This window comes from Hemicordylus capensis, chromosome 3, assembly GCF_027244095.1.
Source record: "Hemicordylus capensis ecotype Gifberg chromosome 3, rHemCap1.1.pri, whole genome shotgun sequence".
NCBI lineage: Eukaryota > Metazoa > Chordata > Lepidosauria > Squamata > Cordylidae > Hemicordylus > Hemicordylus capensis.
Genome location: NC_069659.1, coordinates 318,436,174 through 318,508,262, shown reverse-complemented (window position 1 = coordinate 318,508,262; position 72,089 = coordinate 318,436,174). Strand labels below are relative to the sequence as shown.

The following is a 72,089-nucleotide window of genomic DNA, read 5'->3' as shown; positions in this document are numbered from 1 at the left end:
GAAACGTACTCCTCTTTTTAAAAAGATTGATATAATTTCATTCTTATAGTGTTCTGTTGCCAGGAACATCTGACGCGCAGCTGAGGCAAATTAATGCAACTCCAAAGCTTTATTTTCAAAGATCAATTAGAGATGTATTTTCACTTCTAATAGGGTCCTCCTCATGCCATTTTTCATGTGAGCCTCTTCTTTCATTTCAATAAAAGGATAACATAAGATACCAGCTTTAAAAAGAGATGTTAGCAGCCTCTTGAGGATGTTCTGATGGAATGACACATATTTGGTTACAATTAGTAAACCAAACAATTTGTCCTTGTTATCTCTCCTTTGTTTGCCCAGATAGTATAAACAGCTTCAGAGAGAGCAAGAGCTAACCACATACATTGTGTATTTGATTTCAATGACATTCTATAAACTTCAGTAGACCAGGCCCAGGATCTTCTTCTGAGCAGAAGAGAGAGAGAGAGAAAGAAAGAAAGAAAGAAAGAAAGAAAGAAAGAAAGAAAGAAAGAAAGAAAGAAAGAAAGAATCCACTGCACAGGAAGGCCAAACTATATGCAACACTAAAAGCTTAATTATGCTTTTGGCTTACATACTGCTCAGCGAGTTGTGCGCACAAGAGGGATGCAGGCTTGCTGCTTGTATGGCAAGCCAGTGTGGTGTAGTGGTTAGAGTGCTGGACTAGGACTGGGGAGACCCGAGTTCAAATCCCCATTAAGCCATGATACTTGCTGGGTGACTCTGGGCCATTCACTTCTCTCTCAGCCTAACCTACTTCACGGGGTTGTCGTGAGGAGAAACTTACGTATGTCGTACACCGCTCTGGGCCCCTTGGAGGAAGAGCGGTATATAAAATATAACCACCAGCACCAGCACCACAAGAGGGGTGCAGGGTTGCTCCTTGTGTGGCACTCACCAGTGGTGGCGCTCTAGTCTGAGTGGAACTCATGGCATGCTGATTGACTTCACAGTCTTTTTGTCCTGTGGATTGGCTTGTGTTTGGTCCCTTGAGAACCACCACCCTGGTGGCGCAGTGGTAAAACTGCCGCCCTGTAACCAGAAGGTTACAAGTTCGATCCTGACCAGGGGCTCAAGGTTGACTCAGCCTTCCATCCTTCCGAGGTCGGTAAAATGAGTACCCAGAATGTTGGGGGGCAATATGCTAAATCATTGTAAACCGCTTAGAGAGCTCCGGCTATAAAGCAGTATATAAATGTAAGTGCTAAGTGTAAGTGCTATCCTTGCTGCTAGCCCAGACGGGAGAGGCTTTGTGTGAATGATGCAGTGCATCAGAGCAGCTGCACCTGACTCCTGTCATTTCCATTGGGTCCGCTCTAGCAAGGCCCTTCTTAATAAGGATGAAGATTAGGCACCCTCCGGTGTGTGTGCAGGGGGTTTCGCCACATTCTGAGACAACCATAAACCGAAATTGTACTTAATGGATAGGCAACACTAGAAATGTGACATTTTTTAAACAAGGAAACAGCTCTTGTTTTCACAGGATGTCAACAGGTGCAGCCTTATTTTGTATCTGTCTCCAACTACGGCCGTCCAGTACCACTAGTGCTCACTTAGCAGACTTACCTAGCCCTCTACTTGAAAGTCTTGCAAATGGATTGCCAACTATTCTGCCTCAGACCTTATATATTATTTATTTAGTTATTATTTATTTATTTGATTTCTATACTGCCCTTCCAAAAATGGCTCAGGGGCGGTTTACACAGAGAAGTAATAAATAAATAAGATGGATCCCTGTCCCCAAAGGGCTCACAATCTAAAAAGAAACATAAGACAGACACCGGCAACAGTCACTGGAGGTACTGTGCTGGGGGTGGATAGGGCCAGTTACTCTCTCCCTGCTATATAAAGAGAATCACCACGTTAAAAGGTGCCTCTTTGCCAAGTTAGCAGGGGATATAATCAAAGGAAGTGTTTTTCCACTGAAGTGCTCAAAGCATCTGATAAGAAAATGCGCACTAACATACAGGTTGATATATACAGATTGTAATCTTTATTGTTACGGTCATTCGACCAGCAAAACACAAAGTACAAAAACTTTACATAAAAGCAGACTTGGTCAAATAAGCAATAAACTGTTAAAACATAAAACAGAGCCGTAAGGCATGAGTTCATCATAAAATAAAGGGCTCCATACATTATAATAATCTAAAATTTAATTCAATCCAACCCCTTATCTCACTTCTCAACATTTCTTATCCTAGTCTTATTAGCCAGAAAACAAAACTTCGCCACGTTATAAGATACTATATCCCAATGGTCTGTTAAAAGTAATTCCAAATAAAACTGCTCAGAACTGGGGTATGCTGTTTAAAAAGGACTTATATCTGTCCCGCAAAGTTTGATAAAACTGACAATTCAAGATAACATGGGCCGTTGACTCCACTTCCCCAGAACCACAAGGGCAGAAATGGTCCTTGTAGAGAATCTAACAATATCTCCGCTCCCAGACAGCTGTTTCTAAGGCATTACACCGGGCCAGCGTCAGAGCCCTCCAGAAACTAGGTACTAATATTTTATTAAAGTATCTTGCTGGGCCAGACAGTGATGTATGATTGCCTAAATAAGTGTCAACCCCTGCAGATTGTAATGAGAATCATTGTATTTGCTTTGCTTGATTATTTTATTCTATTTTTTTTCCTGCTTTCTTAAGTCTCTTGTTTGTATTTCTGATAAAACAACAACAATAAAAGAATATGTGCACTAATCAAAAATATAGGTGAATTTTCTCTCTTCCAACAGCAAACAACAAATTTTAGCTTATATTCTGCTTTGCCTTGCTTTTTTATTTTGCATTTCTCATTTCCCTTAAGATTTTAGCTATGGTAAATTGTTTTGCTTTGTTTTTTATTGCATGCTGCCAAATATTCCTTGGGAGATTGACGTGGACTGGATGGCTTAACGATGCTTAAAAGAAAAGAAAAGGGGTTCTTCAAATCTTTGTCATTGATTTAATTAACATTCAGCTCATAAGAATATAAGAACAGCTCTGCTGGATCCGGCCCAAGGCCTATCTAGTCCAGCATCCTGTTTCCCACAGTGGCCCATCAAATGCCTCTGAGAAGCCTACATGCAGAGAGTTGAGGGCAAGCCCTCTCTCCTGATGTTGCTCCCCTGCAACTGGTATTCAGAGGCATCTTTCTTCTGAGGCTGGAGGTGGCCTATAGCCACCAAACTTGTAGCTAGTAACTCACGATGCTTTTCAACACAAGAGTGAGTTTTTTGGATACCTGTATAAAATAATTCTTTGTCAGGCTCCTACTTCTCTGAATAGGATGTTACTAGTAATGCTTTCCTGCCAGCTCCCAGAAGCCCCCTCCCCTTGCTTGTGTTTGAGTCTCCAGGCTTTGAGATCTCACTCTTGACATGCTCAGGAGTCTCACAGCATCGTGAGCTCTCCATTTGTGGCACATGGGGACAGATCACTTAGTTGACAGTGGGCCAGTCACCCCTAGATATGGGAACAGATGCACGCCTCCCTATGTTGGGATACCCTAAGACCCGAGAAGTTAACTAAAGCAGGTTAACTTCCACCCAAGGCCACTCTGCACTTGGATTGAACTGCCTCGGCCCCTCCCCTCCTTTTGCAAAGGATAGCTGCGAACTAATGCACCAAGTAACTCAGCAGGATGGGTACCGATGAGGCTTGCAGAGGTAACTCTCCCCCCTCAGAAAAGAGACTGAGTCAGTGATAAGGACCTCGAGATGCACCCATTAAAAGATTGGATTATTGACCCTGCGCCCATGCAGATTTTCCCTTTTCATGTCTATGCACTCTATTTTCATGACAATCAGCCTCTGCGTGCCTCAGCAATTCCCACATGGTTGTACTCAGGAAGAGCGATCAGCAACAATGGAATCCTTACAGGTTCCATGCAACACACCTATTCGGCAAAGAGCAGCAATAGGAATGAGGACCCAGGATATATGTTCTTGGGTATATGTTCTTAGATATGTTCTTGGGTATATCAAACCCCAGTTTCATGATCCAGTGTGCTCTTTGTGTACCATCCACCTTGGAGTCACCAGTTGCTTGGGCGAATTACTGTTCACAGATCATCATGCCAGGCTGTGTCCAGTTCTTCGTGCCACTCTCCAGATTGGCTTTTTTGCCTACCGTGAACTGCCCAGACTTCATCACCAACATAGGAAGCTGGTTCCATGAAAGAGGTGCCCTCATGGATTCACCTCTATCACTTAACCCATCCAATCTTCTCAACCCTGCTTCTGACTGAGCTGCTATCTTTACAACACATGTAACTCTCTGTACTGTGGCTTGTTCCTTCACCAGCTGAGGTGCTGCTGTTGAGGACTCAAGGCACAGGACTCATGAGGACTTTTACATACGTAGTTGCACACAAGTTAAGGAGCTGCCTTCCCCATCAAGCTCACATGGCTCCTGCAAGCACCACCACCAATGGGTATGAAAACTACCTTTTCCCAGCAAGCATTCGGCCGGGCATAAGCTCCTTGAGTGTGTAATATTGTGGTGTTTCTGTTGATGATTTGCTAGCTGTTGTCACTCTTAGTTTTTCATTTTATAAATAGTTTTTTATGCTTATGTGTTGTGTACCACTTTGGCTATCTTTTTGAAGGCAGAAAAGTGGGATGAGCTAAATAGCCTCTTTCGCTGATTCATTGGCACCATGATTGCTTCTGTGTGATTTTGTGAAAATAGGCAGGAGCTAAAGGCTGTTCTTATGAGCAGGCTAGGCCTGGGCTAAGCTGCTTGTGTGGAACACTGGGATGGCTCCCAATCCTGGTGTTCCACCCATCCTAACCCTGCTTTTTGCCCCGGCTCTTAGCCGAGTTTAAGGGTGCAAGCACACTGGGATTGTGTGTTTGCTCAGGCTGCTTGAAGCCCAAGCAGACCCAGAGATGGGCACTTAGAGTGCCTATATGATGGGGGAATCCCCCAATGCACCGCCCTTGGCTTGTGGGATTCTCAGAGGCTGGGGCGCATTGTCCCAGCCTCCGGTAAGCTGCACAGTTTCCAGAAGCACCTCTTGTGTGCACAACTGAGCTGCACACCCAAGTGGGCAAGGAGATCATCTAGAGGGAAAGTAAATACAGTTCAGCCTTCTCCCCATGCACCCACCTGCACTCATCATCTCCCTGTCATTTGAATAGTCTTAGTATTTGGGACAACCCACACTCTTTTTTACTTTTGATATCATAAATGCTTTGATGATATCATAGACATGCTACCAGCCTGTCTTATTCTGCCTGGTTCTTCCAGTCCTAGTCCCAGGTTTGTTCCCCCAGTGTCCACTGTCCATGGATCAGTCCTGACAGAGGAGGATGAGCAGAGAAGGGACAGCAACAGAACAGAAGCAAGATGCAAGGTGAATGACATAAAACAACCTGGAGGAGGAGGAGGAGGAACAGAGAGGAGAACTAGATCTCCTTCCCTCCAAGTTGAGGCTCTAGGGAACCTAGGGGAGAAACCAGTCACCAGGTGAGGGTCCTGCAGAGATCCCATAAACATATAAACATATGAAGTTGCTTTGAAATGAATTCTGACTGCTGGTTTGTCTAGCTCAGTGTTATCTAAAGTGAGTAGCAGCAGCTCTCTGGAAAGTTGTTCATACAACCTTTTGCTAGGCTAGAAGGTGGGCAGGGGGGAGGCAGGAAAGCACCAACCTCCCCCCCACCGACGATAGAGTGGCTATTCCAGCTGTGTGGCTTTCATGCCCACATGATCGTTGCTGCCATGAGCCGCTCACTGTTCTGGAGGCTGTGAGGAATCCAGATATCCCACAAAACGCCATGTGATGAACACAGTGCATTGAGGAGTTCCCCCATGAGTCTGGTGCTCCAGGCGCCTGGCTCTGTGTATGCTGTGGCTGAGCATTCATATGACCTCAAACCTAGGACAAAGTGAGTGCTTGCGCCCCTTTACCCTAGTAAAAGGTTGGGTTATATTCCCAAGCTATCCAGGGAGGCAGCACCAGAATTGGCCTTGATCCCAACACTTCACACAAGCCTGGAGACGTTTGAATAGCCTCCAGGTTTCAGATAGGGCCTTTCCCATCCCTCTCTGAAGATGCCATGGATTGAACCTGGGATGTTATTGCATGCAAAACAGGTACTCTTCCACTAAGCTATGGTCCAGCACTTCTTCTATCTGGTAACTGACAACCTGTTTTCCTTAGGGGGATGAATTTGGCCCTGGGGCCTTTCATTGCTGATACATTCTATAAAACCTCTGGAATTTGTTGCTGCAGCTGAAGTTAAGGATTCAGAAGAAGTGGAAACCAGCAGCAATATGCTCAAACTTTCATTTTGATTTTTCAGCCCAAGCTCTCCTCCAAAAAGAATCATCCAGATGTTTCCTTCTCTCAAGATTTTCCATGTAATTTATTTAGAATCTGTTGCACAATTCCCCTAATTTGTAACTGTACTGCTAAATCTAATTTGTCCAGTAGTGCTGTTTCCCCAAGTTACACAGTAGCTACTTTTGTTAAAGCATTTGGCAGTGGTGACATCATGTTTTTGTTTATACAGATCTGAGTGATGCTTTGCAGATGTTAAGAAAGAGCAAGAATGAATGAATAGAAGAATTAAACACTCTCACAAAATAATATATCAGGACTCCCATAAAAGGATGGCTAAAAAAGAGACAACACAAGTATCCTATTTTAATAACACCAAAGGATACATTTTTTAAAAAGTTATTAATCCTGAATACATGAAAAACCCATGTACATATTTCCTGCTTTTATGTGTAAGAATGCATTATCTTTTCTGTTTTAAACGTTGAAGAGTGTAGGCTGGAACCAGGCATTGACCTCATTGTACAAACATATCACTGTTGTACACACATATCACTGTGTACAAAATGGAGTGTGCACCATTTTAGAATAAATGGGAAATTAAACAAAAATGGCCCATTCATTATCATTTTCATTCATTTGAATGTCTATGGATCTGAGTAAACCTAATGGCATATGAGCCATTTGGTGCACTCATGACCGTATTCATTTTTGTAATGTGGGGGCATGTGGTTGCCTAGCTTCTAGCAGGACTCAGCCATGGGTTTTTTGCTTTTCTTTAAACTTGTTTAAAGAGGGGTGCCAGAGCTATTCCTAGCTCCTAGCTGCCATCGTGTGTCCCCCACACCCCACCACCACAATATTCTGGACCAAACTTCTTGTCCTCAGCTGTTGTTGGACTACAACTCCCATCAACACCAGCCAAAGACAAACTGGAGATCCAAGGCTAGGAACTCCAGTCCTGAACCCACACACCATCAAGATGTGTATATGGTCAGGTTGAGGCGGTGGCCAGAGGTGCTTTCTATGCGCTTTGGCTGATACGCCAGCTGCACCCGGTTCTTGAGATGAACAACCTCAGAACAGTGGTACGCTTGCTGGTAACTTCCAGACTTGACTTCTGCAATGTGCAGTATGTGCAGCTGCCTTTGTATATGGTCTGGAAACTGCAGTTGGTACAGAATGCAGCAGCCAGGTTGATGTCTGGGTCATCTCAGAGAGACCATATTACTCCTGTGTTGAAAGAGCTACACTGACTGCCGATGAGTTTCCAGGCAAAATACAAAGAGCTGGTAATAACCTATAAAACCCTAAACGGCTCAGGCCCTGGATATTTAAGAGAACATCTTCTTCACCTTGAGCCCCATCACCCGTTGAGATCATCTGGAGAGGTGTGTTTCCAATGGCCACTGGCTCGTCTGGTAGCTACACCGGGATGGGCGTTCTGTTACTGCCCCGAGACTGTGGAATGCACTCCCTGCTGAAATAAGAGCCTCCCCACCTCTTACAACTTCTAAAAAGCACTTGAAGTCTTATCTCTTCACCCAAGCTTTTTAATCTGACTGTGGTTTTAAATGGTTTTAAGGTTTTTATTGTCTGTGTTTTAACTTGTTTTATATTGCTGTTGCCCAGAGATGAAAGTTTGGGGCAGTGTACAAATTAGATAGATAGATAGATAGATAGATAGATAGATAGATAGATAACATGGTGGGCACTAAAAGGCAGGAAGAGCTCTGATGCCCTCCTGCCACATCATAAGTCAATTCCCAGCCCTCCTTGCATCTAGCACACTATGATGACTGTACACTGATAATGGAAAGATATTTTTCTGTCCCTCCATCCCTGAAACAGTCATCACTGTGTGCCAAATGCAAGGAGGGTTGGGAATTGTAGTCTTTTCAGTGCTTCTACCATGAGATAGTAGTGCTGGGATAACTACAGTTCCCAGCCCTCCTTGCTTCTTGCATGCTGTGATTGACTCTAAAGCAGAGGGGAGACATATCTACTGCTACCCTGCAACAGAATTTAGATATGGTAGGGGTAGACATCTCTCCATACCGCTGCCACTGTTGGGGCCATAGGAAAGGTAAGTGGAGAAAGGAGGCAATCTGAGCTTCAGTTTCTCCAGAGCTCAGATTAAAACTTTCGTTGAGGGATTTTTTAAAAATATTGTGTTTTTCTTGCATTTATGAAGAGCATGACAAAACTGCCAAGTTCAGCTTCCAGATTACATGGAATAAAGCTCAGTGGCATCCCTTCCATTTATAAGTGTTTATTTTTTAGAAAACCCAAACCCTTAAGCACTGAGGCTTCAAAGCCAATGCAGCGGTGCCAGAATCAGAGCAGTTACAGGTCCTCCAGTTTGAGTGATTTTGGGTGGGTTCAGATTATACGTCTGAGCCAAGCCCACACACACAGAGTCAGGGACATTAATGAGCACATCCAGCTCTCCTGCCCAGCTTGTCATCCCCCTTCTAACTGCATGGAGGGAATGTTTTATCATAACTGCTATTGTGCCTGAGTGCAGCAGGTCTGTCAGGAAGCACACCATTGGGACAAGCTAAGCTGGAAGTCACAGCACCCAAGGATCAAGAGCCAGGAAGTCAGTCTGTCAGGATCAAGCTAGATTGAGGTCATAATGAGCAGTATTCAGGAGACAGGAGCCACTCAGAAGCAAGCAAGATGAGATCACAATAAGCAGGGGGGTCAGAAACCAGGAATCCAAAAGAGTAAAGAATCAGAGCAAGTCAGGAGACATCCACAACAAAGTTGCTTCAGCAAGGGGCAGAGGGGAAAAGGAACCTTAAGTAGAACAGCCAGGAATGTAGCCCTGCCTGAGCTTGGAATGCCCCAGATCTTGAAGGGCATATGTGCTCTTTTCTAGGTGCTTCCTAGGGCAGCTGCTGGTGGGGGTTGTGGTGCTCCTGCTTCATGTTCTGAGTCAGAGAACAAGGGTAGGGGCAGTGGTGTAGGGAGGCCGGCGGCAGCCCACCTTAGTCACACATCTGATGTCAGACGCAGGGGGCGTGGTTTCATTCACAAACGGGGCCATGTACCCTATTTGCAAGCAAATTCCAGCCAGTGCCAGGTTCTCAGCATGGTCAGGAATGGCTCTCCCTGCTTTAAAAGTCAGGAAGAGCCACGCCCAGCCATGCTGCAAATGTGGTGCTGGCCGCAATTTGCTTGCAAATGGGGCGCACGGCCCCGTTTGTGACCAAAACCACGCCACCTGCGTCTGACATCAGATGCAGGGGGGCATGGCTGAGGCACCAGGTGCAGCCTCTGATTGCGGTGGCCCAGATTCTTTGAACCCCCTGCACAATGGTGACACCGCCACCAGTTAGGGGAGTGTTAAGCCGGTCAGCAGGTGTAGGGAATCATGGTGCTGGAGCCAAAGGCTCATCCCACTGCATCCTTCAAGTCCTGCATGTCAGACCCAGATACTATGGGGTCAAGCTTGGAATTCATTAAATCTGCCCTCTTACACATAACCTAATTACAAAGTAGTACTGAGACCACACTTGTCAGGTGCTTTGAACTAACTCCCTCCCGCTTCCCATAATTAGGAGAAGGGGAATGACATGCAAGGAAGTGGAGTGGGAAATATTTGTTCATGTCTCTGATTCCTTGTGGGTGGGGGTGGGTTGGATGATAATCCACCTGGTCTTTATTGTGGAAGGCCAGATCATCCTAGATGCTCCTGGGCATGCATTTAAATACCAGCCACAGATCAATGTCTTCAGAGCCGAGACAAACCAGATATAGAATTTTTAAGATAACACTATTTATATACTTGGAATCTGGAATCTAGAAATCTGTACAGTATTCCACTTAAAGATAATCCCTGGTTATTGTTGATAGTTTTACAGAATGGAGCCAAATCAGTCTTTAGAACAATGAGTTTGGTATTTTCTCTGAATGTTTTAGCTTTTCACTATGTAACACTTATTATTATGGAATTAGACATCTGACAGTTTTCTAGACATAGACGATGTCAGGTTCAAACAAGAGGGCTTTCAGCTACCTCCCAGTTCAAAAAGATTTGTTTGTTTTAGAGCGGAAGCGTGTTTCTTGTTCTTAAGAAATGTTTGGAAGAATTTGCAGCTGCTCTGTTTTTGATGCCATCATAAATATTCATGATAATACTTTTAGTGATCTGCAAATATAAGGTGACCTTAGACAAAGTACAGAAATGGGTGGCAGGCACAGATCAGCTGTTGCTTTCTTTTTTCTTTTTTTCTTTTTCTTTTTTCTTTTTGGTGTGATGCTGAGCTCAGTCCAGTAAGCATGGCCCCATGGAACTTCCATGCAAACTTCATCAAGTTTTACAAAAAATAATAATATTCATATGCTAGCAGGTAGGACCAGTTCATGCATGCATGTGCATTCATCTATCTCCGCTTGATTTATCTATACTTCAGGCTGTTTCACACATGCATTGTCATCACTGTAGTTGTACAGCACCAGTGATAACATGCATCTGCTTAATGGGACTATGCCTCAATTTTGAAAGTTTCAGCTTATATGAATGGTATGTCTACTGAGTCATTTATGTCTGTTTGGGAACCTTTTAGAAATTATAGCATCTGACAAGGACAGCATTTGTTCCCAATGTCTGGATTTGATTCATGATGTTTCTGGTATACAATGTAATCAAGTGTTGATAAGCTCTTATAGCTGTCTAATGTTTGACATCTCTTTCTGGTTGTCTTAAAAAAAGATATTCTGATGTTTCTGTTTTGGTTAATGTTTTAATAATAACCAACATGTTGCTCTTTTTCTCTTTTTCTTGTTTACCTTTTAATAATATCTATCTATCTATCTATCTATCTATCTATCTATATTTTAAAGAAGATAATCTGCATGTGGAAATGGGCCGTCACAATGATAAAACTACTGGGTTTTTCAGGATAGGCAAAAGGAAGTACATCTTTACATGTAGTTAAACTTTAGAATTCACTTCCTTCAAATGTGGTGATGGCCACCAATCTTCTAGACAGTTTTTAAAAGGGATTAGACAATTTGTGGAGGATAGGGCTATCTGTGGCTACAAGCCTGGATAGCTAGTATTCTTTTGGGATCAGAGAGGGCATGCTCCTGAACATCAGGTGCTAGGAAACACCAAAGAGGGGCAGTTGCCCTCATTTCCCTGCTTGCAGGCTTCCCTCATGTACATGATTGGCCACAGTGTGAAGCAGAATACTGGATTCGATGGGCCTTTGGCCTGATCCAGCAGGGCTTTTCTTTTGTCCCTATGTTTTAAAACCACAGACAGAATTTTCATATCATATCACACTACCTCGAACTGGAACACAAGACTGTATATTTACAATAAATGAATCGCACATTTGGTTGCCAGTCATCAAAAGAACAAGGAATGGGGAAAGTTCAGGAAAGATCAACTAAAATTTATTTATATTGTGAAACATTTCCCACTTCCATATGAAGATACTCAGTGTATCTCAGACAAAGGGGAAAAAAAACAAAGAATAAAAACAATGGTAGACATGAGGAAAATTGCTCAAAGTAGTTCCATTGAAATTAGAAGGTTAGGCATTACTTAACTTGCTTTTAATTTCAATGGGACTACTCTGAGTAATTTTCCTCATCATGTCAGCCAATATAAATAATGAAGACAATAATGATAGCAACAAGTGATGCCGCAGTAAATATCACAACCAATCAGAAGGCAGAACAAGTAACAATATCTTCTTCAGGTGGCATACAAACCAAACCTATTCTGAAAAAGGAAGTCTGTGGTGATACTGATAGAGAAGGCTAGACAGACCTCCTGAGGAAGGGTGACCCACATTCTGAGTGCCATGACATAGAAGGCCCTTTTCCTCATCTTGCCAGCTGTATCTAGGAAGGCAATGAGGCACAGAAAAGGGCTCACTCGATTGTCTCAGCAGAGGGGCAGAGAAGGCAACAGATATTCTGGCTGACATCCTGATTAATGAAGCACCAGACCTTCTGAAGAATTCAATTTACTCAGCTTCACTGCTGGCTCAGCAGTGGGGATGAATTTTGATCACCACCCCTTCCCTAGGAAGTGCTCTTGCTGGTGCTACCTTGGTGCTTCTCCTATGGCACCAGTGCTTTGTTATTCAGGATGTCAGCTGCTCATGCTAAGCTTGGCAGTTCTATCTAGCTGCCCTGCTAAGAGGCATTGCTAGAGTTATCCCTGTATGGTGTTATCTCATCCTTTTTTTAAAGCATCAAATGGGCTTCTGGGCCTATCCCTGTTTGCAGTATTTGCACCTGCAATGAGAAAGAAAGGCTATTCACACGAACATCCCCAGGGCAGGGCGGGCAGGCAGGAGGAAAGGCAGGGTCCAACACAATCCCGGAGCCAGGGTTAAGGGCATGCTTGTGCCCTTTACCTCAGTAGAAGCCTGGGCTTCAGAGTTGGGTTAAGCATTGTGGGTTACGCCTGGGCTAAGCTACTCATGAGGAGAGAGAGAGGGAGAGGGAGAGAGAATTTCTATGATTGTCCCAAGAGAAAATCCACGTGAAGACAGGAACTGACATAATGCTGTTTGTAAGCTTGAAGTAAGTCTTTCAGGGGCTATTTACATGCCCAGGCAAAACCGGGCTAAGGAAGCCCAGCCTGTTTTTGCCTGTGCATGTGAACCACTGGGAGCCATGCAGCTCCTGGCGGTGGTGTGGTGGCAAATCTGCTTAGGGAGCCCACCACTTAGCATGGGTTTGGGGTGTGAGGGTGCCCTTAACCCAGGGTAACTGCTCGTGTGTTGGGTCAGCGTGGCTCTGCATGGCACCTACACGTGAGTAACCTCCTGGCCAGTGCCAGGAGGATCCCTATAATGCACCGTGCTCTCATGCGGTGCATTATTGGAGATCCGGGAGCTGAAAAGATGCATCTCAGCCCCTGACCCTCCACGCTGCCAGCAGTAATCGGTAATCGTCTGGGCGGGTGATCAGTCGTCTCCCAGTTGTCATCCCTCAGCACCCTCAGTCATCTGCCAGGGAGGTAAGCATTTTAAGGCTTTCTTCCCTGCAGGTTGGAGCTTTTTCTCACTGATCAAGAGAAAGGGCCCTTTGCTCTGTGCTGGAATTGCTGGCCTTATGTGCAGCGGGGAAATGCTTGAATAACAAGCAGAAGGTTGCCGGTTTGAATCCCCGCTGGTACTATATCGGGCAGCAGCAATATAGATGATGCTGTAAGGCATCATCTCATGCTGCACAGGAGGAGGCAATGGTAAACCCCTCCTGTATTCTGCCAAAGAAAACCACAGGGCTCTGTGGGCTCCGGGAGTCAAAATCGACTGGATGGCACACTTTACCTTTATTATGAGGTAAACTTATGAATTTTTGGAATTTCTGAAATGTTTAGGCCTTTTCTAGTGAATTGTATGTCTTGGTCCTATATGTGCACCAATGTTTAGCTTTCTGCATAGACTGGAGATCTCTTAATCATTTTGGACTTCCTCTCTTTGCAGGTGTTGTACACACATAGACACAGAGCAAGGATGACCAGACAGCTTTCTGCTGTACTTGCAGTTCATGGAATTTAAACCATCTACAGTATGTATGCACATATATCGATGCAATAAACTATATAGACAACACACATTCAGATACACATACACATACACACACACACCCTATATATACGACTCAAAAGAAACTATGGAACATAAACCTCTTTTCTGTTCTCCATCCATGTGACTCAAGAGTCTGATTAGGTTTGCAAAGATTTGAACTTTAGTAATAGCTCCATTAGAGCGCTTTACCAAGAGTCAATTCCTGTGGTCTTACTGGGTCCAGCTGCTGCTGACTCACAGAGGAAATGGCAGAGATTAGGGTGAGCAGGGGGAAAAAAAAAACCAGAACAACAGAGAAATAAAGCAAATCAACCAAGCATTACCTTTTTGTGCAAAGCAGAACAATGACTTAACTAGTAAGGTTTCAAATGATCCATCTTATGCCCCTCATTTGAGCTGTTCCTGTTGGAAAGACCACCAGGAAACATGTGAACCACTGCAGAATACACACTGTAATCCATGGCACATTCTCAATTAATATTCCCTCCTGACTACTGCTAGAACAATACGTAGCATCAAGCAGTTTAATCTCCGGCAATAATGCCTTTTGTATGGTTGAGAGGGTTTTCCCTTCAATTAGGTTTTTAAGCAAGGATTTTCAAAATTAGTTAGGTATTCTATATTGTGTGAAGTGGGGGGCTCCAGGTTTCATAAGCACCAGCATATGGCTAGGTAAAATGCAGAGAGACATGTTGGTTGCCATTAACAAACTTGCTATCAGGAAATTCTTCCTTGTAAATGTTAGCATTGGGCTCGCTTTAGAATTAACGTAATCCTTCCACATGCTTGCTTAGGAGATAACAAGCCCCAAAGTGTACAGTATTTAAACCTCTGCGTTCAGTGTGATTTAATGCTACACAAGTAAATTATGGATTGGACAATAGGTTAATGAAATTGAAACAGGTGGCCTATGACAGAAAGGCTTATGAGAACAATGTTTGGCTCTCATGCTTGCTATTAGCATATAGTAATGATTTTGGAGTGGTTGAGAACCAATTCATTAGTTCTGAGGTTCCAGTAGATTTGGCTAAGAAACTAGGAGAGAAGCCTGCCTCTTATGTTTGTTAACTTGCTGTGCACTAATAAATACAGTGGCTGACATACTGCACAATGTTACATGCATCTTGCATTTAACAAAACTGTGCTCTTGCATCACTGTGCAAACATGACATTTCAAGGTGCTCATAACATTACGCAGCATGTCAGCCAGTAATTTTACAACTAGTACATGAGCCAGCTGGGGTGGTCAGTACCATTTGGGGGATAGGAGTGTGCACAAACCTGTCCGACATGAACATGTCCGAGGAGTGTGCACAAACCTGTCCGACATGAACCTGTCCGACATGAACCTGTCTGACAGTTCGAGCTGTCCAATCATGAACTGGACAAGCCTTCAAACAGGTTGCTGGTCAGCAATCAGACCAGACCGAGCTTGGTTTGTGGTGGACTGGTTCAGCAGTTTGAGGGACAATCAAGTGAGGATTCCCCTTTACAAGCAAAGAGGAAACCTACACAAAAGGCTTCTAAATGGTGGGGAGGGGGGAGTAAGAGGCAACAAACAACAGTAGATGTAAATGAGAAAAGTAAATGTAATGTAAATGTGTGCACTGGCCGGCCGGCCCTCACAGTCACTGCTGCTGTGGAAATGTGTGTATGGCCATACACAGCGAAATGTATGGCCATAGGAAACAATGGGGAACTCGAAAGTGGGTTGTGTGGTAGGGTATGGTGGGTGCTACCTACCACCCAACTCACAAAAGTAATGGGTAAGCAGCCGATTTATTTTTTTACAAATTTTTAACCTTTTCCCCATAGGATTCTATGTGGGTTTTGGGAAAAGGTAAAAAACAAATTAAAAATTTCCAGCTTGCCCATTTCCTTTTTGGGTTGGGTGGTACGTAGCATGCATCATTCCCTACTACCCAACTCACTTTTGGTGTCCCTAGGAGCTACCCATGGGGAACAATGGGGTGTTTTGAATTCCCCATTGGTCCCTATGGTTGAAACACATGAAACATACCTGAAATGTCTGGAATGTTTCAAGTGTTTCGATGAAACATTTCAAGCATTTTACATTTTGTTTTGAGCTAAAAATGAAATGCAAAATCCATTTCAAAATCCTAGTCTACACCCCTAGAGATGGAAAATAGGTGCTAGCATTGCAATACTTTCAGCTTTAAGAGTGTTGGCAGGAATGTCATCCAAAGATTACTCTATGGAGAGAGTACAACAATTTGTTCATTCCATAACCCTGACCCTAACTCTTTCCTCTGCAAAATGACTTCAATTTTACCCTAATTGTTTTGCAGTAGGGTTACAGAATTGGCGATAACACAGAGAAAGCTGTAAGTCAAACAACACTATCACCTTTTTCCATCTCTAGAGGGATGCAATAGAGAGATTGTGCCTCCGAGTCGGTGTCGACTCCTGGTGACCACAGAGCCATGTGGTTTTCATGGTATAATACAGGAGGAGTTTACCACTGCCATCTCTTGCGTAGTACGAGATGATGCCTTTCAGCACTTTTCCTATATTGCTCCTGCCCAATATAGGTGTTTCCCAAAGTCTGGGAAACATACCAGCAAGTCATTTCCCCACTGAGCTATTAGGTGGCTGCTAGAGCGGTAGACGTTGCCAAAAATCCCTATAAGCATTTAACTCCTGAGATGGTACCAATGTCCAAAATTTGCGGGCCTGGCTCATGGACTAAGTTATTTTGTCTAGGGATGTGCAAAACATTTCAGGCACAGAACGATCTGTGCCCGAAACAACCAATTTCAGGTGATTCGGAGCCAAACCGAATCACCCCCGACAATTCCCGAAAAATATCGGACCCGAAACGAATCACCCCTGTTTTGGGTCTGAATTTTTTGGGTGTTTGGGGTCTCCTTTTTGTGCCCCATAAAAGTGCCAGACTTGTCTTCTTCTTCCCCCTCCGTTTTCAGTTTGACGTCTCTTTGAATTTCCCACCTTTTTGCCTCCATTGATTTCAATGCAGAAATTGCTTTCCTGTCACTTTAATTGAAAAGGTCCTGGGGCCAAAAGAATGGGGTGGGGTGGTAGTGCCCAATGGGTGGAGGCTACCAGCCCAATTACAGAGTGATTGGGCAGAGGGCTGATTTTTGGTGATTTTTTGAGAGTTTTAGTGTCTATGGGGCAGATTGGGGCAGAAAGTGGGATCTGGGGTAGAAGGGTGGGGTGGTAGTGCCCAATGGGTGGAGGCTACCACCCGAATTCCAGGGGGATTGGGCAGAGGGCTGATTTTTGGTGAATTTCAGAAGTTTAAGCGTTTTTAAGGTTTCCCCCCTTTAGGTATAATCGCTTCACGTCGGGGGAAAAGGGGTGGCCTAGAGTGGGGTGGGCTTGGTGGTGGTGTGGGGTAGGGGCAAGGAAGCTACCTGAATTTTTTCAAAGGATTTAGGCAGAGGGCTGGTTTTTGGTGATTTTATTTGTTGGAGTTTTGTTGCTTCTGAGGTGTTCTGAGTGTGGATTCTGTGATAGCAAATGAGATTTTCAATGACACACCATGAATCCACTCTTATCTGCTATCACAGAATCTACCTTAAAGACATGTGAACTTCAACAATTAACCAAAAATCAGCCCTCTGCCCAAATCCTTTGAAAAAATTCAGGTAGCTTCCTTGCCTCTACCCAGCACTACCACCAACCCCACACCGCTCTAGGCCACCCCTTTCCCCCCGACGTGAAGCGATACACCCTCCATTCTAACTAATGGGGGGAAACCTTAAAAATGCGTAAACTTCAGAAATTCACCAAAAATCAGCCCTCTGTCCAATCACTCTGCAATTGGGGTGGTAGCCTCCATCCATTAGGCACTAACACCCCACCCCACTCTTTTGGCCCAGATCCCACTTTCTGCCCCCGATCTGCCCCAAAGACACTAAAACTTCAAAAAAATCACCAAAAATCACCCCTTTGCCCAATCCCCCTGAAATTTGGGTGGTAGCCTCCACCCATTGGGCACTACCACCCCACCCCACTCTTTTGGCCCCAGGACCCTTTTTTTTACCTGAATAGATTTGGATTCGGGTTAATCCGAATCTGAACCGAATCAGGGGTGATTTGGGTGGGCAAAATTCAGGCACAGAACAGAACAGGGGTGTTTCAGTTCGGGTCCGAACCGAAACACTGAAAATCCGAATTGCACACCCCTAATTTTGTCTCCATTCCTGGTTCCTGTAACCCAGATACTATATTGTGTTCTTGCACAGTCCTTGCCTATCCATTTCAATGGAGATCTCTCAGGAAAACTTCTCAGTGAATTGTACTCAATTAAGAAGTTGAATTAAACAGCTTGACAAAGAAAACTTGTGTTTGTGTATACACACGCTCATGCCTAATTGACTCATCCTACTCTCATCATCAGAGATAATGCCACAAAATGCTGCACTGAATTGGCCTTAAAGAAAGTACTTTAATGCTGTGTGTGTGTGTGTGTGTGTGTGTGTGTGTGTGTGTGTGTGTGTGTTGAAGAGAATTTCCCTATGGGGTATGGTAAGGGGAGGGGAGCAGCTGAAAAATACATGGCAAAGTAATTCTAGTGTGTGTGTGCACATGTACCTCTGGACCACAGTCAAGGCACAGGGAGGGAGAGGCCGGAATTAGGTACTTAAAATGGTCACAATATTTATTTTATTTTATTTTATTTTATTTTATTTTTATACCACCCTTCCAAAAATGGCTCATAGCAGTATGACCCAATATGGCCCAAGGGAGAATTTTGGATTGTATTATCAGTATCTCCATTACCTCAGGCCAGCAGTTCCCCCTCGAAGGCGTTCTGGCAAGCCATTTCATTGCTCAAGCAAGTGCAGAGACATCCGGAGTGCAGTCAAAACAGCTTCATTGAGGGTACTTCTGAAACAAGCATGGTGTCACCCCACCACCAATATCATTTTAGCAAGAGAATGCCCAGGGCATCACAGTCTGATAGGTTCATGGTTGTTTACAATGCCTCATGTCCTTTCAGCTTGGCCAACCTCCCTAGAAAGAGGTTCTTCATTCCTCAGTCTGGTCCCTCAACGACAGCCTGAAACTTAGGCCAAGCTCTCTCAGCAGTTTTTTTTTTCTGAGGTTGCTAGGCAACACTTTACTTTGGGCAAAGACCAGCCAGGTGCCCTGCCCTCCTTCAGCTTGGCTCAGGTAAACTCCAGTTGTCCCATTTCCTCCCAGGTTTTCACTGCACTTCCTATAAAATAAACAAAAGATTAATGGCAGAAGTCTGTAGCTTTATTCCAGGCAATTAATCCTTTTGAAAAATCCCAGGCTGCACCTACCGAAGAAGAGCAGAATGTCATTGAAGTAGGGGTGTGCAAACTGGCTCAAATCCAAACCAATTTGACATTGAACCACTTCAGTTTGAAGGCTCAGGGTCAGCTCAACCCTGAACCAAATCCCGCTCCCCACCCAGTTTGGGGGTTTGTCAAGCTTTTTAAAAATAATTAATAATAATAATAATAATAATAATAATAATAATAATAATAATAATAATAATAATAATTCTTTTTTTTAACTTACCCCCTCGGGGGGGCTTCTCCAGTGCGGCGGGGGGTGGGTCCATGGAGGTTCCTCTCCCACTCTGACCTTCCTTTCCCTAAAAATTACTGGGTGCAGGCATCTTCAGCCCTTTCTGGGCCTGGGTCATGACCCAGCCATGCAGGTTCCCACTGCGCAGGCATGGCGGCCTCTAAAAATGGCTGCTACACCAGGGAATAGGCCCAGAAAGGGTGATTTTTAGGAACAGGAAGGCCGATGGGGGGAGTGGGAACCTCTGCACTCCCCCCTGCCACCTTGGAGAAGCCCACCAGAAGGGGTAAGTGGGGGGGGGATTCTTTTTTTAAATGTTCGGGCCAAAACCAAACTGGCCCAGTGCAGTTCAGGTTTGGTTCAAACTTGAACCAAACCGGGTGGTTTTTTGCATACCCCTACTTTGAAGCTAGGTATGAAGGAGGATGATTCTTGAGACCTGCTGGTGTGGTATGATGTATAGTGTAGGGGAAGAGCTGGGTTCAGATCCTATTGAACAAGAAGCCCACCAGGTGACTTTGGGCCAATTACTGTCTTTCAGCCAAATCTACTTTTATGAAGTTATCACGGATATTCCCATGTTTGCAGTAGTAAGCTCATTATGGATATGAAATAAATGGTTTATCTACAGATGGGAAAGTGATGGGGAGAGGATAACCACCTTGACATCAAAGACAGGTAACCAGACAAGTGTAGATCTATTCAGCTGTATCCTAAACCTCACAAGATCTCTGTATCATCTTGTCCTGTCCTGCTCCTCACTTCATTGTCCTCTTCTTCTAATGAACCAAAACATGTTGTTTATCTTTCTCTCTAGTCATGCATGAGGTGTAGAAGTGGCCACTGAGCAATCTCCAGTGACACCTGAGTCTTTCACAAGTTGCACTAGTCAGCCAATTACTCCCCCTAATAGGGGTTTCCATTGCAATTGTCAAAAAGAGACAAACGTGCCATTGATTTTAGTGAAAGAAAGAAGCATTTTGCTTAGTCATGCTTGCCCTGAGTTTTCCAGGCGACATTTCTGTCCATTTCAAAAGACAGATTCCAAACTTAATGGCCATTAGCTCACAAGTTTCTAAAATAATTATAAACTGCTTCATAACTAAGGGGTAAAAACTTCTGGGTATAATGAAAGCTTCATTAGTAAAAATGAACTAATCATAGCTCTCCAAGGGAAAATTCTTTCTGGTTAGCGGGCATTAGCCCCTGTTGCTGCACATACTTAATATAATTTATATTATTATTTAAATCACTACATAAATTTTAGATACTTTTCAAATGAGTTAATGGGCCATACTTTACTGCTGCAGTAGCATTTGTATAATGAATGACTGTCTATTGTGATCATATTTAAATCTGAATGAGATAACATGAACAAGAAAATATTGTACCAATTGAATATAGCACAGCTTTGAAATTCCCTTACCAAGCACTCTTTTTAAACAATCACTTTGTTTTAGTAGTTCCTTAACACTGCTTTTATCCTCCTGTGTTGTATGTCTGAAGTAATATGCCCTGTGCGAGCAATAACAACTGTGAGGATATATTGAAAATAAGTGCATGATAATGCTGTCCTCCAAGGAAGCTGAGTTTGTCCTTAGTGTTCCTCCTACCCAAGATTGTCTCGTGTAAGCCTTTGCAGCACATTTGGAATATATGAAGCTGCCTTATATTATTAGTCCAGGCAATCTAGCTCAGTATTGTCTACACTGACTAGCCTTATTCAGACACTGAGGTCATTCACACAATCTAAAACTGTGTTCTACCCAGGTTTGAGAGCTGTGTGCTCCCAATTTTCGGTTGCATGGAAGCAAGGTAAGAGGAAAATCTGGGTGGAAGTGATGGTGTGGAAGCAAGGTAGGAGGAAAATCTTCAATCTTTCCTCACTGGACTTGTTTTCCAGATCCTTGACTATCTTTGTTGGCCTCCCCTGAAAAAGATGTTCAGGTCCATAATGAAATTTGTCAGTGTCCCTGATTATTGTACCACTGCAAATAACCACACAGGTTATTTCACATATTGGGCCCACACTGCACATGTGAAAACTTGCTGGATGATTGTGCAGTGGATTCATTAAAGAACTGTAAATTTTAGAACAGCTGTCAATATTTTCTATCATATTCAGAGCTGATGGACCTGCAGCAGTAAATCTAAATCCCATGATAGTCAAATTCTGTAGCAGTGCTAGGAAATACAGGGGTGTTTATGCCAGTTGGAGTCTCTTGCATGGTGGAACTGATGAGAATGAATCTTCTGGGACAGGTTTCTATGGCAAAAATAATAAAGTTGGTTACAGTGTAGTCATAATAATCTTTATGTCCCAAGGAGCTTCTCCTGGATTGGACAAGAAAATTCTGTTGACTGTGGAAAACTGGCAGAGAAACCTAGAACTGTTTTGTTGTTCTAATGGATGTTTTTATTTAACTGGAAACGCAAGATTATCTATATCTATATATATCTATATCTATTATCTATATCTATATCTTGCCTTTCCGTTGGAAGGCACAGAAGTCAGCTATCATCATCCAGATGAAAACAATCATAATTAAAACAATTAAATGTAATTACATTTAACAATTAAATTTAAATTTAAACAATTTAAAATAAAGCTAAACAAAAGTAAAACAAAAAACAGCCAGCTAAAAATACGTTGAACAGTGTTCAGTGGGGCTTATTCCCACATAAATGTAATGTTGCGATCTTTTACATTTACTTTGAAGTTATTATAATGGCTTCAACAGCCATTATTCGCAAGTACAGTACTCACATGGAAGTGATTACCATTGAATAAGGGATGACTTTAATCTGTGTGAGGCTTCACACAATCACCCCCAAGTCCAAAAGCCAGGAATTAGAGGCTCCTGGAAAACATACACTCCTTACGGGCGTGTCATGCAAACCCATCATCCAGTGGATCTTGACACATTCGCTTGAGATTCTACTTTGCACTCACTTGGAGCCAAGATTTGAAAATGAGTGTAGAAAGTCAATAGAATCTCAGGTGGAAATCAGTCGATTAGGTCAGTAGGTTGAAAACCACTAGTTGGCAGGTTAGCATGACATGCCTGCTGGGAGCCTGCATGCTTGCTGGGAACTCCCAGTTCCAGATTTGGTAGCTATAGTGTGAAGCCACACTATGTAAACATATACAGGCTGTAGGTTGAGCAAGTCAGAACAGAAAAGAACCCTGCTGTATCAAACCAAGAATTCATCTAATACAACAACATGCCTCAGGAAAGCCAACAAACAGTGCATCAAGGCAACTAATTCCTCTAAAGATACATTGCCTCTAAATACAGAAATGTGAGAAAGCTCGCTTAAGATTTTGTGCCAACTTGCTTGGTCATAATAAATATCTTACTAGCATTGCACAAGGAGTATGATTTTCATTCTGATGCAGACTGCATCTCCAGCAGTCCATTTAAGAACACTCTGTTGAAACCAGTGGTTTTTGGATCTTGGTCTCTTAGCAGAAGATTAGAGACAGTAGGAAATGGACAACTTTATCTCTTGGGATTTTTAGAAGGAAGGAGCAAGAAATTGAGCATCTGCAAATTTTGATCTACATGATTGCCTTACTTCCTTGAGCACACAAGGGAACTGGAGAGCGAGAGCGATAGCTCCCGATAATGATTGTAAGCCCATGATTCAACACCAAATCATCAAGGCTTATTCTGGGCCTCATTGTGCCCAGTTGTATGCAGCTGGATGTAAAACCCTAGCCTCAAGCTATTTACACCATGATCAGGCTAGTAATTAGCAAAATGTTTAATATAATATGGAAGCAATTAGGAGGTGATAACATGCAATTAAGATGTGTTTTCAGATTAAAGATTTTATAGTGCTCTCTTTCTTGAAAAGATAAAGTGCCTATCTGAAAATGTCAAACTGCAGTGATTTAATCTGAATTATTTTCAATTAATATGCATGCATTCTTGCGATGTGTTCACCGTTGTTATTGACATTGATAAATTAAGCTCATCCCAGCAGAATTTATCCTTGAGATGCTCTATATTTCCTGAATGTCAGCCCTTTATTTCTATTTTTTTTTAAATGCCTACAAGCTGTGCACGATCTAACTTGTAAATCCCTAGATTCATCCTTTGGATTACAGTGATGTGTCAGTCTGGGTGGAACAATAATCTGAAAGGGCATTGTTATAAATAGTGTGTTAGAATATAATTGTTTGTCATGTCGTTTGTCCCCTTTAAATCCCTTTGAGTCCTGCTTAAGTAATTTAGACAGCTAGGTTGACAGGAGTCTTGAGACTTCCCTTATAGAGTTGTTCAACCAATCTTCAACCTGCTCTGTCTTTAGGGACAACCTCAATTGCAGAGCAGGAAGTGCAAGCAGCAAATATACTGCAAGTTTATTATGAGATTCTAACAAGGGCTCCCCCCTGCCCGGACTATGTAAATGCCACTGGTGTTAATTTGTTCAACTCCACAATAGAATTGCCGAGACAATAGATGCTTGGATGAAGTTTCTTAATCGTCATTAAGGAACAGTTATCCCAAAGCATATTAACATGGTGGCAGCAGTTTGAGAAAGAATTATCAATGGCTTAAATTGAGGCTTTCCAGTAAAAATATTTTGGAAAATTTGGTGACAATAAAGGTTTGAAAACTATTTTTTTTAAAAAATATATAGGACCATTTTCCAGGTAGGCCAAAACTCATAGTACTGAAGCATTAAAATAACAGAAGACCTATTCAATTACCCAAGTTATTCCTCTGCTAAATAAGGTCCCTCAGTAAGTCATCTATTTCAGTTTCCCTTTGTACACAGATATACAAGAGAGAAAGTATATGTACTAGCACACATCTAAAGCATTTTGTTTTCCAATGCATCCAATGTTGAGCCATTTCTGTGCTACATACTTTTTGAACTTTGAATTTTGGGTACAGTACTTCCAACTAATGTGCTGTAGTGGAAGGAACATAGAAAGCTGCCTTATACAGAGACAGGCCATTGATCCACCTGTTGGAATTATTTATTCTTAATTCTTAATATTATTCCCCAATAGCCAAATTGTAGCTATGAGTTATTGAGTTCTGACCAGCTGTATGCCCACTGTCCAGAAAATAAAACACTCAAGAAACAAAGTTAGCATTTTATTTAGGTTACATTAAAGATAGTTTAGAAAAGCTGATCTTAAGAAGTCCAAATATATTAAAGAATTCAGTAGGCATCTCACCAGTCCTGCTTTATCATCCTGCAAATCAGTCTCAGCAACACAAAAGATAAAAATAAAAAAGGAGACCCAATTAAAATGAAAAGAAAAATCAAAAAGACTATAGCCAGAGTCTGAAGCCCATAGAAGAGGAGAAATTCCCCAAAGAAGAGAAAATAAAAATATCTAAAATCTCCCCTCCCACCGCAAAGGGGAGAGAAATTTTCAAAATCAAATCTATGACTTAAACTTTTATCATCTTCTAATTAGACATGGCCTATCAAAACTTAACAAGTACCCCAGACCGTCCTCTTGGGAGGCTGACTTTCCCCAAAACAAGGATTATAAGCTCTGTATTGTCTACACTGACTCTAGGGGTGTACAAACAAGTTCGACGTCAAACATGTTCAACATTGAACCGGATCAGTTTGACTGTTTGGGGTCGAACCGAACCACCCCCTGCTCTGTCCGACCCCAGACCAAACACCCCCTGATGTTTGGGAGGTTCATGAGCTGACATAGTAAAAAAAAAAAAACCTTTACTCCCCTCAGGGGAGTTTGGGGGAGTTCCTGGAGGTGGCACTGGGGTCTCAGAAGTTCCCCCTCCCCCCACTGGCCTCCATAATCACCCCCTCGGCCAGTTTGGCTGCTTTTCAGCCGGTTTTTTGGCCTTCACCCGGCAGCCCAGCGGCCATTATGCAGCCTGTTCACCTGTGCACTTGGCCTCTGCATGGCCCGGGTCACTCAGAGGCCATGTGTGCAGGGTGCGGGTTGCATAATGGCCGCTGGGCCACTGGGTGAAGGCTGAAAACTGGCAAAAGAGTGGTTAAACGGGCCAAGGGGGTGATTACAGAGGCCGGCAGTGGGTGGGGAAACCTCCATGGACCACCACCACCACCACCCCACTGCCTCCAGGAACTCCCCCAAGGGAAGTAAAGGTTAAAAAAAAACTACTATGTCAAGCTTGAGAACCACCACTCCCCGACCGGACGGGGGGGGGGGGGGGTTTACGAGTCAGGTGCCGGACCAAACTGGCCCGGTTCAGTTTGGGGCTGATGGCCTCAAACCAAACTGGGCCAGCTGGTTCCGTGCACATCCCTAACTGACTGGCAGTGGCTGTCCAAGATTTTAGACAGGAATCTTTCCCAGTCCTACCTGGAGACACCAGTGATGGAACCTGAGAGTTTCTGCATCGAAGCAGATGCTCTACCACTGAGTTATGGCCCCTTCAATATCTTACAGCAAACAGTGCTCACATTGCCACCCATCTAAATGCAAACCAAGGTGAACCCTGCTTAACAAATGGACAATTGATGTTCTCTACTGCAAGACCTGTTTTCCTCCCCAATAGAATTAGGACCTGGGAGACCTAAGTTGAAGTCATCATTTAGCCATAAAGCTCGCTGAGTCATCTGCCAACCCCTATAATAAGTAGCTTGTTCATTCCATTTGAGAGGAAGATTTAGGATTTAGGAACATGCATGTTTACCCTCAACTAAATGTGCATTGCTGGGATGTGTATCTGACTGCAAAAAGCAAAAGAAGAGAGAGAGAGAGAGAGAGAGAGAGAGAGAGAGAGAGAGAGAGAGAATTGGATCAGGTAGCCAGAAGCATGGATAAAGTACAGGAGGACCTCATTACACACTGATTTGTTATCTGCAACTTTGTGTATCCACAGTTGGGTAATTGGCACCCCTCCTCAGTATGCGTGTGTGTGGGAGGTGGAGCCAGGATTAACCTTGTGTATCTGTGGGTCAGAAATGACCTCGGAGGCAGGGGCGTAGCTACAATTGAGCAGATGGGTTCAAAGAACCCAGGCCCCCAAGTTCTAGAGAGCCCCCCCAGCTCCACCCCTCCCTATTTTCTTCATTATCTCCCTCACTCTGAGGGGCCTCCAGGGAGATCTCTCCCCAGCTTCGCCTCTGCTCGGAGGTCATTTCCAGCTGCTATTTTGAGTGCAGGAACTATTTTATGGCTCATTTTCGTTTAAAAATCGCATTCTGTCCAGCAATTTTTTGCAGAAAAATTGGTACTTTGGGCCTTAGGTTGGCATTTCTGGGCTGCTGAAGGCCTGAGGAGCATGGTAGGGCCCTTCATCCCCCCCTTAGCCATTTGGGGGGCTTTTTAAGCTTCTTTCAGTGGGTTTTTCGGGCATCGGGAACTTAACCCCTATTAATGCCATAGACTTAATGCCTCGATATTCACGGTTTCAGTATCTGTGGTACTAGCTGGGAATGGAACCCATGTAAATGCTTTGGTCCTCCTGTATAAAAAAGAGCGGATTCTATATGGAGATATAGTGACAATAAGTTAGGGGAGTGGGGAAGCCCTTGGGTAGTTAATAATATCTGGTAACTGAGGCTCAGCTCGTGGATGTTAAAGCAATCTCGTGGCCGGGGGGGGAGTAGAAAAAGGATTTAAAAGATCTGAATGTTATTTGATAAAATATATTTTAATGAATAATTCAAGTGCACTGGCAACTCAATAGCATGAATGCCACTGGCATATTAACCAGGAAGGACAGTTTTAATTTGCCTCATTTGGAATTAGATACAGGGCCATTTGCCTCATTTGGAATTAGATACAGGGCCATTTGTCCAATATTTTTATTTGTCATATTTTTCTTTACAAAAACTTCTATCAAATTCCCACATGGAGCTTAAGTGAAAAATGCCAATTGCATATTTAATAAAGAATAATCCTTCCAGGAACCATTATGGCTTTAAGTGTGATTACAGCAATGCTCTCCAGTAGTTTCTTTAACTTATATAAACATCCATTTTGTAAAGCTGGGGGCTTAATTGTACTTCTGCAGAGATCTATGCCATTTTTAGTTGGGCCACTAATGAATTCCCAAACTTGGGAATTAAAAGATGATATGTATTACACAACTCTGCTCAAATAACATTTATGCTGTGGTAACACCTAGATTATCCTGTCAGTCCTAAAATAAATGGTCTTCAAAATTAGACTGAACTCCTACGAAGTTCAGTGTACTTTTGTTTGTCCTGACTTTTATTCTGGAATATTTATACAATATGTTGGAAAGAGTCATTTCTTCCTTGAACTGTGTGTGCACTGTCTCTTTCCAGCATATTCAAGTACAATGGCTTATATATTGTGCATTCACCCACTGATCAAAGCAGGTGGTATGTGTACTGCCTACATACGTCCTGAAACTGTGGTGGTGCATGTCGGCACTGCTACAAACTCCATCCAAATGGCTTGCTGTGACACAGCAGCTTCTCCCAATTCCCACCGTATTTCCAAAGAGAGTTAGGTGGAGCTGCTCTGTCACAGTGCAACATTTCGATGGAGCCACCCGTGCTGTTGCCAGGTGCGCCAATGCGGTTTCAGGATAAATGAAGGCAGTGTGCATGCCACCCACTTCCATTAGCAGGCGGCTGCACAGTGTGTAAGTCACTTTCTGTATGAATAAAAAGTTCCCTTTAATAGTGAAGTTGACTAGTTAGTGTTCGATTAGGACTGGGGAGACCTGAGTTCAAATCCCAATTCAGTCATGAAACTCACTGGGTGACTCTGGGCCAGTCGGATTCCCCTTTGCAAGCATAGCTGTCGAGTCCCTCAAGCCCGGGCGGCAAATCTTTGGTTGCCTACAGGTGGCAAAAAGCTTAATCCTCCCCTGTACACTGTACACACAACATGTGAATAGGGCTAGGGCTAAAATCCTGGAGGTGGTCATTGCCAATCAGTGTAGATAATATTTGATGTAGGGCAGCTTTACATGTTTGTATACTACATAGTGTGTGTTGTGCTGTGACATGTTTTTGTCTTCAGAGCATGGAGACGAGGAACAGCAGAGTTCAGGGCTCACTCAATGCCATAGGCAGACCCATGGTGTCCCTGTTCCTATCTGCTTCTGTCTTGTATGGCATCCATGCCACAGGTCGACTCATTGGCTCTTTTCCACCTCTAAAATAATATGTCTGCTATATGATTTGTTTTGAGTGTGTGTGTGTGTGTCTCTGTGTGTGTGTTCTTTTGTTCTTATGTGTGTGAGAAGAATATTGAAAAGCACTGGAAACAGAATTTGCACAACCACCTTTGAACCTTCACATCGCTTTAAAAGATGTGCAGCATCACTAACAAGCCACAGGTGTACACTATAGGAGCGGGTGAAATTGTAATTGAGGAGTATGATGGCAGTTAATTGTCTTTAATGTATTTATCCCAAGATGCACTTATGCATCTGCTGTATATTTAGGTGTTTGTTACCAGTAGCTTTTGTGATACTTAAACCATAGAGGATCCAGATCTAAAAGACAATAAAAAGGCAAAAATGCTACCAAGGGACTCTAAACTGGCAGGACAAAGAAACTTAGTCTCTCCCTATGTCTTGGAAATAAATGGGCCTATTTATTTTGATGGGATTTTTTTTATGCATTTCACCATATTATGGTGTAAATACTAAACACTTGACAGCCATTTTCAGACTGCAATCATTCAGCTGAACTGCATACGCTGAAGTATTTCAGTGGGCAGATAGCTTGGTATTTGCCTTTCCATTAAGAGGTACTTGTCTCAGCAGTGGCTTATTGCTCTAATAAAATAGCTTCGTGGTGAAGATTAAAATAATATCTATCCTGCCATTGACAGTGAAAGACTGATGTGTGGGAGTTACCCACAGTACTTCCACTGCCTCGATGAGAGTGTAGGACACATACCATACACTCTTAGTACATTCTCAGACAGTTATTCATTTCCCAACAGTTAGGCATTGCAGGACAATAGCACCCTGAATTTGAAGCAGTGGAAGTGGAGACTTAATAATAGCCACACAGTGGCCAGTTTTTGATCTTGTAAATGGTAAATGTACTAATGTATCTTTTAAAACCGTTTAACCTGCCTTCACCCAGAATTCAATAGTGGGCTATATAGTTAGACAGAAAGACATAGGAAGGCCTTTGGGTCTGCATGAAATAGACATGAGTGCATGCACCCCCTCCCTGACATACTGAGCCGGGTCCCACGATCAGTGAGACCCAGTTTTGGAAGCAGAGCAGACGATCCTGCCAGGAGCCCTGGGCGGCCAGATTGGCTGCCCACACGATTGCTGGCCCCATGATGGAGCCGGCAGGGGCTGGGGGGAGTGGCGGCCAATCGGCCCCAACAAGCTCCAGCATGCCCTGCGCGAGTGTGCAGGGCATGCTGGCGAGACCCCTGGAGCCAGAAGGTGGCTTTTCACCTCGCCTCCGGGAGTCTCCTCGTGAGTAGGCACAGCACGAAGCTGCACCGTGGCTACTAACAATCTAGAAAACCAGGTTTGCGAAGCACTTGCTCCACAAACCTCGTTTTAGGGTAGGGGTTCTTGAGCGGGTTACCCGCATTAGAACCGCCGGGCTCACAGCGGAGCCTGGTGGTTCTTACGATCTGCAAAAATTGGGCTAGACTCTCCTAGCCCGATTTTTGCTGCTCGAGAGAATAGCCCCATTATTTCTTAATCAGTGGGGAGGGGCTCCAAACCACTCCTCTATTGTGATATTTAGACTGTGGGGCTATTCTCACAATTAACAAAAATCGGGCTAGGAGAGCCGAGCCCGATTTTTGTTAACCGTAAGAACCACCGGGCTTGCAAGCGAGCCCGCTCTCCCCGCAGTTTTGCAGAAAGCGGGTCTCACGGATCGTGAGACCCGCCTCTGTGTGTGGAGGGGATGTTCAGATTAACCATCTCCCCACATGACTTAAAAACAAAGGCTAATATTCCATGCAGAGAGCCATTCATCTGGGAAGGATGCAGGCATGTTCCTTCCATGGAACTTTAAACCCTGTCACCAATCCTAGCAAAGGCAGGCTCCATTTGAATGATGCTGTTCATCGTTTGCACCAAGCCTCCCTGACCCTCACTATGAGTAGCAACAAGGCAGGGGCATAGCTGCTATTGAGCAGGGGGGACAATTGTCCCCCAGCTCCCAGGGTCTGGGGGACCCCAAAGCTCAACCTCACTCTCAGCCAGGGCACCCCCCTGGGCCCTTCACACATCTAGCTGGTGAACAAAGTGCTCCCCTCTTCTGCTCAACTAGCGTTTCACACTGGCTGGGGATGGATGGACTCTCCTCTTGGGTCACATGTACGCTTTGCACACATGAAATAACACCTGGGGGGCAGGAGAGCCTGCGGTCAGACTTTGTGTAGCAAAGCTCTCTACACCTCTACGACAACGTTTTTTAAAATGCTGTGGAAGAATCAAATCTGCATCCTTCATGGATGCTCAGCTCACTGCAGAGTGTTAGCCAGTGTGCTGGGAGTGAGACACGTATATTCATGGTGCATTTACTTCTTAATCACATGGGACAGATCAGTTAGGTAAAGTAAACTAGTAAAGGCAAAGTAAACCAAAATCAGTCTAAGTCTCTGACTCTGAGCATGTACAAACCCTTTCTCCCAGGGATCTGACTGAATCATGACCCATCTTACCAACACAGAACCAAATTCATACTAGATTGCTACTGGTTCCATCGGATGCAGAGCAAATATTGGCATTGTCTCAAAGTGCCTTCTTTCCCTGATAGTAATCTGCTGCTTCCTTGGAGAAGCCTAATAAAAATGCGGTTGCTGTGGTAATTGTTATATTATGTTCAGAAAAGTGCCAAGAATATAATTACTTGCAAAATGACTTCACAGTTCAACTTTAATATACACGACAGAACTGTTGGGTAGTAAAAGGCAAGGAAACTGGGGTAAACAAGTCTATTTAGTGGTAGTGCCTTTATTAAATTAAACTTTTAATAGTATCGCTGTGTTTACAGTACATTAAATAGTCACAATTTTTAATGTCTGCCATTTGTTTTTTGTTGGGTTTTTAAAAAAAAATCTAAGCCACCAGAGGATGAATTCCTTAAGAATGTTCTCCCAGGTATGTGCAGAATATTAATTAGGACTGTCTATTTCTGTCGGATAATAACAATGGCCAAGAACTGAATAGAATCTGTGACCTGTGAAAGAACTATTCATATGCTTTAGACTGCTTAGAGCATTATTTAACAAGAGAACATGGAACTTTTTCACAGTGATCCCAAATGTTTCAACTGTGTATTTCATGGTTTGGTTGTGGCTCCAAAACACAGAGAGTTTTTCTTTCCCATCCTCTTAGGGAGGATTCTCTGCCTCTTCTTATTTAAATAAAATTATTTATCATATTTCTATACTGCCTGACATGTGAATCCCTAGGCAGTGTACATAAGTTAAAATACTACAAATATAAAAACAGGATAAAATGATTAAAACAATTATGAAAGAAAACCAATTAAAAATTAATTAAAAGCCTGAGAAAACAGGTGCATCTTAAGCATTTTGACATAAATGCTTTTTATGTTTTGCATGATTATTTTTGCTATGATACCTATGGGCTTTCGATTGCAGTGCTGGTAACCCAAATATGTTTTCTAGGAAGTGCATTTGTTCATTTCAAATCTTCAGGGCTAAACAACACAAGCTTAAACAACAAGCAATAATTAAAAAGCCTCTGTTCACTTTGTATAAGATATTTCATTTAAATACAATAGTCAGTATTATGAGGTTTCCTCACTTGGTTTGTGAGGTGTTTTTATTTCTTCTTCTTCTTCTTCTTCTTCTTCTTCTTCTTCTTCTTCTTCTTCTTCTTCTTCTTCTTCTTCTTCTTGTCTTCAGATTGTATACTTGTTCAATGGACAGCAAAAGAAAAATTGCCATTTACTGTAGCAATTTTAAAAGATTTTATATTAGATATGTTTCTTGAGACTGACAGCAGAGTACAGTTAGTTTGCAGTTTCTATACATATCCCATGGGGCACGTCCTTACGTCTGCAAAAGCACCATCAGAAGTCTAACTAGCTAGTATTTGTCCTAACTAGCGGACAGGTCAGTCTCCGTAGGGAATAGGGATTGAATGGATATGGAGAATGCCATATGTCTTCTATGCAGTATGGGCCCTCAAGGGCTTCTGTGTTAGTGGCACAGATAAAAACTGGCACTGAAAATGACCCTCTGCCCTTGTCTTGTCAATACAGAGCTGGTCTCTTCACTGTTCTTCCAAATTTTACCATGGAATGAAATGATGTTGTTGTTGTTTTCTTTCTAACTTGCATGGGACATGTTTCCAGAGAACTGCCCTTTGGAAACATATAGTGCATTTCACTACAGGACAACTTTGTTTATCTTTAAGCAAATTTTCCAAAGACCAAACATATAGTGCGTTTCACTACAGGACAACTTTGTTTATCTTTAAGCAGATTTTCCAAAGACCAAACATTTAAATGAAGAGTATACTTAATGCCAGTCTTACACACTTGAAATAAAGAAATAAAATGAACCTCCCATCTTTTGATCTTGACTGGCATCGAACCATAGAGGCTGAAGGTAGAAAAATCCTTTCACCTAGAATCTGACATGTCTCTAGCTCTCTTCAGGTGTTGCCGCTGGTGTTTCTGTGGTGGTATGAACTTCTCTGTGTGAAGAGGGACAAGAAAGAAGGATATTTTTAAAAGGCAATTGCCTATTTGGCTTTTGCTTTTTTAGTGATGCCCATAAGGACCCTGGTGTGGTGCATTGTGTGGGTTGTAGTTCTCCTAAGGATGCAGCAATGGCACGCATGTCGGAACTATCAGGACAGTTCCATATTTTGGTGCTTATCACATTAGGAACGCCCAGAAGGATCCCAGGGTGAAGTTCATTGTGATAACTGGAGTTCCTCTAAGGATGCTGCAATGGCAGGCATGTTGGTACTATGACTAATCCCTTGCCAATAGGAAGAAATTTAGAAGATTGTGACTGTCGGAGCTCCATCCTATCAGTTGTGCAATTAATGTTGATATGCCAACATGGGGACTCTTGGGTCCAACATGGCTGTCAGAAATTATCCAACAGCACAGGCCTAGAATCTACTATAGCCATATTGAAACATTACATTGTATATGTTTATAGATGTCTCTGTACATATGTACATGTTTTTGTGTGAATATCTGTTCATATGTCCATTTTAAAAGTAAACCTGAATAGCCCTCTCAAATACATGATACAGGTAGGAACTGTACTACTGTATATGCATCACACATAATGTGTGAATAATTGTATAGATCTGCATCTGCATTCACTGTACACAGATTGCTTGTAAAAGCAGCCTTGATAGGTGAGAAGGGCTGATTCGCATATATATCACTTGAAATATAACAATTTAGTGACTTCTTAGTATTGGATTACTCTCAGCAGAATGTGTGAGCAGTCTTCATTGAAGACTATTCAGTTCAGTTCAGTTTATTGTGATCTTTGATCAAATACACAATCCAGATCAAATAAATCTACCCTGAGGGTAGATAATATAAACAGATACATGCATATACACATGTATAATCAGTTACATAGAGGATTGATATAAAAATATATAGGATAAAACAAAATTAAAAAGAAAAAGGAAGGACGATTAAAATTGACCATATCTGACACACCATGAGCAAATTTTAATCACAGCTGTACAGAATTTGGCTACTGAGTGCAAGACATAACGGTGTTTATCAGAAAGAAGTAAATTTATATAACATTCATCCAAACTGTCAGGGTATCTAACAATGAGGGGAGCAATATATTTGGAATGCAGCTCGCAATTGAAAGAACAATACAGAAGCACATGGTGAACATGGTGAACTGCCAGCGTGGTGTAGTGGTTAGAGTGTTGGACTAGGATCGGGGAGACCTGAGTTCAAATCTGCATTCAGCCATATTACTAGCTGGGTGACTCTGGGCCAGTCACTTCTCTCTCAGCGTAACCTACTCACAGGGTTGTTGTGAGGAGAAACTCAAGTACGTAGTACACCGCTCTGGGCTCCTTGGAGGAAGAGCGAGATATAAATGTAAAAATAAATAAATAGTAAATAAATAAATATTCCCACTTCCACAAGGGCACAGTTTCTCCAAATAGGGAACTCTCCTATACCTACCCTCTAGTACTGCAGAGGGCAGCACATCCAGCGGAGCCAATGTCAGGCCTCATCTGTGTGCTGGATATATCAGGTCATACAGGTATTTAGCTGGTTTTTGTGAAGGCTTGGTGGCTCCAAGTCTTGTGAGACTTGGTGCCTGGCTGAAATATGTCCGGCGTTCCATATCAATAATATGCCTCTTAAGGATCACCATAGCGTTATCATAGCCCAGAGGGAGAAGATATTCATTGACCGCCCATATGATTTTAACTTTTCACTAATTAGATGCATCCAATCAGAGGGATGTTCATCCTTAAAAATTAGGGGAACTAGGCCAGAAGGGGAATAAATCATTTTCAACCAAAAACTGAAGATATAAGTCTAGGCACAGGACTCCAAGCTTGACAAGTCCGCTTCCAAACACAACTTAGTATTTGACACACAGCAGGGGGTTGAAAAGATAGCCCTAAGGAATTTAGACTGGACCCTCTCAAGTGGATGGAAATCAGTTTCGTTTCCTTTTTTACAAACTGGGATAATTATAAACAAGCCTCAATCATGAGGTATACATGCAGTTTGGTTAATAGATGTAAAGAGTAACACTAATCCTGGAGCCCACCATGCCAAATTTGACTCAATCAGTTCATTAGGGACAAAATCACCTCCGGCACTTTCCTAGAACTTCTTTGCCCAACCAGTTCATTAATCTCCCCAGAAGTAACAAGGGGCCATTCAGAGATGGGGAAGAGTATTGTTTTTGAAGAGATGCAAGGAGATACTTGAAGAGGTGCTTTGCAGAGAGCTTAGCAAGTATATTGTAGTGATTAGTGTGAAAATCCCTCAGCTGTAAAGCTTACCTTGGGCTAACCTATCCTATGAATAGTGTTAGTGTATGGATACCATTATGAGGAGAAGAAATTTGTATGCCACACCTAGCACCCTGGAGGAAGATGGGATAAAACATAAACAAAATAAGGGAGGTGAAAAGAGAGTTTGAGGAACATTTTGCTAAAAGTATCAAGAGGAATAAAAAAAACTTCTTTAAATACATCAAAAGCAGGAAACCTGCCAGGGAGGCGGTTGGTCTGTTAGAGGATGAGGGAGTGAAAGAGATTAAGGAGGACATGGAGATTGCAGATAAACTAAATGAGTTATTTGCATCTGTCTTCATGGCAGAGGATATTGAGTGTATACCTGTGCCTCAACTGATCTTCTCAGGGGCAAAGACTAAATAACCTGATTCAGATAGAGGTGACGAGATATGTTCAGATAGAGGTGACGAGATATGAACCCCTGCTAACTGGGCGAAGAAACAGCTTTTACTGTGGTGATTCTCTTTATTTAGCAGGGGGAGAGTAACTGGCCCTCTCCACCCCCAGCACAGTACTTCTAGTGACTGTCGCTGGTATCTATCTTATGTTTTGTTTTAGAATATGAGCCCTTTGGGGACAGGGAGCCATCTTATTTATTTATTATTTCTCTGTGTAAGCCGGCCTGAGCTATTTTTGGAAGGGCGGTATAGAAATCGAAATAATAATAATAATAATAATAATAATAATAATAATAATAAATAGCAAGTGCCGCCTTTGTAAAGAACAGCAAGTGCCGCCTTTGTAAAGAAGCAGATGAAACAGTGGACCACCTAATCAGCTGTTGTAAAAAGATTGCAAAGACTGACTACAAACAAAGGCATGACAAGGTAGCAGGGATGATACACTGGAACATCTGCAAAAAATACAAGCTACCTGTAGCCAAAAATTGGTGGGACCATCAAATTGAAAAAGTTGAAGAAAATGAAGATGTAAAAATATTATGGGACTTCCGACTACAAACAGACAAACATCTGCCACACAATACACCAGATATAACTGTAGTCGAGAAGAAAGAAAAACAAGTTAAAATAATCGACATAGCAATACCAGGGGATAGCAGAACAGAAGAAAAAGAAATAGAAAAAATCACAAAATACAAAGATCTACAAATTGAAATTGAAAGGCTGTGGCAGAAAAAGACCAAAATAATCCCAGTGGTCTTTGGCGCCCTGGGTGCAGTTCCAAAAGACCTTGAAGAGCACCTCCACACCATAGGGGCCACAGAAATCACCATCAGCCAATTACAAAAAGCAGCTTTACTGGGAACAGCCTATATTCTGCGGCAATATCTATAACAATTGACAATAAAATTCAGCCATCCCAGGTCCTTGGGAAGGACTCGATGTCTGGATAAAACAAACCAGTCAATAACACCTGTCTGACTGTGTAAACAAGGGTCGCAGAAGCATGTCTGAAGAGTGCCTGGGCTCCCTTTCTGGGCAGCCCAAGCACCGCAAGGATGTTTGATGGCATCAGGAGAGAAAGGGAAGGACCGTGGGGCTCGCATTGCACCAACCACCTAGAGAGGAGCTCTTAAGGCCACAGTATGCTGACATCATAGAGCCTGTCAGTCATCAGAATAAATTTCTCTCATTGTTCTTGTATGGAAATCAAATGATACACTTTGAATGTGCATAGATTTAAATGTGAACTCCAACATGGTAGTGCATTGTCATCCATTACCAATCTCAATGAAATGCTGTTTCCACTGAAAGAGGCCCCTGTGTTCACAACTTGGGACTTGTCTTCGCCCTGTCATCAAATTCCTTTGCTCAAGAGTTCTCGCAATTACACAGCCTTCATTACCCCAGAGGGTCTTTTTCAATACAAAAAACTACCCTTTGCAGTAGCCTCTGCAGCTTTGGTATTTCAAAGAATGATGCATGCAATTTTTGTAATGACAGATGGCATAACTTACTTGCAGGATGACATTTTAGAGTATGGCAAAATCACTGAGGTACATGATGCTAAACTGACAGAAGTCTTATGAAAACTTCGACAGCACGGACTTACTATCTCTGCAGAGAAATGTCAAATTTGCACACATTCTGTGACATACTTGGGAGATACAATATCTCAGAGTGGTGTACATCCTAAAACAGAGCTGGTGAAAACTATTCGGGAAGCACCAGAGCCACACAATAAGGATGCACTTTGCTCATTTTTAGGACTTAGTGAGTATTACTCTAAATTTGATAGACAATTTGCCTCAAAATTTGCTCCATTGCGTCTTCTTCTTCTTCTTCTTCTTCTTCTTCTTCTTCTTCTTCTTCTTCTTCTTCTTCTTCTTCTTCTTCTTCTTCTTGTAGCATTTATCTGGGATGTATCCTGCAAGGCTAGATTTCAGACTATCAAACCAGCCATTGCTGAAAGCCCTGCTCTCAATTCTTTTGACACCAACAGGCACAGTATTGTAACTACTGATGCTTCTGAATATGGTTTGGGTGCTATCTAGACACAGCAAAAAGGGGACAGGGAAGTTACAGTTGCCTTTGTTTCCAAAGTGCTTACTGCTTCAGTGAAGATGTATTCTGCCATTGAAAAAGAAGTTCTAGCATGCTTCTGGTTGGTGAGGCACTTCAGGACTTACTTGTGGGGCTTTACAGTCAGACCATAAACCCCCATCTGCTTTATTTACTACTCATGGATCAAGTCAAGCAACCCCACGAAATAGCCAAATGGATCACCAGACTTCTGGATTTTTTTGGAATCTCTTCCACATCTTCAGAATACCACTGCAGATTATTTATCTAAACTTCCACTTAAAGGCCAAGAGGAGATCCCAGAAGATGAGGATGAAGGAGCAGTCATTACGCAAATAGCTTCATCCGCTCGTGGACTGATCATGTCTTCTGAATGGAAAGTGGCCTTCAGTGCTGATCAAGTACTTAGTGAACTTAAGCCTTTCATAAGTAATGGATGGTTATGCAAAAACAAGGTACCTGAACATCTTTAACCATACATGCATGGAGCAAGTAAACTGTCTCTTCTCAGTGAGCTGGTGCTGAGGACTAATTGTTTGGTGGTGCCAGCCTCGTTACAAGCAAAAGTGATCAAAATTGTCAGTGAAGGTCATCTGGGCATGAGCCTGACTAAAAGGCAAATCAGAGAAAGTTTCGGGTGGCCAGGTATGGAGAAACACATTGAAGATGTAATCTGGCACTGTATGGCTTGTGCTATATGTAACAAATCACAGAAGACATTTCCCACCTCCTTGGCTCCAGTAGAGTATCTCAGTGGTCCCTGGGGAAAACATGCTCTGGATATAACGGGGCCCTTTTAAAAACCAACCCACAAAACAAAGATTTGTTATAATGATGGTGGATTCTTATTCCAGGTGGCCAGAAGTTTCATATGCTGACAACATTACTACAAACAAGGGGATCCAGTTCATGGCTGCAGTTTTCGCAAGAGAAGGTCTTCCTAAAGAACTAAAAGTTCCTAAAGACCTGACAGCAGGACACAGCTTATCTCATTTGAAATGGAGCAATATTTGCATAAACATTGGATAAAACATAAGACTCTTTCCTTGTACCATCCTTGAGGGAATAGCTTAGTGGAAAAAATGAACAGATTAGTGAAAGGAAGTTTACAACTGGCTGCTAAGCAACAACAACCCTGGAAAGAGGAAATCCATGAAACTCTGTTTGCTTAGCACACTACTCACTCTACAACAGGAAAATCACCTTTTGAACTGCTGAAAGGATGCAAAGCTACCACCAGACCTACCCTATGGCAACAACAGATAGGGCTTTCTGTACCATCTCACCCTAAAGATACAGAGATTTGTGATAGGTAAGGGAGAAATAACAAAAATATAAATTATATGTAAATCAGAAATGGGGTGCAGAACAACGAACATTTCCGGTGGGAGAATTTGTTCAAGTACAGCTACCTTTTAAAGTGAGAAAGGGATGTTCCAGATATTCTGGATCAAAACAAATAATATCAGCTCTGAAGAGAGAAACTGAAGAGGAATTTGATCTTGCCTCCAGTTTTGACCTTGCAGATAAGGCTGATGAAAATGATGGACAGTCCTCAGTACCAGAAGAACAAACAGCTCCGGTGCCAGACAACCTAAGACTTAGGAGAAGTGTTCTTCCTTTATTTGTTTGTTTGTTTGCTTGTTTGTTTGTTACATTTATATTCCGCTCTTTCTCCAAGGAGCCCAGGCATAGTTACGTTTCTCCTCACAACAACCCTGTGAAGTAGGTTAGGCTGAGAGAGAAGTAACTGGCCCAGAGTCACCCAGCAAGTATCATGGCTGAATGGGGATTTGAACTCGGGTCTCCCTGGTCCTAGTCCAGAACTCTAACCACCACACCACACTGACTCTCATGACAGGAGACAACCTAAAAGACTTCAAGATTTTGTTACTAGATTTTAAATCAGTTCATATTTTGGTTGTTATAAAGGGGAGGGATATACTTCTGCAGTTTGTTTGTAGGGCTGTGAGAACTAGTCCAAGTGTGAACCAGACCAACCCACCAAAATGGAGTGCTTGTCCGAGTTTGAACCAGATGAGCCCCGATTCAAACAGAACTGATCCGAACTGGTTCGGGGCAATGCTTGTAAAGGAGAATCCACTGAGGAGTAAAGGGGGATTCCCGAAGGGTGGGGGGAAGGGAACTTACCTTCCCAGCAGTGGCAGAGGTGGCAGGACAACAGAGGTGGAGGCTCCTCTAACCGCCTCCCCCCCCCCGCTAGCCTCCCCAATAGCAGCCTGGCTTCAGTAGCCTGGCTCAGGCCTCCCTGTAGTAACTGCAGAGTGTGCAGCTAGGCTCTGCACATGCATGGAGGCCATTAGAATAGAGATCCCGGTGCTCTTGCACAAGAGAGCGCAGTGCTCTTGCAGGCTATCTATTCCACTGGCCTCCTCGTGTGCATAGAGTCCCGCTGCACACTGTAGTTACCACATGGAGGCTTGAAGTGGGCCACAGCCACTGGCCCATGCTATTGGGGAGGCTGGCGGGGCCACTGCCAGGAAGGTAGTTCCCCACTGCCCCCTGCCATTAGGGAATTCCCCTTTACAAGCATCGACCCAAATAGGTCCGCAAACCGGTAAAGCCTGGTTCCGCCCTTGTTCACCGAACCGGTTCAGCCAGAACCAGATCTGGACTGGGTTGAGTCAGTTCTAATTTGGTTCGAATTCGAACCTAACCAGCCATACCGGTTCCATGCACATCCCTATATGTTTGTTTGGACCTTTGTCCCAGCGGGGATCGTTTAGAGAGTGCGGGGGAAGCATCAGAAAGCAAAAGGGAGGGAAAGGAGAAGGAGAAAATGGAGTTGTTGCTGAAGAAACCTTTAGTTAAATCTACACAAGATGTCCTTGTTTGTATGAGGAAGCAGCCATAAAACACCTCTCCTTCCATGTTTTCCATAAAATGTTTAAAAGGTAACTGTTGTTTTAAGACTTAAATAACTGACTCCAGGCAGGTTCACATGGTCAATTTTGTCTCTCCACATGCTCTCCAGGGATGCATCATGCAGAGAATGTTTCATATTAACGGAGCTTTCAACGGATGCAGCTGCTTCGTCTCAGGAATGATCCCTGTTATCATGGTGTCTGCAAATTATGTTGCTGTGATTACATAAATTGCTGCTTTAAAACAAGTATATTTTGTGTGTTTCCACTTCATAGGAGACATTTTCTGTGTGAATGTGTCCCTGGGGACACTTGAGGAGCATTACATGGAGACAAAATGGTTGTGTGAATAAGCCCTCAGTCAGTCTGATCCAGTGGCTTTGGTGCATGCATATTGAATCCATAGTGAACTATGGATTATGAATTAGACTTCAAAAGCAAGGTGAGAGACAGGGAAACATCATGGCTTCTAGTCTGTGTTGCAGAAGGCTCCTCCTTCCATACAGTTAGTTTTCATAGAACTGATCTTCTAATCCACAAGGCTTAAGAACATAAGAACAGCCCAGCTGGATCAGGCCCATGGCCTATCTAGTCCGGCATCCTGTTTCACACAGTGGCCCACCAGATGCCTCTGAGAAGCCCACAGGCAAGAGGTGAGGGCATGCCTTCTCTCTTGCTGTTGCGCCCCTGCAACTGGTATTTAGAGGCATCTTACTTCTGAGGCTGGATGTGGCCTATAGACACCAGACTAGTAGCCATTAGACCTGGCCTCCATGAATTTGTCCAAGCCCCTTTTAAAGCTGTCCAAGCTAGTGGCCATCAGAACATCCTGTGGCAAAAATTCCATAGATTAATTATGCACTGTGTGAAAAAGTACATTATTTTGTCAGTCCTAAATTTTGTCAGTCCTAAATTTCCTAGCCTAAATTTTCTAGGCTTCCGTTTTATTCAGAAAGTTGTTAGCATGGCTAATAAGTAAAGTTAAGAAAGATGAATAAAGAATAAAAGTCAGAAAGAATAAAATAGAAAGAATAAAATAGTCAGAAAGACTTTTATTCAGATAATCAGAAAGAATAAAATAAAATAAATAAAGATGAATAAAGATGAAGAAGGTAAAGTGTGCCGTCGAGTCGGGGTTGACTCCTGGTGACCACAGAGCCCTGTAGTTGTCTTTGGTAGAATACAGTAGGGGGTTACCATTGCCATCTCCCATGCAGTATGAGATGATGCCTTTCAGCATCTTCCTATATCGCTGCTGCCCCATATAGGTGTTTCCCATAGTCTGGGGAAACATACCAGCGGGGATTCAAACTGGCAACCTCTAGCTTGCTAGTCAAGTCATTTCCCCACTGTCCCATTAAGTGACTGTCCACTCTCTCTACTCCATGCATAATTGTATATACCTCTATCGTGCCTCCCCGCAGTAGTCTTTTTTCTAAACTAAAAAGTCCCAGGTGTTATAGCCTTGCCTCATAAGGAAGGTGCTCCAGGCCCCTGATCATCTTGGTTGCCCTCTTCTGTACTTCTTCCAGTTCCACAATGTCCTTCTTAAGATACGGTGACTAAAACTGTATGTAGTACTCCAAATTTGCCCACACTATAGATTTGTATAAGGTCATTATAACACTAGCATTTTTATTTTTAGTCTACTTCCTAATGATCACTAGCATGGAATTTACCTTTTTAACAGCTGCAGCACACTTTGAGTCAACACTTTCAATTAGCCGTCCGCCACAACCCCAAGATCCCTCTCCTGTCAGTCATTGACAGCTCAGAATCCGTCAGTGTATATGGATTTTTTGTCCCAATATGCATCACTTTACACTTGCTTACACTGGGGTGTAGCTATAATTGAGCAGATGTGTTCAAAGTACCCAGGCCCCCCAGCTCCATCCCTCTCTTTTTTCATTATCTCCCTCACTCTGAGGGGCTGCCGGGGTGAACACGGACCCCTTCTTCCCTAGCTACTGAAGCACATTTGCCATTTTGTCACCCACTCCCCTAGCTTGGAGAGGTCCTTTTGGAGCTCCTCACAATCTCTTTTGAATTTCACTACTCTAAATAGTTTAGTGTCATCAGCAAATCTGGCCACTTTGCTGCTTACCCCAACTTCTAGATCATTTATGAACAAGTTAAAGAGCACATGTCTCAGTACAGATCCCTGGGGGACCTCACTTCTTACTTCCTTTCATTGTGAAAATTTATTCCTATACTGTTTCCTGTCTTTCAGCCAGTTACTAATCCACACATGAACCTGCCCCCTCATCCCATGACTGCTAAATTTACTCAAGAGCCTTTGTTGGGGAACTTTGTCAAAAAACTTTTGGAAGTCCAAGTATACTATGTCAACCAGATCACCTTTATCCACATGCCTGTTGACACTCTTAAATAACTCCAAAAGTTAAGTGGGGCAAGACTTTCCCTTGCTGAAGCCATGGTGGTTCTTCTTCAGCAAGGCCTGTTCTTCTATGTATTTAACAGTTTTGTCCTTAAGTATGCTTTCCATCAATTTACCCGGCACAGAAATTAATATTACCAGCCTGTAGTTTCCTAGATCCATGGATGCCTTTTTGAAAATTGGAGTTACGTTGCCTGCTTTCCAGTCCTCTGGTACGGAGCCTGTTTGACTACATATTTTTGCTAGAAGATCCACCATTTCAAATTTGAGTTTCTCCAGGACTCTTTGGTGGATGTCATCTGGCTCTGGTGATTTGTTAATTTTTAATTTTTCAAGACAGTTTAGAACATCCTCTCTCATCACCTCAAATTGGTCTAGTTCTTCAGCCTCCAAACTTGAGAAGCTTGGACATTTTTTCATCAGTATAGGTTCCAGTGAAAAGTGTCTTTAAAGGGACTGTATCAAATCAGATCCAGTTATTGTTCTGATTCAATGCACATCCCTAACTATTACTTGCAACAGGAGCATTATTTTTTTCTGAACTCCTTGAATTTTCACTCCACTTTCTTGCCTCACACAATCTGAAAGCCTTGGTTTTTCACCACTGCAACAGTTATTTTTATGCTGAAGATGACCAGTACATCAAAAGAAATAAATGTAACCTTCTTATATCTTTTTTGTCTCTGTAAAGATTTTCTAGACTTCTAAAGGGAATATCGATCAGGAAATGTATTTTGTCAGTTGTATTTTCCCCGTTATTTTTTGTCACTTGAGAAATCTCATCGTGAACTAGGTAAACTGTCAAAAATAATTAAGAAAAATGCTGATATACACACTGTAGCAAAGAATTATATTTTTGGAGGGTGGCTCTTTTCATCATCCATAGTGGGTCCCTCAGCAGTTATAAATACAGGTGTTATTACCTCATTGCAGATGACAACGATGATGATGATGACAGTGATAAGAATGATAAGAATTCAGTAAGCGGGGGAAACCTGGAATAAGGGAATGGGAATCCTAAACAAACCTGAATTTATTTATTTATCTTACACATTTGTATACTGCCCAAAACCCAAGTCTCTGGATGGTTTACAACAAAACAATAAAAACAACAGATAAAAAGATTAAAACATTTCAACAATTAAAATTTAAAATGTTAAAACTATTAAAAACACAACTAAAACAATATATAATTATTCTGATTAATATGTGTTATAGGAGTTTTTAGTCTATAAGAAATACTAAAATGTAGTTTGCATAATATGCTTGTTGGCTATAAATGTTGTACTGATGAAATCCTACTCATCAAATGCTAAACCTTACAAGTATGGAAGCATGTTATACATCTTAGACAATTTATAGTTTGAGATTTAACTTATGACCTATCAGATATATAGGCAGTTGTAGCAGTAATGCAGTAATGCATGTAGGTCTTGTGGACTATTTAAAGAATTAGATTTCTGCATCTTTGTGAAGTAAGCCTTTTCCTCCAAGTTTTTTTTTAAATCTATACTATAAATTCTTAAAGGAAATGGATTGTAGACTAAATATATTGCACTAGATTAGGGCAGAGCACTCATAGGATTTTAGCCTTTGCATTTGATAGGAAACACTGTAAGAGAACAGGAATTCTTATGGGAAGCCATGAGTATTAGCGGTTTTATCTTTTTCAAAGAACATTTGAAAAATAAAAGCAAAGGCATTTATTGTTGGAAACTATGATTCAGTGAGCTGAAGCAACTGCTGCAAGAAAGTGTCCTGGAAAGGAGGAGGGTTCCAAGTTTGCATAATATGGTGGCATCTCCAAGATAGGGCTGAGAGAGATTCCTGCCTGCAACCTTGGAGAAGCCGCTGCCAGTCTGTGAAGATAATACTGAGCGAGATGGAACAATGGTCTGACTCAGTATACGGCAGCTTCCTATGTTCCTGTGTTCCTAAAGTGTTCTGGATGAGTGGCAATCTCCCTAAAGGATCAAGTTGTAGTCTGGATATGCTCATAGTTCCATCTTTGTCACTGGACACCCCACTCCCAAGGGCTGTTAGTGGCACAGAGTGCCTTTCACCAGCTAAGGCTGATATAACAGCTCCTCCTGGACACAGCCAGCCTGGGCAGCATTGTCCTTACTCTAGTAACATCCAGATTACAGTACTGCAATGCATTGCACTTTGAAAATTGCTTGCTACCGAGCCAGCCTCTTTGCATGCTGGCGCAGGGGTGCGTGCATGGCCTCCCACTCACTTCCTGTTCTCTATGACTACAGACATTTATATGCCACTTTTCAACAGAAGGTTTCCCAGTGGTTTTCAAAGAAAAATAGATGAGAAGATGCTCCCCTGTCCTCAAAGGGCTTGAATTCTAAAAAGAAATGCAGGGTAACCCCAACATCAGCCACTTAAGGAATGCTATGTTTGGGGTTTAGGCTTGAGTCCAAAATGGCTCAGACACGGCTCAGCCAGCTGCACATGCGCCTGTTGCACATGTGTGCATGCGTGCACACACGATGTGTGCACGTGCAGCTGGTACTTCCATTGATTTTTGGTGACAAAAGGGGGAAGGGGCAGCAGGGAGGTACGCTGCCGCCCCATGATTTTGGTGCGCCGGCGGGGGGAAAGTGGTGGGAGGGGTAAGTGCACCCTCCCCCACCTTTAAAAGAACCCCCCCCCCCGCTGGCACTGAAATGCTGAAACGGACCCAGAACCGAAACATTTCAGAGGCTTCTATTATGGCCTCTGAAACGTTTCGTGCTCAAGCCTATTGGGGTTTCACAGGGCCAGTTGCTCTCCTCATTATACATAGAAGATATTCGCCAGTTTAAAATGTGCTTATTTATTCAGCTAGCAGGGGTAACTGCTGAGTACAGTTAGCTAACTACTAACTTCTCACTGCCACCACCACCACATGAAGGAAGCAAGCTGCACCTGCCCTGCTATCCACGGCCCTGCAACCTGCCACTGAAGTAGAACCTCCCCTCTGGCTTCCCCATTGGATGCATGGTCAGTAAGATGCTGGCAGGGGAAGGTGACATAGGGAGTTGCCATATACCGAGTCAGATCATTGGTCTATCTAGCTCAGTATTGTCTTCACAGACTGGTAGCGGCTCCTCCAAGGTTGCAGGCAGGAATCTCTCTCAGCCCTATCTTGGAGAATCCAGGGAAGGAACTTGAAACCTTCCTTCTACTCTTCCCAGAATGGCTCCATCTCTTAAGTTGAATATCTTACAGTGCTCACACTTCTAGCCTCCCATTCATATGCAACCAGGATGGACCCTGCTTAGTTAAGGGGACACGTCATGCTAGCTACCTGAAGACCAGCTCTCTTCTCCTACCACAAGACCAGCTCTCCTCTCCATTGAAGCTGCTTGTGAGAGCAAAGTGTTCTGAGCCAACAAAATGTTACAGCTGCTCCCCAGAACTTCAGACTCCACAATAAATACAAAAATAAATAAAAAAAAATTTGATCCCCCAAATAGTCTCTGTTCCTTCAAATGCAAAAAAGTCCCCAAAATAGTCACATGTCCTTTATAAAAGTCCCTAGTTGGCAACCCTAAATTGCATACTACTTCAAAGTATTATTTTTATTATAATTAAAGCATGTTTATATATTGCTTTTAAGAAGAAACTTCACAAAGCAGTGTACATAATGGAAGGAATGAGAAATGGTTCCTTATCCAAAAGGGGTTCACATGCTAAAAAAAGAGACACAAGTTAGACACCAGCAACAGCCACTGGAGAAATGTTGTGTTGGGTGGATTGGGACAGTTGCTGTTCCCTTACCAAATATAAGAAAGCTCACGCTTTAGAGGGGGCCTCTTTGCTCAGTTAGTAGGATTAGATTTAAAATAGCGTTAAAGAGGTTTTTAAATCATGTGATATGGGGGGTTGAACATTAATAATTCTGTTGTTTTAAATTATTGAAAATATGATGCATTTACTTATACCCTGAAATATTTTGAGTATGCTTGTTCTTCTCACTTGTTCCTATTTTTGCATCTGTGTAACTTTTTGGTTTTTATTTATTAATGCCCCCCCCCCCCGCAATGCACCCTTTGGTTGAAAAATGTGCAGACAATCATTAAAAGCATCTAAGTTCAAAGTAGTCTTGTTTTTATTTGAATCCTTCCTATCACCTGCTGTTTGTTGTTTTTTGGTTATGTCATGAATCCCAATGGGTTTAAAGAAACCTAACTGGTCCTCTGTAAACTGGCATGCCTATTCATTTCCCATGTACTGCTCTGTCCCCACAGCTTCTGATGTGAAACAGATTTTAGGTTTCTGGGGAGTAAAGGTCAACATGAAAGCTGCTTTTTTAAAAACACACATACACAAAACTTCTGAGATTCAGCTTTCTGGTTTGTTAAGTTCTGGTTTCTATTATGCTTCATAGCTACAGTACAAAATGTAAAACAAAATTCAGCATTAAGTTCTAAATTTTGTTTGGGGTGAGAATATTACAATTACCATTGCATTCAGGTGGTACTGTCAGTTTCACTGGTATCTTAGATGAGAGCTTGCAGAATGTCATCTTTGATGTGCACCATAGCATTTCATACAAACTAATTGAGAAATACAATCTCTTTGCAGACTTTCAGTCTGCAATCAGTCAGTCAGCCTCCACATTGCAAGAGAGCACAGATCCTGTGATGACGACTTTAGTCTTACTGCTGAGTGGTTTGAATATTTGTCATCTTGTGGTGTGACTCTTTCCATGAATAACTGTTCAGCTGCAGAAATAAGGATCTCACACTCTAGATTCATGAACTCCTAGTGTTTCATACTGGGTTCCTAAACCAACAGCAATAACAAAAATAATGGGACCAGCATTTGAGGTGCACAACATCAGATGAAAAAGCTATATTTGTCAGTGAGAAATAAATACAGCACTATTTTTTATTATTTCCTTGCATTATATCTGTTATTTTCTCAGAACTCCTTCTTGCAGGCAGAAATGCACCTAGGTAATTTTGAAGCCTGGACCCAAAGACCTTTGGAGGGTCTCCTGCCCTGCAAATTAAGCATCATCATGCTCCACCGGGTGACCACACCACCCAGCACAGACAAAGAGGAGATGGGGGCCTCCAGGCGCTGTGGGGGCCCTGGACTCCGGCCCCAAAGTCCAGGGGTAAGAGCGCCTCTGCTTGCAGGTGTAAGTAGAGTGACTAACACTGCAATCCTATGTGTTTACTCAGAACTAAATCCATCCCATTGGTTCCATGGGGCTGACTCTCAGGTTTGTGGGCATATGTTTACAGCCTTCAGCTGCCATTTTAAATGCACTCACTAGGGAGGAAGCTCTTTATTTCTCAGTGGGGCTTACTTCTATTCCATGTAAAGTTGCATAGGATTGTACTGTTAAACTGATATCCTATGCACACTTATTTGGAGGCAAGTCCCATTGGACAAAGCAAGACTCAGTTCTGAGTAAAGATGCATAGGATCAAACTACACTAATATTAACGAGTGACAATGAAGCATAAGGATTGGGATTGTTTTAATGAAAGGCGGTATATACAATTAACAATAAATATATAAATAAGGAATTTTTTAAAAAAATTAAAGCTTACTGGCCTTTACAGCAGTTAAAACAGATCTTTACCATGAGAATGGGGCCTGTCTCACAATCAAGTGTGAGGGCATGCAGAGAGAAAGCCTTGGAAAGCTCACCTCCCCTGCAGATGATCATCCTGTTGGTGGTCAGGGTGTGGATCGTGTGCCCAGACACTGTGCAGCTGCCACTGGGAGCATGGAGGCTGGGATGTATCATCCCAGCTTGCTCCCTTAACCTCATTTAAGAGGTGGACTCCCTAGTCAGGTTTGCCACCGATGTGTTGCTGGGAGCTGGTTGCGAGCTTAGCTGCCCTAACCCAGTCTTGGCGACTCGTGAGAACTGCCTCAATGTTTAACGTACCTAGAAGAGTTGGTGCGTGAGTTTGTGGCAGCAAAAATGATTTCGCTGTCCTAGCTAAGGTGAGCCATGCATGTAAACCAGCTTAGATGTGTGAAAACAAAATACACTCATTTAAACATTCTGCACTATATTGCTTTGATTGCTTTGAGCATTCTTGCCATGCATTCTCAAGTGAATCCCCATCTATATTTTAACACAACTAATCACATATTGACATTTGGATTGGGAACAACTAAATCTAGATGACAGCTAAAGAGACTTGTGGACCTCAAAAATTAAAAACTTTATTGTTGCTCTTGCTTTGTAGGCAAGAGGCTACTTTGTCAGATGCCATCAGATGTAGGTGTTTGCCTACAGTTGCTACTACTTAGTAGCCCACATAAATCTTTAATATATGGCATATTGCTTATATAGTTCTTTGCCTTGTTCTGCTTGATAACACAATAGGATTCTCCATGTGTTCTCAAAATAAGGGCCAAGCATTTTCAGAGAGGCCCAGAGAATTGCTAAAGGAGCTGCAAAATGTCCCGATTTCTCCAGGGTGTCATTCTCATAGAGCTGGTAAACTAAAGTCTGGGGGAGCATTATAGCTAATTCATCTTTCTGCCATGAAGTTTTCTGTTGCATTTTTAAAAAATAAGCCTTAAACCACTCTCATTCTATTTATTAAATCAACACCACCATCTGTTATTTGAAGTTGTGCAATTCAGACCCAAATTTACCATCACAGAGACAACTTGGCCCAAATGTCCGATTGGTTCAAGGACCAAATTATTTTTCAGTCTCTTTCAGTTAGCGCACTACAAAAGACTCCATGGTCCATGCCTTGTGTTGATTATCAATGCTGTGGAGTCTCTTGGACAACCATCTAGTTTTGCAAGCCTTGTTCTCATTTAAGGTCCTTCTCTTCTCTGCTTTACAGCATGCTGGAATTAATTTATTTTCTTTCAAGCTGCTTACCCCAGATCAAGAATGAATATTGTCAAACACTGCATCTGCGCATGTGCATTTGGGGCTTATGACTTTTCTTTTTGCTGGTCCTTGTGTTATGTCCTTATCACTTTTGCATTGCCTCCCTCTTCTTGTACCTGATGAGCAGAAATACTGATCTCTAGAAAGCGTGGCCACAGGGGCGTAACGATAGGGGGGGCAGGGGGGGCACGTGCCCCAGGCGCCACTTGGGAGGGGGCGCCAAAAAGTGCCCCAGCCAGTCCCCTGCTTTTGGCAAAAAAATATTTTTGTGTGATTTTTTTTTTTGGTCATTACGGAGATCTCCGGTGGGCGGGAGCTCCCATTGGCTGCCGGAGAACACATGACCGCCATGCTGGTTGTCTCAGTTCCTCCCTCCCTGCTTGCTGCACTCAGGAGGAGTGGAGCAGCTTGTGAGAGCTGCTGCTGCTGGGGACGTTCCCTGACTCTGCCTGCCTGCCGTTTGCCCACCACACTGCCCTCTGGCTGCATTTTATTCTTCTGTTCTGCATTAACAAAGTAAGTTTCATTGCTCAAATCTCTCTCTCTCCCCTGTGTGTGTTGTGTGTGAGAGAATGCCCCTACTCCCTTGCATAACGTCCTCCTTTTAGCTCTTCTGTGCTTTGCATAGCAGGCTTCACCCCCCCACACACCCCTAAACCGAGGGTAGCTGCCTGCAAGTGGAGCCAGTGGCGCTCTCCTGGCTTGCATTGTGTGAGTTTCTGGCTTGCATTGTGTTTCTGGCTTGCAATGTGTTTCTGGCTTGCATTGTGTGAGTCCCGGTGGGATTGCAAAAGGAAACTCACGCAATGCAACCCAGGAGAGCGACTTGTGGCTCCACTTGCATTGCCCGAGTTTCCTTTTGCAATCTCACCTCTGCAAAAGAAAACTCATGCAATGCAAGTGGATTCACAAGTCACTCTCCTGGCTTGCATGCATGAGTTTCCTTTTGCAGAGGTGGGATTGCAAAAGGAAACTAGTAGTACTAGTACACAAGATCTTTGCAGCTCTGCTAGTAATTACAACTTCTGGATCATCCCTTAGCATGGGGGTGGGGTGGCAAATTTAATTTGGAACTCATTAATATAATTTTTGAATAATGTTCAGTCTGTCTGGACTAATACTAGGTTTATTCTTTATAGCAGATTTTTATTAGCAACATACAGTCTACAACATTTTCAGCCTTGTTCATTTGGTGCATATTGTAGATGTTCTGTCTCCAAAACATAAGTACAGCATCTATATTTTTGAAGGGGGGGGGGAATCCCATTTAATACAGTGTGAACAAATTGGTCCAAAGAGTAGCAATGGGAAGTTTTTCTTTCTGCCCCTGTAGCTTTAATAAGATAGAGTGCACAAATATCACTTGATTAACAGCTGAGATATTAATTTCCCTTTTTGGTTGCTTGACTCACAGCGAGAATCATGTCAAGGCAGTGGAGAACCAATTAAATTGATTTTAATCTTTGTTAGGGAAGATAACATGCCTTTTTCTCTCCTTGTTTAAATAATTAAAGTTTCAGTAGGTATTATTTCTGGCTTTAAAGAAATTGGTATCTTAATGTAATGGAATCCTTCTAATTACATACTTAATAGTTTTTAAAAAGTTAATCACGGTTTTTCATTCAATGTGTATTTTGTTTTACATATTAAACTTATATTTTCCTTTGAGAGAGTTTTAAAAATAAGAGGAAATTGGGAAGGCTTTTTTAAAACAAAGAAAAATCTCACCCCTACTTATTCATGATCTTTTTGATTTGCCTGTGTAATTTCAAGCAAGTCAGATGTATGTTGGGGGTATTTATTTATATGTATTTATTTCAAGCAAGTCAGATGTAATTGCAAATAACATGCAGAAGATCCCAGGTTCAATCCCTACCTCCAGGTAGGGCTGGGAGAAACTCCTGCCTGAAACCTTGGAGAGCTGCTGCCAGTCAGTGTGGGCAATAGTGAGCTAGGTGGACCAATATCTGACTCTGTAGACAGCTTCCTACGTAATCAAACCATAACTTGCCCTTACGTTCAATCCAATTGGATGCCTTCACATTCACAGCTTACATCCAATAAACTGCTGAGTAAGCCCTCCAAACTAGGATCACACAGTGTGGTTTGCAATTCTGGTATATGAAGGGCCCAAACCTCAGTTTTGCTGTTCAGGTGCATAGGCAAACGGTGATTTAATTAAACCAGGAGGTTATTTATTAAGACTGTGTATGAGAGGGAAGCAGAAAGAGGAGGAGATCATGGCTCAAATAATGGTGGCTGAATGTGGCCATTGAGTTTCCCAGGAATACAACCAACGTAAAGTGTGCTACAAATAGACATTATTATAGAATTAATAAACATAGAATATCTATGATAGACTAGAATATATGTCTATTATAATTTAAGTCTCTATTATAATATAAGCATAAATCTTGACTAGACTAGAATATCTATGATGGAAAAGACTAGAATACCTGTCTTGTCTTTTCCATTTTGGGACACAAAACCTATTACTATGTTTAAAAGCATTTATTTTCTGGCCATGAGGACTGCAAACTTAGGCTGTTAGTATGCAAGACATTTCTTTAAAATATATATTTCTAAAGAGCCTTGTAGCCTCATGTTTCCTTTTTCCTGTCCCAGTATACTTGCATGGATGCAGCCCACAACCCACATTTGACTATGACTGTGACACATTTCCATATTTCCGGGGGCAGCCGGGGGAAGGAGAGTGGGGGGGGGCGCAATTTCAGTGCTTGCCCCGGGCGCCGTTTTCCCTAGTTACGCCTCTGCGTGGCCACCAGCAGCTGCCTTGAGTGGCCTTATGGAAAGGTTAGCCTTGAACATTCCCAGTGCTTGCAAAATACTCCCAGTTAGAAGGCAGCGGCCCTTATGTCTGCATAGTGTCTTTGTAGCTTCCTAGAGCTATTCCTGCTACATCATTGCTCATCATTGCTATTGTTTCTCTAGTCAGAAGTAGAAAGAAATCAGACTTGCACCTAAATTGTTACATATGACATGATTCAGCCATTAAGGATATTGAAGTTCCATTGTCTTCAAAGGAAATATTAGGCATGGACTTTTGATATCAATGACACTTAAACACGCTTAACTGCCTAGATCTGGTCTCTAATTTTATACCAAGAGTAGGAGGTGCTAACTTCACTATAAAACTTAAAAAGAGCTGGAAAGGGGAATTGACTTGCAGCAGTGGAAAAGGAGAAGGGGATAGTTAACCTTCCCCACACACCATTTACTTGATTAAAATCACACACTCCTCCAGACTGCTATTGGCCCCACTAGGAAAAATAGAGACAGGTACCATGTATCATGCAAGACATTTTTCTCCAGTGCGACCACCTTGAAGTCCATGAATAGTTGTGTGTGTGATTTTTATCAAGAAAATAGTGTGTTGGGAAAGTACCCTCTCTTCAAGTGCTACTGCCCTGAGCCAACCCCCTTACTCCACACCCCTTTAAACTTTAAAACACACCGGAAAAACTCCAGGTTGGATTGTGCCATGCTGAGGTCCTAAGATATGTCAAGCTTAAAAGACGTGTGTGTGTGTGTGTGTGTGTGTGCGTGTGTGTGATATGATCAATGTGTAGCTTTATTTTTGTCTTATCAGAATGATAACATCTGCTTTAGAGTCTTTTTTGCCTTCCTCCTTTATTTTCCAACCAGTTATTGTAAAACTTGAAATTTAGTCATATTATTTTTTATTCAGAGGCACCTCATAACTGGACACCCTCAGCTGTAGCTTACTAAGCTTGGGCCTAAATCCTGCAATGGTAAACTAAATAGTGGATGTTCTGTATCATATAGCTGGTCCTAACTATAAGTCAATATATAAGAATGCATATTTTCAAATCATACATTTTTAATTTCTACTCATCTAGCACAGGTTCATAGTATTAGAGAGGCACCAAAAAGTAAACAAATCCTAGTTTTGGTTGATAGATAGATAGATAGATAGATAGATAGATAGATAGATAGATAGATACTCTCTCTCTCTCTCTCTTTAAAAATAAACCTTGAGCCTAATTAAAATCCACCACATTAAGAACATTTGGTTGTCAAGCCAACATGGCTGTCTGAATTTTGGGGGGCTTGATGTGCTTTTCCAATGAGGTGTCAAGCCCATTATGGTGAAATGAACTACTAATGTGACATTACTGACATAATGTGATGCATCTAACCAACTGAATGATGCATCAGGCAGAAGGAATTTCTAAAGGATGCTGTTCACTCTTGCAAAATGAAAAGGGAAAACAATCTGGATGAAGTGGAACATAAATCCTTTTATATAGTTTAACACAAATTTAATTATCAAGTGTTTGTAAATGTTCAACCAATTAGGCAGCTTGATTGGCTGAAGACTCCTGGATTTAGAGCTTTGAAGATAGATTATCTTGTGGAACAGAAAGGTCCGTATTGCCACAGATGGGTTTACATAGCTGCTCATGGGAAGTATTCAGTTAAAACACTTTTCTTAAGAGGATGAACAGAGCTGCTTTTCCAAAGAAAAGACATTTTTTTATTTGAAAGTCAAGTTTCCTGCAAGAAGAAACAAACAGAGTGACTACTCCAAGCAAGAGGGAAATGGATCAGTTCCTCTCTTCTGTTTTTATACATATGTTTGTTTCTATGAGGCCTGGATGCAATCCAAGCAAGCTAGCTAAGCCCTTTTAAGAGCCACTGATTGTAGTGATAGAATTTAGAATGTGCAACTGAAGCCAATGGGGCATAAGCACTTTTCATGCTGTGTGTCCATGCACCAGTTATTGTAGCCTTTTTTTTTTAAACACAACTTCCTATCAGGGTCAAACAAGTAAATTCTATGTAATGAGATAACAGCAATAGCCTCCATAGCCTTCATGTGGAGATTCAGGCAGCATCCACACCTTGCTAAAGCCACTCCCACCCCCACTCTTCCCCCAGTGAACGAGGTTGCCAGGTGTTGACAGAAAAAGAGGAAAGTTGAGAGTGGAGAGGAACCATTTGGGAAACAGCAGACACTTTCCCAGAAGGCCAGTTCCCTTTAGACCAGGGTTTCATAACCAGGAGTCCATGGAGTAGGTCCAGGACTTCCACCTTTGCTGCACCAACTTTCATTTGCTTCTTTGTGAGTCAGCATAAAGTTCTTGAAAATAACTATCATGAGTACATCCCCCCCCCTCTAATTTTAACTGGAGCCTTATGAAAACATATTGAGGTGATTGTCACAACCAGCATAAACTGGGCTAAGGGAGTCCAGCCTGGTTTCGGCTGGTCATGTGCAGCAACGGGAGCCATGCAGCTCCCGGCAGTAAGCCCCCTTAAATGAGGTTAGTGGAGCGAGCACTCTGCTAACCCCATGTGTTTGATCATGTGTCTGCCACAGCTACTTGCAGCCACAGCGGACACACTCAAGAAGGGGGGAGAGGGGAGGGGGACCCCAAGAATGCACCGCACACCCATGTGGTGCTTTCTTGGGGCTCTGGGGGCGGAGTGCCGCATGGTGGCTCTTCCCTTCACCTGACCCCTGGAGCTGCCGGGCAAGGTGTGGGCAGATGGTGAGATTGCTGCTGCTCATTCTGCACCATGGATCTGCCCACTTGTGGCCTTCTGCTCATCTATGGGAAGGGAAGGTAAACCCTCCTTCCCCACAGTTAACCCTGGCAGCTCTCCTCACTAATCACGAGAGCTTCATTATATAAATGGGGTGGGGATCCAGAGGTATTTGAGGATCAGGTACAAAAAGGTTAAGAACCTGCTTTAGAGAAAGTAAAGTCTTCTCCCAAGCAATAGTAGGGGTAATGGCCTACACATGAGCATAATAAAGGAAGCAGGAAGTGAGTGTGACTGGAAAGCTGCATATAAATGGCAAATGACAGGGAAGGCCAAATATAGGCGTGACCAAATATAGTGACTCCCCCCTCTAGTCATGAAAGGACTGGGAGCTGCAGAGAAGAAAGGGGGGGTATGACTGACGTCAAAGATGGCCAAGGAGGTTGCTCACATGCCTTCCCTTCAGCTAGTGATGGATGACTTCACCCCTGGCTCATGCTGGATTGGTATGGAACTAAGCCAGGATTTGACCCCTTCCTTCCCAACCACTTAAGATTAAAGGGACTATAAAGTTCCTTTCTTCATTGAAGTGAGTGTTACAAGCCCTCAAAGCTTACCTCCCAGGCTCAGGCTTGAGCCCATCCTTAGCACCACTACTCATACCCTGAATAATTTCTTGAACCGGCTACAGGAATTGAAGGAATAGCTACATAAATATGGCAGGCAACAGAAGAAGAATCAGTCAAGACTCTAAGCAAATTATGCCAGCAAATTTGGAGAATGACACAGTGGTCAACAGACTGGAAGAGGTCAGTCTACATACCCATACCAAAGAAAGGAGACTTAACAGATTGCTCAAAACATCACACTATATCCTTAATTAAAAGAGCCCCTGGTGGCACAGTGGTAAAAAAAACTGCTGTCCTGTAACCAGAAGGTTACAAGTTCGATCCTTACCAGGGGCTCAAGGTTGACTCAGCCTTCCATCCTTCCGAGGTCGGTAAAATGAGTACCCAGAATGTTGGGGGCAATATGCTAAATCATTGTAAACCGCTTAGAGAGCTCCGGCTATAGAGCGGTATATAAATGTAAGTGCTATTGCTATTGCTATTGCTATTAATTTCCTATGCTAGCAAAATAATGCTCAGGATCATCCAATGCAGATTAGAGCCCTACATGGAAAGGGAAATGCCGAATGTTCAGGCTGGTTTCAGAAAAGGCTGAGGCTCAAGAGACAACATTGCTGATGCATGCTGGATAATTGAGAAAGGCAAAGAATACCAAAAAGAAGTCAATATGGGCTTTATTGACTGCAGAAAAGCTTTCAATTGTGTCGACCATGTCAAGTTGTGGAATATCCTTAGGAAAATGGGGATCCCAGAACATCTCATTGTTTTCTTGAAAAACTTCTAAACAGGACAGGAAGCCACAGTCCAAATGGAACATAGTAAAACAGATTGGTTCCAGATCAGCAAAGGAGTAAGACAAGGCTGTATACTTTCTCCTCATTTATTCAACTTTTATGCTGAACATATACTGAGAGAAGCTGGACTGGAAAAAGATGAATGTGGTTTTAAAGCTGGAGGAAGAAACATCAATAACCTGTGCTACACTGACGACACCACTCTGATAACTGAGAAAGTGGATGGTCTTCAAGCTCCAGTAAAGACAGTCAAGGAGTACAGTGAAAAAATGGGACTACGACTAAATGTAAAGAAGACTTAACTAATGACAACAGGTACAGCAACCAGCCTCAGAACTGATAATGAAGACACTGAAGTGGTAGATAGCTTCTGCCTTTTAGGCTTGACCATCAACAGTAAATGATCTAGCAGTCAAGAAATACACCATAGACTAGCACTTGGTAGTGTTGCAATGAAGGCCTTGGAAAGGATATTTAGATGCCATGATGTGTCTATAGCTACAAAAATTAGAATCATTCAGACAATGGTTTTTCCTGTGACACTCTATAGATGCAACAGCTGGACTTTGAAGAAGCAAGATAGAAAAAGTATTGATGCTTTTTAACTTTGGTGCTGGAGAAGACTTTTGAGGATACCATGGACAGCCAGGAAAACAAACCAATGGATCATAAAACAAATCAATCCATAATATTCACTTGAGGCACAAATGACCAGGGTCAAACTATCATACTTTGGACACATTATGCGAAAACCCCGCTCCCTTGAGAAGTCCATAATGCTGGGAAAAAGTTGAAGGACAGAGAAAAATAGGGCGACCAGCAGCAAGGTGGATGGACTCGATTACAACAGCAATGAATGCACCACTGAGAGACCTTAAAGGCAAAGCTGAAGGCCAAGCTGAAGGCCAAGTTGAAGATTCTCTCATCCTGGAGAGAATCTGTCTATGTGGTCGCTAAGAGTCGACATTGACTTTATATCAATCAATCAATCAATCAATCAAAATGCTTTCCATCAGTTTGCCCAGCACAGACATTAAGCTAACTGGCCTGTAATTTCCCAGATCCCTTCCAGATTCCTTTTTTGAAAACTGGAGTTAAGTTGGCTACTTTCCAGTCCTCTGGTACAGAGCCTGATTGTAGGAATAAGTTTTTGCAAAGAGGTCGGCAATTTCACATTTGAGTTTTATAAGGACTGTAAGAAGGATGCCATCTGGCCCTGGCAATTTGTTAATTTTTCGTTTTTCAGTTTAGACAGTTTAGAACTGTATATCTCTTGTCACTTTTGTCTGATTCAGTTCTTTAGCCTCTGTCCTTAGAAGCTCAGTTCAGGCACACACTCAGTATCCTGTGCTGTGAAGACAGATGCAAAGAACTCATTTAGCTTCTCTGCAATCTCGATATCCTCCTTAATAATCCCTCTCACACCTTCATCATCTAATAGACCAATAGGCCTGGCAGGTTTCCTGCTCCTAATGTATTTAAAGAGGCTTTTGTTATTCCTCTTGATGCTTTTAGCTTTAGTTCCTCAAACTCTCTTTTCACCTTTCTTATTGTCTCCTTGCATTTCTTTTGACAGACTTTGTGTTCCTTTCTGTTCCCTTCATTTGGGCAGGCCTTCCAATTTCTGAAAGAAGTTTTCTTTCCCTTTATAGCTTCCTTGACTTTACTTATTAGCCATGCTGGCGTCCTCCTGGACTTGGTGGTACCTTTCTTCCTGTATGGTATACATTCTAACTGGGCTTCTATTACTGTGGTTTTAAATGAACTCCATGCATTCTGGAGGGAAATGATTCTCTTGATTTCCCTTTCAGTTTTCTTTTCACCAAACTCCTCCTCATTTTAGAGAAGTTTCCTCTTCTGAAATTCAAAGTGTCTGTGCTAGACTTCCTTGACGATTCTCTCTTCACATATATGCTGAATTTGATCACACTATAGTCACTGTTCCCTAAAAGCTCCACAACACTGACATCTCACGCCAGGCCATGGATACCACTCAGGATTAAGTTCAAGGTTACCATCTCTCTGGCTGGTTCCATGACCAACTAGCCTATATCATAGTTCAGCATATCTGGGAATTTCAGCGTATCTCTTTGTCAATTGATCTTTTCAGTCATCCAGCGTATTTCTTTGTCATTACCTGAATGTTATGCCCAGTCTATGAGGTCTTTCACACTACCTCAAGGCCGCTGCTAGGTGTGCTGCAGGGAAGGCAGGAACTCACCTGCCTTCCCTGGCAGACGAGCAGCAGCTGCCATGCCCTCTGCCATGATGTGCACCCACACTAAGGACAGCAAGGGAATGCAGGAGCTGTGAGTTCTTCCCCTTCCTGCATCCCAAGGTGCCCCAGGGCACGAGCACAGTAGCTGCTCTCATTAGAGCAGCTTCCATGCTCAGCGCAGCTGCTCTCCCCACCCGACTCACTGCCAGAAATGGAAGCAGGCTGGGAGGAAGCCATTTTACTTGGCAGCGATCACCAAGATGATTGTGGCCAAGGTAAAAAGAAACATAGGTTTGCTTAACCTTGGCTAAACACCGGGTTAAAGACTCGGGCTTGGTGTGGAGGCAGCACCAGGATCGGGCTCAGTCCCGATGCTTCACACACGCAGCCTAGCCCTGGCTGAACAGCCTCTACGTGTGGGTAATTGAAGTCACCAGCTCTGTCTCTCTTTGACATGTCTCTGATTTCCTTCTGCAACTCCCAGTCACTGTCAGGGCTTTGATGAGGAGGGCGATAGCTTGTCCCGAGTAGTACATTTCCTTTCAGGCCTTGTATTGTCACCCACAGAATTTCTGTGGAGGACTCAGGACTTTCTAGGTTCTCTGTCTTGTTAGATTATATCCCTTTAATATACTGTGCTGCTCCACCTCCAATTCCCCCCCTTCCTTTTTTATAGAGTTTATATCCAGGAATAACAGTGTCCCACTGGTTCTCACTGTTCCACCATGTTTCCATTATGTCCACCATATCTATGTTTTCATTAGCAACCAAGCACTCCAGCTCGCCCATCTTGGCTTGGAGGCTTCTGGCACTGGCATATAATCACCTATACGCTGAATCTCTTACCTGGTGTGCTATCTTTCTTCTGGCCATTTGATCTCTTTGACCAGCTAGCACATTCTCCTTACTGCTTTTTACCTGGTTCTACTCTGTCCCCTCAACTAATAAGTGTTCTCATAGAAATAGCATGCCATGCATACATACAGCTTGAGGCAAGATGCAATCCAAACTGCTAAAGTTAAGAGTGGGGAATGGGGACATAGCTCAGTGATAGATCATCTGCTTTGCATGCAGAAGGTCACAGATTCATTCCTGGCATCTCCAGATAGGGCTGGGGAAGACTCCTGCCTAAAACTTTGGAGACGCCACTGCCAATCATGTAGACAATACTGAGCTAGATGGACCAATGGTCTGACTTGGTATAAGGCGGCTCCCTGTGTTCCAATGATTTGCAAAGTATTGTTATAGGTATTGTACAGCCTAATAGGTCCAAGGGATATCTAGTCCAGCATCTTGTTTCATACAGAGACCAGCAGATGCCTCTGGGAAGATCACAAAAAGGAGATGAAAGCATGTTTCTTCTCCTATTCTTCCTCTGCAATGGTATTCAGAGGAATTTGGAGGCGGCCTATAACTTAGTAGCCTCTGATAGACTTGTCTCCCAAGAATTTGTCTAAGCCCCTTTTAAAGTCATCTACCTCTGGTTTGGTACTTAAATCTCAAACCAATAAAGCCAGCCAGCGTGGTGTAGTGGTTAGAGTGCTGGACTAGGACCGGGGAGACCCGAGTTCAAATCCTCATTCAGCCATGATACTAGCTGGGTGACTCTGGGCCAGTCACTTCTCTCTCAGCCTATCCTACTTAACAGGGTTGTTGTGAGGAGAAACCTAAGTATGTAGTACACCACTCTGGGCTCCTTGGAGGAAGAGCGGGATATAAAATGTAAAGCTTTTGTGTAACCCATGATAGTAGAAAATGCAGAACTAGCCAGTGAGACTGTTTTCACAAACAGCCTAACCCAGATCAGGGCAGACCAGCCTGGGTTAGGCTGCTCATGTGGAGTGCTGGGATCACTCCCAATCTGGGCAGTTCCACCTTGCCTAACCTGACGTTTAACCCTGGTGTTTAGCCAGAGTTAAGGATGTGAGCACATCCTTAACTCTGGCGCCGATATCCTCTGTGTGCTCAAGCTTCATGCAGCCCAAGTATACACAAAGTCAGGTGCCTAGAGCACCCGACTCACGGAAGATTCCCCCAATGCACCATGCACATTACAAGGAGCATTGTAGGATACCTGGAGGCTGGGACTTGTTTCCCCTGCCTCTGGCAATCTGTGCTGCTCAGAGCAGTGTGGATCATGTCGGTGCTTGAGCTGCACTGCTCTGAGCAATGTGATGATCGATCGTCTGGGGGGATCGTCTAGGTTCAACCCTGCCTTCCCCCATCCACCTTCCCCGCCCTGGAAATGTTCACGTGCATGGCCTTAATGACTGTAGTGCCACTAAACAGAGCTGTTTACAAAGAGCACCAACAAGAACTTGGCTTGCAGAAGAGCCCTCACTGTTCTATAGGTTGATTCTTTTTTTCTTTTTCTTCCTAATTTTATCATTTAACCTCGTTTGTACCTTTGCTTCTTTCCCTATGCAATGTTGCAAAGGGGGAGAGAATCTAAAGAAAGAATTCTCACATCAAGGGAGATTTTATTCTAGTAAAAGTATAAAGGTTTTTTTTATTGTTATGTAGGTAATGACTCCAATTGACTTCACAGTGTGCTTTAGATCAAGCCTATAATGAGTTTCTTTTGTTATACTTCTCTGCATTGATAGTAGAAAAACTGCCAGTCAGCACCCAAACATCTAAAGGATGCCTCTGAAATGCCTGAGTCACATGAATAAGAATCTGGAGGCAGGCGTTGATTGACTGCAGGGCTCAAGTGAGCTACAACAGTCTCTTTCTAAAGCTCATTTAACATTGTTGCTCACTGATTATCAAGCAAAGGCCAAGTACTTAGCAATGTTTGGATGGGCAAATATACTTGACAAGCCTTGACTACATTTAGGGTGCAGGTACCTGGTAGTGCACTGCACCCCATCAGAACCTGGAGTGCACCTGAGTATATGACATTACTTGTGACATTTTGCAGCAATAATTCTGTTCATAGATGGCTAGGATGTAAAACATAAGCATGACATATGGTAGACTACATCAAGTCAAACACACAAAGTTTGCAAGTGGAAAGTTCATGCAATGCATGCACCATGCCATGTCTCTTTATTTCAAGACTAGGTACTTTACCACCCCCACCCCATTTGATCTTTTATACCCAGTTCAGACTTTGCATCAACCCCATAGGCGAGAAGCATTTTTTTAGGGTCAAGACAAGTTGTGGTATGTAAATGGGAGAAAATAGTTTCTAATAAAGACAAGTCAATATACAAAGAAAATCATTCTGTCAGAATACATAGATTTGATTACATTGTTCCTGCTGGATAATAAAATGGGCCTTTTCTCTTTATCAGAGGGTTTTTCTTATAAGAAAGAAAATAGCCACAGCTTAAAAACTGTCACCTGGAGACACAGTCCTTTCCAGTTGCTTTGAATATAAGTATTATTGCCAATTTTGTACCTGGTGTAAAAGAAAAACACAGGGATAGAATTAAAAAATTCATTTTCACCCCACAATTCTAATTTTCCCCATTTTGTTACTGAATCTGTTCCCTACAAGACAGTCCCTTTGTTTTAGAAGGCATATATTCTATGAACATTTCCACATCTCTGTTTTTTCATGGCAGTTTTTGCTTCTATTTTATCCTTTAGCCTGCCTCCTTAACATTCCAGTTGTCCATCCCTCCACCTTTTCCCTAAAATACCTGATACATTACCTTTGCTTCCTGCCAACCCTGTCACTACTCCTTGCTTTTGTATACGTGGTGGATGCTGCAGCAATCAAAGCTCTCACCAAAGATGCTGACTCTCTCTCAGCTGCACTGCACTAGAGACTTCCAGTAGCAGCCTGCCTCCAGCAGCAGCAGCAGACAGCGTATGGCAAGCAGGCTTCAGCTGTGAGAGGCACATGCCGTTTGGACTGAAGCGTCCCTTACAGAGCCAAACTATTGTGAAATCCCTCAGCAAGTAGAACTCTGGGAAGTGGGGTTCTTTGTTTGGGGTTATACAACAAGTATGACCAATATTTATATGCCGCTTTACAATGGAAGTTCTCAAAGTGCTTTATAAAGATATAAACAATCAATGAAACGGATAAATAAAATGGCTCCCTGTCCTTAAAGGGCTCACAATCTGCTGGAGGGATGCTGTGCCGAGGATGGATAGGGCCAGTTGCTCTCCCCCTGCTAAACAAAGAGAAGGTGCCTCTTTGCTCAGTTAGATCAGTTTATGGGTGCTGCCGTCCTGCTCTGGCTACATCAAAGTTGATGTACTCTTTATGGCTGATGGCAGGTATTGGGAAAAATAAATAAAGATCAAGGTTGTATTGAAGAACTCGTTCTGCAAATCCAGTTTCCTGGCACCAAGGAGGTGGAAACCCTATTCCTTTCCTACAGCAAGTGGAGCCATTTAACAAGAAATGTCTTATAGTCCATCTTATAGACTATCTTATAGACTATCTTATTGTCTTATAGTCCATCTAGCAATAGTCCATCTAGTTCAGTACTTCCTAGATTGACTGGCAAAGGCTCTCTAGGGTTTCAGACAGAAAAGGTTTCCCAGCCCTACCTAGAGATTCCAAGGAATGAACCTGGGACTTTCTGCCAAAAAATCACGTGAATCACAGAATCTCATCCCCCAATCTGAGGCAATATGCGAGCTCTTCTACAGCACTATCGACAACCAGCTCCAGCTCCAAAAGAAGGTAGAGCTGCTTAGCTCCTGCTTTGCCTACCTTCTTGGTGACAGCTGTATATGGCAGTGGTAAGAGCAGGCATTGAGGCACCAGGGGAGCAATGAATAGGCTAATGGGTGGTTCTAAACTTGGAGCAGATGTTCACTTCAAATATAGGCAAGTATCAGGCATCTTCTACCAGCCAAGCCACACAAACATAACCGGATCACCAATCTTTGCTCTCATCTTATGATCCTCAACAACATGCAATGCATTTTTCTTTCCACGTTTTCCAGAAAAAGCAATAGGAATGGGGAAATAAGCAAAATTTACACCAAAGCCAGTGTGGTGTAGTGGTTGGAGTGCTGGACTAGGACTGGGGAGACCTGAGTTCAAATCCCCATTCAGCCATGATACCAGCTGGGTGACTCTGGGCCAGTCACTTCTCTCTCAGCCTAACCTACTTCACAGGGTTGTTGTGAGGAGAAACACCGCTCTGGGCTCCTTGGAGGAAGAGCGGGATATAAATGTAAAAAATAAAATAAAATAAAAATAATAAATAAAATAACTGGAACTCAAGTTGAGCTCCAACCTAAGGAACCAAACTTCAATTCCAACATATTTAAATAGTTCTAAAGGGAAGCAGTTCTACCCACTGAACTCTGCCATCACTGCTTTGCACCTGATGTTGCTCTTGAGGAGGGTGGATCTCTGCAGCCTCTGCTAACCTCAGGTTTTCCTGATATGTGAAGATATAACATTAAAAGGCTTTTGGATGGCTTCCTACTTTTAATTCCCATCAAAATCTTGATGGGAATTGCACATGGCAGCCCATCACATTCCCTGGAAACAGGACCCTTTGGCTGTGTCAGCTGCATCTCAAATGCACAAGCCTTTCAACTGTGTGCTCTGCAAAATGGTCTGCTTTCTGCACCACCAAGTGGGGCCCATCCATGTAGTGGTGAAGTTGTGCCAGGGAGAATCAATGCACAAGAGCCAGAACATAAACACAAGAAGTCTAATATTTCATTGTCTTACACATTAAGATTAAATATGCATAAAATGAAATGGAATTGTATAAAATCTAAAAGTGCCAAAGGTATTGACAGTCACCCAATGTCTTTGCGCTCCTGCTGTCTGCAGCTGCAGGCCAAGCTCGAAGATGGAGAAGGAGATCTGCCCTGGCCTGGCTCCTGGGATCCTTCATATCCAAAGGGCCCCAGGAGGGCATGGGGGTTCTAGGGATTGGGCAGGAGGAGCCTTGCTGGGGGCACTGGGTAGCTGTTCATGGTCTAACAGATCTAGGGGCTTTTGCAGGACTCATGGACTTGGTAGGGGTTGACTCCTCCTCGGAGGTGGATCTCCTATGGGTTGAAATCCTGCTAGGTCCTGACACATACGTTAGAAGCATCAGCACAACTTCAAATACTGGCATTTGGCCAAGCAGTTATAAAATCTGGACTTCTGACAGCATTTCAGGTGCCAAACAATGCTCCCCAGCTTTTTCTCTTCTGCCCAAGCAGGTAGGCTACTGCAGTAGTTTGCAGCTACCAACCACCCAAAGCTACCCATGCTCAAGCATCTCCAAGTCAGGAATGGGCCTGTTAAAGAAACATATTTAGCTATTAGCTCAATGACGTCGCCGCCTTACTTCGCATTTTGAAAAAGGAAGGCTGTAAGCCCTTTTGAGACAGGAAGCCGACTTGTTCATTTATTATTTATATTTTTGTGTAAAGCGATTTGAGAAGTCTTGTTGAAAAGCAGTATATAAATATTCATAGCAGTATTTGTGGTGGTGGTGATGACGGTAGTAGTATAGTAGCTTCCACCTTGAGATCTTTGCATGTGGCCATAGGTTGCACCCCTATTGGTGCATACAACTGTCTCCCCACCAAACAGATGGCTGTTGTTATCAGCTTTGAGGGTATCACTTCCCCACTGGAAGGGAGGAGGCGACTGGGATCAATCCCACACCACCACCTAACTGGCGAGCAGTGGCAGCTGGTGTGGGCGCTGCTAGGAGGGCAGCGCGAGGCACCTTTAGGTGTAAATTAGTAGGTGCTTGCTTCTTATATGGCCGCACCTGAAAGCTCTTCCCAGAAGCGGCACACACGTGTGGAGGCCATTTACTGGCCACACAAATGGACTCCACCAGCTGAGTGGCAGAGCCAATACTCCCCCGAAGCGGATGCTGGGCAGTGCGCTGCTGGGCAGAGCTTTCAGTCGCGGCGGTACAGGAGGCAAACACCTACTAATTTACACTTAAAGGTGCCTCCCGCTGCCTCACTCCCCCCCCTCCAGCAGCACCCACACCTGCCGCCACTGCTGGTGATGAGGGCCAGTGCTAACAGCATTGAACATCTTCAGCAGTGTAAGTATGTATAACCCTGACTGTATTGTCCTCTTTTGGATATGAAGTGCATTGAATTGTGTTTGGTCCTGGTGGGTTGCGGAGAGATTTTGTGAGGAAAGAGAAGGAGGAGATCTGGAGGAGGAGGAGGAGGAGAAAGAGAGCAGGAGGAGTAGTTGTTTGGGACAAGAAGAAGAAAGGGGAAGGACTGAACTGAACTGTTGAGAAGAAGAAGAGAGCAGCGGCCTTCCACTCTCCAGCATCATTGACTTAGCCTGAGTCAGCATTAGAAGCCAGGGAGACTGGGCCTACAAGCTGTGGAGAAGCTTGAGGAGCAGCTGCTTCATCTGTCCTGTGTGGATTTCAGAAATGTGTGAGTCTCCTATGTTCTGTTTTGTATTGTTTGCTTCTACTCTTCTGAACAGGGGATTGATTGGGTTTTTGTTTTGTTTTTTAAGAAATCAAATGCAAATGTCTATTATATGTTTAAAATGTGTATTTGTTTGAGTTGATTCATTTCAATCTTTTTGATAATTAACCTTGCCTCTAAATTCATTCCAGTATTTGTCTCTGGAGTGTGGACTCTGGGAGAAACTGGAGAGGGTTACAGTATATAGGTACATGCAGCCCCCGCAATCCAGCAAAGAGCACGGTGCGTGCAGCCCTAGGTGAAGGTTATGGGGTTTTATTCATTACACAATATACTTTGGCATATATGGCCCCAAATCCAGGCCTAATCCCATATGTGCACCTACTAATTTACACTTAAAGGTGCCTCCCACTGTCTCCCCCGCCCCACCCACCAGCGGCACCCTTGCCAAATTGTGATCAAGTCATTTTGACATTGAATAAATATTTGTGAAGGAGAATATGAAAATAGAAGACTAATGTGAAAAGCAGGTTATTTGACTACCCATTTTGATGCTCTTTATCTTTTGTCTTCCTGTGAGGTAGGCTACGGGAGTCTGGCAGTTCTTAGTCCAGAAGTCTTTACAGAATAAGACTGAATATACAGTAAGTTCATAACTGACCCATTACACAAATACTCCCTCTGCAAAAGAAATATACACACATACAGTATATGTTAATGCTAGACAAATACACAGAGCGGAGGCAGCTTCATGTGCCTGTATAGAGTTTGTTGCAGACCGACAAAATTCTATCAACCGTTGGGCGGATGAGATCAGTGATAAAAAATGTTTTCACAGTTGCAGAAGTAAAATTAAAAAAACTTGCAAACCCTGCCTTTTACAACAGCCACCCTTGGCTCCCATTGGAGTAACCTCATGGAGATGAGCACAGCTCATGAGAGCAAGATTTGCATTCAAGCTGGAATCAGGAGAAGGTATTGCTGGGCATCCACTGAGGGGCCGGCTCAAGATCCTCAGAAGAGCCTACTGCTGATTCTTGAGGCCACTTATGTGCCCATTGCCTTTACATAATGACCTTCTCAGGAACCGCCCACTTTTGGAACGTTTGCTAAGGGCCACTTGCAACCTGTAGCCAACCCTGGTAACGTTGAGCAACACGGCTTTAGGAAGGCTATTAATACAGAGGTTCTTAAAGTTGGGTCACCAGCAGCGTTCCTTGTAACAGGGATTCCCAGATTTTGTTGACTACAGTTCCCAGGGAAGTCATTCACACAATAAAAAACTATGTTCTACCCGGGTTTAGGAACAGTATGTGCTCCCAAGTTTTGGTTGTGTGGAAGCAAGTTTAGAGGAAAACCAGGGTAGAAGTGATTGTGTGGAAGCAAAGTAGGAGGAATACCTGGGTAGCTTTTCCTCCTACCGTGCTTCCACACAATCACTTCTACTCTGGTTTTCCTCTAACCTTGCTTCCACACAACCAAAAATTGGGAGCACTCACAGCTCCCAAACCCAGGTAGAACACAGTTTTGGATTGTGTGAATGCCCTGAGGGAGTTGTATGTCAAAACATGGGAATTGTAGTCAAATCATCTGGGAATCCCTGTTACAGGAAACTGGTCCTCAGATGATGTTGGACTATAACTCCTATCACCCCTTGCCACAATGGCCACTGTGGCTGTGGGTGATGAGAGCTAAAGTACAGCAACACCTGAGAACCCAAGTCTGAGAACCTGTGTTAACAAATGAATAAGGGCTTGGCCATCCATGGTCATCCATTCTCTGCTCATGTCAGGAATAGATTACTAGAATGCACTCACTCAATGTGAAGTTGCTGATGAATGTGGCATGGAAGTCTCAGTCAATGCATGACTCAGCTGTTTACATCCTGGTAATGCTTGCAGGAATGGAGAGCACATAACATTGATTTTTCCTCATATGTATGGCTATCAGTGTGATTGTAGGTCTGGTTCAAGGTGCCGGTTGATCCATCTAAAGTCCTAAATATTGTCAGCATTTGCATCAGTAGGTCTTTTTCAGATGTTAATCCAGGGTGAAATAATGTATGTGGAGAGAAAGCTTTCATAGGCTCTTCCCCCTGACTTATGAGTGTGGGTCAGAATCTGTGTAGAAAGCTCTGCACATACCACTGGGTCTGTGGGGCTCTCTACACATGTTCTAATGTGTGTATAATTGGTTTTCTGCTATAGACCTCACTGTCCCCTGAGATCTACACAGGATATCTCACTTCTGGCCCCTTTCTGTGGGGAAATTATATGTTCTGAGGCTCAGGGCAAGGCCTTCTTAGTTGTGGCACCATAGTAATTGAATATCTTTGGGCAATCCACCACCAAATACAGCTCTGGAGAGCAAATGAAACCAGTTTTGTTTTCTAGCTATTCTTATGGTGGTAATTGGATGGATATTTGGGAGGGCATACAGCCACCCTCTTGGCCAACCTTTGGTGATGGCAGAAGTGGCACAAGATGACTGACAGACTGGTGCCACTATTCCTCACCACTAGAAATCCCCATATCTAAACAGAAGTATCCCTGGAGGCTTCCATGCCAGTGCAGAGTCCCTAAGTGGCACTCGCATTAGCTGATGAGGAGGGTGGAAGGAAGAGGGGTCTGAGCCTCACAGGGCTCACAAGGCTCAGATCACAGGGCTCAGATCACAGGGGTCTAAGAGACAACCCATTGGCCACTGGGGATGGGGATGAAAAGGAAGGAGCCACCAGCACTGCTGAAGACCTTGATGATAACACCTCCAGTAGCAGGAAAAGTCTTACTTTTTCTGTGGGTATATTGTGTGTAGCCATGGGTCACATATTCCCCTCTGTAAAATGAGATTAAGAGAGATGATAAAAACATAAGCACAACAATGAAGGCAAAGCACTTGCAAATCAAAAATGTTCTATAAATGATCAATAGTTGTAATTGTACAGTGGCTGATCTCTTTCTGTGGTGAAATACCAGAGGAAATTATGTGTATTGGAAACGGATGGACTTTGCGTGACAAAGCATGCCATAAGAGCTTGTTGTCTGTTTCTTTCACTGTAGCTGCACGGGGGTGGTGGGTGGGTGTGCGAACACTAAAGGAGATAACTGATTAACAGAAACCTAGAATGTTACCAACATTTTCAACAATAGCCTCAACATTTCCTGGGGTTATGCCAGTTTATCTCCACCCACATTTAACAAATGTGGATTTTTTTTGTAGTCCATTGTGCATGTGGCACTCTCAATATAACCTCAAGAACAGCAAGTTCTGATACTTTATGATATTCTTTTTTGTGCTGTTATAATACAAAGCATACAGTTGGCTGACTGCCATGTAAAGGGAGACAGGGAGCAAATAACCCGAGGAACTCAAGCATAAGGCATTTTTATTCAATTGAGCCCTTTACTTCAGATTAAGATCATGCTTTGCTATAGTGTGCATGCTACTTTGAGCCCTTAGTTCAGTTCTGAAAAACTAACACTTCTCGACATTCTTGACAAGTTAAAATAAAAAGCCATTAGACTCTCCTGAGCTTAGATCTCACTGGGAAGCAGAGTTTTATGTAAATGCCTATCGTCGGTGTATATTGAAATCAACAACAAAACAGTTAGGAAATATAGGAAATCAACAACAAAACAGATAGAAAATACATTGTGATAAAAGTAATTTTTAGCGGTGGACAAGCTCTGTGGCATAAAACAAAGATACAGAATATGGGAGTGGAAAAGAAGGGAAAGATGAGTACTTGCTAGAAGACAATAAGCTAGCTCAAGTAGCCCCCACAAGCATAGCATGACTGTAAAACAAGTTATTACTGCTACAGGAGACAACAGAGGGAATCTACCATTCCCCTATATTCTTTGAACATGAAATGAGTGCAATTGACAACACTTTCACATATATCTGTGGTTTTATTTTCAAAATTTTTATTTCATTACCATGTTGATGAGTGCCCCAAAATAATTATGGAAAGCAGCCTGGGGAAAAGGGCTGTTTTTAAGGCCACGGTGGCTGACATCCTGACTAAACTAAGTCCCCTGCTGAGCAAAGAGGCACCTTTTCAAAGTGGTAATTTTCTTTATGTAGCAGGGGAAGAGCAACTGGCCCTATCCATCCCCAGCACAGCATCTCTTCAGTGGCTGTTGCTGGCGTCTATCTTATGTTTCTTTCCTTTTTTTAAGATTATGAGCCCTTTGGGGACAGGGAACTATTTCATTTATTTATTTATATCTATTTAAACCGCTTTGGGAACTTTGGTTGAAAAGCGGTATATAAGTATTCGGTGTATTCTTATTTGTAAAAGTACTAGAGGAAGTCCTACTGAAATGTAGTAGGCCTTTAGAGCCAGCGTGGTGTAGTGGTTAGAGTGCTGGACTAGGACCGGGGAGACCCAAGTTCAAATCCCCATTCAGCCGTGATACTTGCTGGGTGACTCTGGGCCAGTCACTTCTCTCTCAGCCTAACCTACTTCACAGGGTTGTTGTGAGGAGAAACTTAAGTATGTAGTACACCGCTCTGGGCTCCTTGGTGGAAAAGTGGGATATAAAATGTAAAATAAAATAAAAACTCCTGAGTCATACTATTGAATACAGTAATTTAGTCAGAATATCAGCCACTGTTTGGTGACCAGGAGGAAGGCAAGAACAAAATATGGCCATGAATAACCCCCACAAATGTTATTTTCTCCTCTGCCACTTTTTGGCAGTGCTGACTGTCCTAATTAATAATGATAAAGGTAACTTTTACTTATGCAGGCTGCAGAGAGAAATAAACAAACCTAGGACACATTGCTTCTAAGTAAACAGAAAGGTTGTAAACCCTTCAGCCTCAACTGCCAAAAGTACTGCAAATTAACGCAGAGCACAATAGGGCCTTTGGAAGCTCACTTAATCCACCCCCATATATCTACATGAGGGCTGAGCATAACAATGTAGGAGTGGGATTTCCATTAGAGTTTCCACTACAGGCTGTCAGCTGTTTGAAGAAATAACAATTTCCTAGGCATGAAAGCTTTTCTCGCCCTTCCCCACCAATGTTCCCACTGATGTGTAATAGAAGTGACTTTACTTTTTAAAAAATAAATATCCCCTCCCCTTTTTTCTCCACCTCCCCCAACTCTTTCCTCTGAGATATGTCTTTGGGGGTGAATGGAAGGGATGTACTTAGGCCACTGACCCCCTACTAGTTTACCTTGTGTGGATTATCTGTGCAGGTGTTAATACAATTGAAGGTGTGGTAGCAGATACAGCCCCCTAATAGCTTTTCCTATATGGAGATTACCTAGGTAGAGAATGCCGGGAGTACCTGAAGAATAGGCATGTGAGTACCTTATTAACATATCACCATTCAGAGGCAGCTGTATATCTGGAAAGGGAAGAAATAACCTTTAAAGAGCCTATTCATCTATGTTAATAGGCCCATTGCACAGTACATTGTGTGGGAAATTAAGTCTCTGGCTGTGAACTTCCTGTGCTGTTCAAGCTGCCTTGACTCCTTCTCCCCACCCCCGTGTTATTATTGCTTCAGTGTTATTATCTCCTCCTGGAAATAAAAACAATCACGTTCTCCCAATGG

General features: G+C 42.9%; 1 long non-coding RNA gene across 1 annotated transcript; it reads right to left on the bottom strand.

Moving 5' to 3' along the window:
• Nucleotides 1-32,887: 32,887 nt before the first annotated feature.
• On the bottom strand, nt 32,888-62,936 carry LOC128351207 (uncharacterized). Its single transcript, XR_008319640.1, has 3 exons — nt 62,840-62,936; nt 62,526-62,583; nt 32,888-33,021 (listed from the first exon to the last, which is right to left on the bottom strand). It is a non-coding gene; the product is annotated as an uncharacterized LOC128351207 (long non-coding RNA).
• Between the last annotated feature and the right edge of the window lie 9,153 nt (nt 62,937-72,089).